We start from the raw sequence: 72,089 nt of genomic DNA, 5'->3' as shown, positions 1-72,089 counted from the left end.
AGTGGGAGACGCCGCTCGTCGAAAAATAGGTCTCCCCTATTTTCCCGTAGTTGGGACAATGACTGTTTGTTTGTTTGAAGGACTTTAGTTAATTAAATCTTAGGATTTATAACGGGTCCTCAGGCTAGCCGAACATGTACTGCGGAGACGCATCGACATCTGGTAATCATCTTACTCGAAGAATAGGGTCTGCGTGTGGCGAGCCACGGGACAGAAACCGTTGGAATGTTTACTGTCGCGTGTCGCCACGAATATTTCTTTTAAGGAGAGCTATAGAATTACTCCATACCTTTGTTAGACAAAGCGTTCATCCCGTGACCGCGGCTACGTTCGGCGACTGACTGTCGCCTCGAGCCCAAGCTCATTATCACAACTCTCGAACAATTACAATCGGATTGAATAACTACAATTGTTCAATTACAGACTCCGGTGTTCTTTCATCTCCGACATATATAACGTAATACTATATTACTGAATGTACTCTATTACGTGAAGGCTGCCAACTTAATACGCGGCGCTTCGTTCCGCAGTTCGTTTGCTTTCTTGACCAGCGACTTCTTCAGAAATCTCTGGTTGCGATTCCTACTGACGACTGGTTACGGGCAACTGCTGTGTTGATCCACTTGCCTCCCTTTCTATTCTTACCATATCCCCACTCCGCCTGTCTTAATATCCGTCCGCGATCATGGTAACGTTCGCCTTCTGCTCAGTATGTGAAGGAACGGCAAAACGTAATATGATATAACGTAATTCAATTTAACGGAATACGTTATAATGTAATGTATTATAACGTAATACTATATCTCGTAATCGTAATGGCAGTCGTCTACCCCGTTCAAGAACTCCTCGAACGCTGTCCATTCGCTGTTGGGCGACACATACACGGCCACTACCACCATTCCTGACCATTCGACCGCTGCGTATCCGTTGCCGCGCTCCAGAGGATCCCTGTGGGCGGACGATGCCGGCGCTGATGTCCAGGTGACAGCCGTCTGTATCTCCGGCGCAGTCCGGAGCGTCCAGGACTCTGTATGGCTCGGCCACCACCGCTAGGGCAACCGTGCTCTCCAGAATGGTTTGGAAAAGCAGGTCTTGACTGTCCCAGATTGTTCTGGAGGGTGCGTACCCTTAATCTTAATCACCTAAGTTCATGGCTTCAATCGCCGCTTCCTCCGCTCCAACCACCTTGCTCGCGGCTTTAGGAGTCAGGGATTTCCTGCGGCCATTCTTCCTTGTTACCGTTTTCTACCGCGGACCCATCGGTCGACGGTATGGTTCTGTACAAAGAGAAACTTAGAAACGAATTAATCGTCCTGCGTAATGTCTATCGTGATTGTGATGTATGTGAAACTTTCCAAAGTGTCTAATTAGTCGTCATTTGAAGTTGATTTTGAGTTGATAGGGCGAGCCTATAATTCAATGTTTCTCCTTGACAAAAAAAATTGTATTTTGATGTTACTAGCGGGTCCAGTCGTTGATACATGTTAATCGACGTTACGATCGAACCGGCCGCGGGTCATCGTCCGATAGATCTGTCGCGGCACTCGACAACAACTACCGCCACTAACTAATACCGGACAACGGTAGCGCAGTGGTTAGCGCCTTAGGTTACGAACGTTCGGGACTCGGATTCGAATCCCGGCGCCCGTAGTCCCATTTTTCTTCCACGCATCTAAATTAGAAAAATATAGCAGTACCCCAGCAGCGACATCTACAGCCAGCAGCTACATTTGCAGATGCTTCGATGAGAAATTATCCAAATGTTTTTCAATAGCTTTTCTACCCTTCCAACGTCATTTTTGCCGATTAAAAGTATAAAATCGTACACGAACGTACCATTTCTCCCTTCTTATTAAAATATTATACTATTGCATCATTAAAATATTGAAACGTTAAAATATAAAATTTCTTTCATCGAGGCATTAAGGTACAACCTGTTATCGTTCTTTTGTTAAGATCTCTTCGATAGAAAAAATGAAGCTTCTACATCTTTTATTTCATCGACAAAACGTTGTTTTAGTTGAATTGTTGAGGTTCTTTCGATCAAAATGATACCGAACATGAAAATAACCCCGAAAAGTTCGATTAGACGCATAGTTCGATTAGCTGCGTTGGAGATGGACTTCCTTCGGACATGACATTCTGAGATTGAATATGCGAGGCTTCTTTTCGCTCTAACATATACAACTTCCATCGTTTGCGAATTAGTCCAAGCTGATGCAGGCACCGCTACGAGGGTGTAATTAATTTCCAATTTCAATATCGTGTTATATCTCAGTTGCTTTCTGTGTTCCTTATTGTTACGTTCGATGTATATAGAACGTATAATCCCAAATCAGGTACTTGCCGTCAATTTGTAAACAGTGATTGTTAACAAATTTTAAAATATGATGTAGAAGAAAATGTTCATCACGTTAAAAATGAAAATTGCCGGACAAAATAGAAGAAAGGCCTCGATGTAACAATATAGATAATTGCATTGTAATGACAATTCTGCCCGAGCAGTCGAGGTAAACAGGCGCGAATAAATGTGCTCCAGTGTTAGTGCGATAAATAGTGAATTTAGGAGGTTAAAACGTTAACGAACACTGTCACATGGTAAAAGTTTCAAAATGCAACAACCAATACCGCCGCCAAACAAAAAAGGGTGACATATGTTTCATAAATGAAGCTACAAATACGTTAAGCAGAAAACAACCAATTAACAAAGAACAGGAAAGCCTATAAAAGAAATGGAAACGTTGCAAAAGCAGGAAGAAAACAGCTACAATAACGAACTATCCTATCAAGATGAAAACTGGAAGGTAGCAACAGCTCACAAAAGGCGTAAAATAATCCTAAATACAAGCGCTATAAAAATTACAGAAATGCACCAGTGGCTACAGGACATCCCACTCCGAAATTCTTTCAGCTCACTGATAAAAGACGGAGATACGAGTTCAGAGGAAGAAATGACAACACATATCGTTAAACCACCACCGATCTACATTCATGCTCAAATAACAGATACCCTTATTGAACTATTAAACAACACTGTCGGAAGAGAAAACTACAGTATAAAGGAATTAAAACTGGAACAAGTCAAAGTGCAAACAAATACTCCAAAAATCTTTCGAAAAGTGGCGCAAGTATTAAACATACCATACATCATACATACCAACTCAAAACAGAAAAGAACCACAAAGTAGTAATTAGAGACCTATACCCAAGAACAAACACCAAAAATATATGCAAAGAACTAACAAAAATCGGGCACCAAGTAAGAACAATAAATAATATAACCAGATACGATACAAAACAGTCATTGTCACTGTTTCTAATAGAACTCACGTGGCGTGGAGTCTGCTTTGTGTAGAGAGTCGCCGGACGTAACAAGCAGATATATTTACGAAGGCGTTACCGAAACCAAGATTTCAATATTTACGACAAAAATTAGGTCTGAAAAATAACAATGATGTTAAAAAGTAATCGTTTGTAAAGATTTCGAGTGTTAGGGAGGGTGTTGAAGTAATACTCACTTCTAGGAAAACTACATCTTCTCTAGCGTTTAGTTCTCTTAGTCCCCGATGCTATTGAGTATTGTTTAGCTCTAAATCAATTTGAAGGGCCTCTCAGTCTCATAGCCTTTTTTAGGAATATGCCATGCACAGATGGTGCAGCAGGGTATATATAGACCGGCCAGTTTTCGTAATTATATAAATACCCATAGACTCATGGCTTCGAAGCTCTGTTGTAATGTAACGCTGCCACAGTGTGGTTCTGGATTAGTATACACTGTACTTATACTTATGCTTATATTTATACTTATACTTACAGTTACACTTATACTTAAATATATTTCTGTTACACATTCATCACGCGTTCCTCGAAGAGATAACTTCAACAAAGGTGGTTGGAAAATTCTTCAGCTTGCTCTTCGTTGCTTCTGGCTCATGTGTTGTCCGTTAATCTGATTGCTGGGATTAGTTTAATTGGCTCCTTTATTTTGTTCGTGGCTTTCCATAGGAAATAGTTGGAATTCTCGTACGCAGAAAGTGAATCTATGAATTTTGAGAATTCGTTATTATTATGATCTTTTATTTTACTTTCTATTTCCTTTGCAAGTTTGTTTAGATGTTTTTTTGCTTTCACCTGCTCTATGTTTTTGTCATTTTGCTTTCGCTTACCTTTTTTCCTCTGATTTTGTCAAGAAAGTCTTGCGGAATTATTTTTGTTTGCCTGTTATTTGGTTCATAAGTAGTAGTTGCCAATGCTACTTCTATAATCTCTGTCAATGTACTGCCTGTTCGCAGTGGTGCATATACTGCTACGTCTGGAAGTAATTGCCGTTAGTTAGTATTGTAACGGTGGTTGCTTGAGTGTATTAATGATGGATTTGGCTATGTTGGTGTTAAGGGTGGCGATTAGGTTAGTTACTTGTGCATAACTTCGGCTACCAAAGGTGTTGGTGTTTCCATGATTAGAGTTCTATACATATTGTATTGTTTGCTGTTGGATCTGATTCCGTAATATCTACTCGCTGTATGTTCTGCTTCGAAGCGTGTAGCAGGAGGGTGTGAGGAAAAAGCAACACCATGTTAATGATCATGGAGATCAACTTTTATCTTAGATATATGATTATTATGATTATATTATTCTTATTTTATATCTAACTAATGTCTAATAAATGTTATATAAAATAAATATTTTTTCATTATTAAAATCCTTTGTAAACTCTATAATTATATTATAATTTAGCTTCCTCAATAAAGAATTTAATAACATTGAAAATTTTTAATCATGGGTAATATTTTAAATATGACACTATTTACGTATGTTATAGGTAATGTTAATAGTTACACAATTTTTTAATAAATTAAGAAAAAACTAAAAACAAACTTACTTTCCAATATATGCGTCAAATGTAAAAGCATTAAAGATATGTGTACATATTTAATTTGAAAATTGTGGTCTTGTTAAACTTGTTTGTTGGTAATAATAATGCATGTTTAATAATGGTTCATAATTAATATTCATTTAAACAATGCTTTCTGTAATAAATGGAGTATTGTAGATGTATCTGCTTGAAATAAATGGTGAGAAATTATAATAAATACATAATATAGTATTAGTTATTGAATAAGCTTACTGCTTTAGTTTATATTCTTTACCTTTAGTGCTTTCACCGAAGAATGGCGCCAAACACAAAACCCTAGCTACTCGATCGCAGTGTTCAATGGTGGCCGATTGGTAAAGTACATCTTGCGACATTAAGAACCTTATCTCCTTTACAGCAGTTAACAGACCTGTGTGTACAACTATGGCCTAGGGAAATTAACAGCGTAAAGTCATTAGTGTCTAATTTTATTAATGAAAACTTAAATACATTTTTTATGCTTATTATATATTTTTTTTAAATACTGTATGACTGGAATAATGTAATGCAAATACTTTGTTAAACATAATATATTAAAAATTGGATTTATATTCAATTACATTCTATTTTCCACCAAGAGTTACGCAATTAATTGCGAATTACTCTCTTCGTTTGGGATCGTTCGGATGATAATACATTTTCTTACCACTCTTTGACTTGTTTCTGCATCCCTTGGCTGAGTAATCAGGCATTTGAACTAACGTTCCAAACTTAAATGTTAATTCTGTATGTTCTCTATGATGACTGCAAAAATTTGTAATAAACACGAAGTATAAATCACCTTAAAGTAAAAACGGATAACACCATACAGATTTAATTACTAAGATGTGTGTAGCTCAAAATTTGATGTTAATTTAAAATTGTAATATAATTTATCGTTAAACTTTGCAAAAAAGTTGTATTTTCTTTTGAGGTTATCTTTAGCAATCTTATAAAAAGGTTATTCAACTATTATTTATATCTATTAATAAGAGCGACTTTTAATAATATCTTACTTTTTCTTATTATTCTTTATTTCCGTCGTTATATACACTCCAATACACGGTAAATATTATTACACTTTGTTTACAGACAACTTTGTAAACGTATACTTCATACATTTATATTTATACCAATCTATACATAACTGCTGCAGGAAGCGCTTTTATAAATGGCGGAACCAATCAGCGTTGAACGAATAGATTTGCCACACTGTCCCTGGACCAACTACACATCGCAGGGCTTAACTCTTCAGTTAGGTCTGTAACTGATTCCGAATTTGAAAAATCACCGTACGTGTAATCGATCCAATGATCGAATTAAACTGTCAAAATTTCCAATTAGTTGTGGAATAACAATAATTTTTTGGCCGTTATCTTTTCTGATTGAAGAAAACAGTTACAAAACGAAGTGTATTCATTGAAACTTTTATTGCATGCAATTTTGCATAAATAGAAAAGTTTTATTTTTTTAGGAGTAGAGTTTTAATTAAACAAAAATATTTATTTTGCTTTGATAAAATTAAAATTGAGTGTTATTAATGTCTTAAGACGAATATTAATGAAAGTAATCTGGGAAATACAATATATTACTGTAATATCGTGGAAATAAGGATAGAATTTTTTTTCCGATTACTTACAATTTATTAATATTAAATTGAATATACAAATATAAATTGGACAGAAAACGATGTTTATTTAACGGAAACTAAATGCAATACTCGTATCTATATCAAATAACTTTACAGTTATTTGACCACCCTCGTCACAACGAATCTAACACACACACACACACTCTCTCTCTCTAACAACTCTATCAATTCTCACGACTCTACTCTTCGACGACTCGATTACCTCTAACGACTCTACTCTTCGACGACTCAATTAGCTCTGATTCTCGCAACACGCACACTTTTCGACTCGCACACTCTGATCTTTCGGTCGTCCCGCCTTGGATAGCGAAACCGTCCTTCTTCTAACGTTGTCTATTGTTTCCCTCATACCTATGTAAGAACTACCAACTACGTGCCTTTAGTCACGCAGGCACTCTTAAATGTAAACGAACCACAGAAAGACGACGTACTCGGTTTTATCTATTTTCAACTGATTTCTAATTCGAACTACCTTACGATATTACATTACTCCTAAAACTAAGCTCTGAAATCTGAGCATATATATATATATCAGAGATGAAAGGACACCGGAGCCTCTCCTTTGGAATTTTGGGAAAGTCCCTTAACACTTTAATCTAGATTCTACCATAGCCGTAATTAAGCGATTGCCGCCATTCAATCCGATTGTATTTGTTCCAGATTTATGATAGTGAGCTTGGGCTCAGTTCGCTGTGGAGTGCCGAAGCGTGCAGACGTGTCTCTAGTGCCCAGCGTAGTCCGAAAACAACACGTGTCGCCCAACCGTCGAAAGAGAACACAGCTAAGTGTCCCTTACCCTTTAGGGAGAAGAAAATCCCACGCACCTAACCCCAACCCGAATACTAGCCTCACAGCCTCACGACTAGTTGTTCATTCCGAATTAACTAGCTCGATGATGGTCCAGCAACCGCGACCAGGCTCTCCGGAGCAGACTCGCAGCTACCCCGTGCTACCCCCCGTGGCAGAAGTGTAGCAGAACTCTCCGCACTAACGACGCTAATACTACAAAGAAAAGGAAAATAGAAACAGCAACGCAAATAAACACACACAACAGGTTCGCCGTATTGGAATCCTCAAACGACGCCATGGAAATCGTAGAACCGCCACCAAACCAACACTCGCAGAGAATCCCCCCTCCCCCACCAATATTTGTGGACGACGTCATTGACATACAGACAATGACCAAGTCCCTAGAGAGAGATATCAGCAAGGAGGAATATAACCTTAAGATAAGCAACAATAAAGTAAAAATACTGCCGACGAACCCAGAAGCTTACAGAAAACTCACCAAGACACTCAGGACCCTGAACGCCAACTTCCACACCTACCAACTCAAACAGGAAAGGCCTTTCCGGGTGGTCCTACGAAACATACAACACTCAGCAGACATAGACGAACTCAAATACGAACTCTCAAAACTCGGCCACGAAGTCATCAACGTAAGTAATATAAGGCATAGAGTCTCGAAAGACCCGTTATCCTTATTCTTCCTAGACATTAAATAAAAGCCGAACAATAAGGAAATCTACAACATCAGTCGCCTAATGAACGCGATAGTAAAGATCGAACCACCGCTCGTGAAAAAAGAAATAGTGCAATGCAAAAGGTGCCAAAGGTACGGTCATACGCAGAAATACTGCAACCATACTTTCCGCTGCGTTAAATGCGCAGGCACTCACTCCACTGACCAGTGCGCCAAATCACCGGAAACCCCAGCGAAATGCATCCACTGCCAAGGGGACCACCCTGCCAACTACAAAGGCTGCCCAGCATATAAAACACTATACACGAACAGGTATCCTAAGCTCAGAGCAAAAGAGGTATCCAACCAAACACCCAGCCCGCCGAAATTCACGACTACCCCAACCCCCTCAACCAACCAAACACCCAGTCCTACCAAATTCATCTCCACCTCAACCTCCTATGCCCAAGCAGTACAAGGCATCCAAAATAACCCGAACAGCCAAAGGAACCTTCCCCAAAACAGTGTCCCCAACCCACCTAACATAGACAACTCCTCAAGGCTTGAAAAGCTAATAGAGAAACAATCAGAGCAAATAAATCACTTGCTATCGCTACTAACACTCATCGTGGAAAAATTAGCACGCCTCGACTCAAAATAAAACCAAGGCGCATAGCACTCTGGAACGCCAACGGTCTAGCGCAACACAAACTTGAACTAGAACTCTTCTTAAAACACCAGCAAATCGACGTAATGCTCGTATCGGAAACCCACTTCACCGACAAGAGCTACCTGAAAATAAATGGTTACAAATTCTACCATACCCAACACCCCAGCGGAAAGGCCCACGGTGGCACCGGAATAATAATCAAAGCAAGTATTAAGCACTACGAACTTCCATCATTCCAGAAAGACTACCTCCAAGCAACAAACGTAGCAATAGAAGACTGTCATGGCTCAATCACCACCTCAGCAGTATACTGCCCTCCCAGACACTCCATCGCCAAAGAAGACTTTGATAACTTCCTGGACACCCTGGGCAATAGATTCATAGTTGGAGGAGACTATAACGCCAAGCACATCCAATGGGGCAGCAGACTGGTTACAGCAAGAGGCAAAAACCTCTTAAACAGCATAATAAACAACAACCTCAACTACCTCACCACATACGAACCCACATACTGGCCCACTGACAACAACAAAATACCCGACCTTCTCGACTTCTTCATAACTAAAAATATCCCATCAAGACACGTCCAGATCAACTCCTCGGCTGATCTCTCCTCTGATCATTCTCCCGTGATAGCAACAGTCAGTTCAACAATCATCGAGAATACACCTAATGGCTCCATTCACAACCAACACACCAAATGGCAGCTCTTCAGAGAAGTCTTTACACACTCAACCTCAGCCTTCACCCCACTAAAAACAAAGGAAGATATCGAAGCAGCCACGGAATACTTAAACACGAGCATAATAAACGCAATCCGCCTCTCCACACCGACAAAGCCATCTAACAGCAAACAAGAATATCCCCAATACATACTAAAAAAAATAGCAGGAAAACGTAGACTAAGAAGAGTATGGCAGACCCATAGAACACCGGAGGACAAACGCAAACTTAACAACGCAACTAGAAAGCTATCCAGAACCTTAAGAAACTATAAAAACGACTGTTTCCATAAATATCTCGCCAACTTATCCCCCACAGCCGACGCCAACTACTCACTATGGAAGGCCTCTAGGAAACTCACACGCCCCCCACAAATAATCCCACCCATCCGCCGTCCGCAAGGTGGATGGGCGCGAAGCCCTATAGAAAAAGCGACCTGTTTGCTAAACACTTGTCAAAAGTATTCAAACCCCATTCCCCCAAAACCGCCGCGGACGTTACTGAATACCTGCACACCCCCTTCCAAATGTCCCCTCCTATCGAACCCTTCTCCTCTGCAGAGACTATAGAAACAATCAGTCGCCTAAACCCCAAGAAAGCAGCAGGACACGACCTAATAGGCAATAAAGCAATCAAGGAACTTCACACAAAAGGGATAGCACTCATCACATCGATTTTTAATGCCATCCTTCGCCTGGAACACTATCCTAAGGCCTGGAAAATCTCATTGATTACCCTCATCCCTAAACCCGGTAAACCGATATACGAAACCTGCTCCTATCGCCCAATCAGTCTTTTACCTACCCTGTCCAAACTATTCGAGAAGATGCTCACGAACCGACTCCTTCCAATCCTAGAGAACTTGAAAACACTCCCAGATCACTAATTCGGCTTCCGGAAACATCATTCTACAGTAGAGCAAATCCACCGCTTAACTCATACGATCAGCCAAACACTCGAAAAGAAAAAATATTGCTCAGCGGTTTTCCTAGACATCCAACAGGCATTCGACAAAGTATGGCATGAAGGGCTACTATACAAGCTTAAAAAGATCCTACCCCACCCCTACTACTCCATCCTAAAATCTTACCTAACCAATAGACAATTCATGGTTAAATGCCTAGACGCCACTTCCGCAACATTCCCAATAGAAGCCGGCATACCCCAAGGTAGTGTCCTCGGACCCCTACTGTACTCCATCTACACTGCCGACCTACCTATATCAAACGATATAACAATAGCGACATTTGCAGACGACACAGCGCTATTAGCTACCCACGCAGACCCGGTAATAGCCTCATCCACTCTCCAGCGAAGTCTCGACTCCATGGAAAAGTGGTTTCACAAATGGGGCTTCAAAGTCAACGAAAAGAAATCCTCACATGTAACCTTCACGCTCCGAAAACAAACCTGCCCCCAGGTCACCATCAACAATGCAACAGTTCCTAGCAGGGACACAGTCCGATACCTGGGCATGACCCTGGACAGGAGACTAACGTGGAAGACACACATCTCAGATAAAAGGAAGCAACTAAAGGACAAACTAAAAAAACTCTATTGGCTCACGGGCCGACGCTCCAAACTAAATATACAGAATAAAATTACCCTCTACAAGACCGTAATAAAACCTGTCTGGACCTACGGAATCCAACTATGGGGAACAGCAAGTAACTCCAACATTGAAATACTCCAACGCTTTCAATCGAAAACGCTAAGATCCCTAATTGACGCACCTTGGTATGTAACCAATGAAACAATACACCGCAACCTCAAGATACCCACCGTCAAAGAGGAAATAGCAAAATATAGCGACAGATACAGCAAAAGAATCAACAAACACCGAAACCCCCTAATCACTGGACTACTCGATACGACGGACCAGATTCGCAGGCTGAAGAGGCACTACCCGCTAGACCTAAACGTTAGATTCATTTAATTATCCAAATTAAGCATATGCACTTACTTATAATACTTATAAATTATACCTATCTATAATAAGTATTAACTTATTGTAAATAAACAGCCATGTCACTGCGCCACGCCAGAAAAATTACTGAAAATTCTCAACGCGAGAATTGATTGTAATTTCAACAAATAAATAAAAAAAAAAAAAAAAAAAAAAAAGCTTGGGCTCGAGGCGACAACCAGTCGCCGAACGTAGCCGCGGTCAAGGGATGAATGTTTTTACCTAACAGAGGTATGGAGTAATTCTATAGCTCTCCTTAAAATGGCTCGCCACACACAAGTCCTATTCTTCGGGTAAGATGATTAACAGACGTCGACGCATCTCCACAGTACATGCTCAGCTAGCCTGAGGACCCGTTATAAATCTTAAGATTTAATTAACTAAAGTCCTTCAAACAAACAAACAGTCATTGTACCAACTACAAGAGGATAGGGGAAATCTATTTTTCTCATGAACGACGCTTCCCGCTAGCAACTTTCCCTCAAGGGCGGCTAGCATCCTCCTCTAACCACCAACATGGAAATTGACCAATTAACAGCAACGTCAATTTCCCTCACTTTCCGAACGAAGGCATCTCTCCACGAATCCGATGATCTCGTGTCCTTAGACACACCCCAACGCGACGGAGACTTATTCCCTCGTGAGGTCACATTAGCTAGTTACATAGCGTCCTTACGCTCGGTGGATATTCTATGTTTTAACAAAGAGTTAGTTCAGTAATACTTGAACCGTAAACAAGGAAGTTGGGTACAACGTGGACCTTGGAAGAAGGCGCATTCTGTTATCCCGTTAATCGCGGATTCGTTATTGAACCTAGAATCATTGTCATTAGCTTCTCGAGTATCTGATTACCACAGTTACTTGCCATATTCTGTAATAATCATATTTACACTAGTACATATCTCCTCTATTGCATAACAATAATGTCTAATCCAAATAAAGATTTGTTTCACGCCCCTAACCCTAATCATAATGTGAACCCGACATATATATGTAATTAATTAGCTTTTGTTTTGTTCAATTTTCCTCTTATTGCTAGTATAGTAAAACAGTTATATCAATAAAAGTCACAACCTGCTTTCTCTCTCATACTTATCCTTCTTTCAATTCTTTAAATAATGCTCTCTTGCATATTTTATCTTAAAGTTCTTGTTAAAAAATATATGATCCGTCAGAGTTTTTGCTAATGACGTTCGCTTCGATATATGTTGTCAAGGACATTTTCTTGAGCAACTTCTAGAAGATTTTAGCGATCGCCTGTTATTCCATAAGAAATTATCAATAAAAAATATTTATAAAAATCAATGTATAGTATTCATTTACATATAGTAGAGAAACACTGTTCTCGTTGCTCGCTCTACTCGCTCGTAAAAAAGGTAGTCCAACCTAATACCAGTTTCATATGCGAGCGAACAAGAAATTTTTAGAAATGTTTTTTTGGCCGAAAGTTAGAGAAGCCGCTTCGCTCGCATATGGAACATTGGGTTGGAATAGATTTTTATGAACTCGCAGAGTTCGCGGACCGAGTGGAACGACCAACATATGTGATGTTCCTTTCAAATAAAAACTAGGAAATAAACACGTACGTCCGTGTTTGCAATTCACAGTCACATATATTTACATGTCGGAGATAAGAGGACACCGGTGCCTTCCCTCTGAAACCTCGGGAAAATCCATAAAAACATTGTAATTAAAATCTACAGTTGTAACTAAACGATTTGCCGTCATTCTACCCAATTGTATTTGTTTGAGACTTGTGACAATGAGCTTGGGCTCAAGGCGACAATTAGTCGCCGAACGTAGCCGCGGTCAACGGGACGAACTCTCCATCTAACAAAGGCATTGAGTAATCATATAGCTCCCCTTAAAAGAAAGATTTGTAGCAACACGTGGCAGTAAACATTCCAACGGTTTCTGTCCCGTAGCTCGCCACACGCAGATCCTATTCTCCGGGCAGGATGTTTACCAGATGCCGACGCGTCTCCGCAGAACGTGATCGGCTAGCCCGAGGACCGTCATAAACACTAATATCTAGTTACCTAAAATCCTTCAACAGATACACAGTCTTTGTCCCAGTTACGGGAAGACAAGAGAGACCTATTTTTCCACGAACGACGTCTCCCACTAGCAACCCTCCCTCAAGGGCGGCTAGCATCCTTTTCTAACTACCGATATGGAGATTGGCCAATTAGCAGCAACGTCAATTTCCCTTACTTTCCGAACGTAGGATGTCCCCGACGAATCCGATGATCTCGTGTCCTTAGACACACCCCGTCATAGTTTTCCTCTGGGGTATCACCGGGACGGAAAGTCATTCTCTCTTGCGGTCTCATCGACAAAAAGGATTAACTCCTTACGGTCAGCGAATATTAACACAGAATCCGACTTAGATTTTTGCGAGTGCGTACGACTACCGTCCCGTTGTCCGCGGATTCGTTATTGAACCTAGGATCATTGTCATTAGTTTCTCGAGTATCTAATTACCACGGTTACTTGTCCGGTTCTATGGTAATCGTATTTGCACTAGCCAATGTCTTCTCTATTGCATAACGACGAGGTGTAATCCAAACGAAGATTCGCTTCACGCCCCTAACCCTAATTCTAATGTAAACCCGACATACATATAGGCAGAATATAATGTACAAGGTATTAAAAAATTATTTGTAATTGCTTTGGGGAGGGGGTGATGCTACATCTTTAAATCTGCGGAGATCTGTAGAAAAAATGATTCGCAAAACTGATTTTGAGCATGATATTCAAAATCAAATTTTTTTACCTCGTCATATAGTACTTATCACGAAGAACAAATGTCTAAAAAGAATCATGGTTTGCAAATGACCCGTTCATTTGAAAAAAATCTTTAAGGTTCCATTATCCCTTAAACTAATTTTGTTATTATATTGCGATAATATATTACGAATAAAAGACAATACAAGCAGAAAAATAAAGAAATAATATAATAATGATACGATATTATTATTGTATTAATACAAAATTAATAATATTATGAACATAATAATAAGTAATAAAGTTTAGAAAGCGTGCTGGGAATTGTTCTTTGTTCTAGACCTAATGGAAGATCACAGCGTGAAGTAGAAGTTTCAGATCGTCGATTGGGGTTAGGTTGATTTCCACTCGACGCTCGTTGTGTACATTGACGTAAGAAAGAGCAAGTGTCGTTTGTGCAGTGTACGTATAAATCTATTGATGTATTTGCGAACAATAGCTTATCGAGTAGGAATTTCACAAGAAGCAGTAAGAAGAATAATACGTAAAGAAGGTCTATGTTTTTATATGGTTCATATAATGTAAGAACTTTGTACGGTAGATTATACGGTACGGTAAATAGAAAAAAAACCGATATTTCTTAGGCAATCTATCCACGATACTACATATCTGACTTTAAAATATGAACAAAATCAGTTTAAAAATTCAGGACACTTTAAATACCTGTTTCTAAGAGAACAGATTTTTGCAACAGGAAAAAATTTGGCCTTGTTAATCATGTTCAGTGTTGAGGTTATTCGATGTGTAAACAGAGAAAACACGTGGATAAATTGTAAGGCAGAAAATATATTTAAATAGAAGTGAATAAGTAAAAATACAATTTGAGCTGGTCCAGATCCGCACGCTAGCTGTGTTACCCAATAACTGAAAACCCCGAAGCCAACGTCGCCTGTCTATTGTTTATGGCCTTACTTCGTCGCAGTCTTTTGTCTACGCGCTGTCAATGGCTTCAGTGCTTGAGAAAACTAAAAAGACCAGGTGTAGAATTTTCTTAGAAGTGGTAACCATTTCAACATTCAGGAAATTTGGCGTTCCACTTTTTTGACAAATAAATATTTTAACACGCTGTACATAGTAGTAGCAATATGCTTCTGTTAATAAATTTTTAAGGACTAACGAGTGATGGCTAAAATCTTCTGGAAGTTAATCAGAAGTGTGTCCTTGTCAACATATATCAAGGCCCAAGGTATTGGTGCTGGCTTCCCTTTTGTTAGTATTTATTTGACTATGTAATTGTATATATGTACTATTTGATCCGCTTCAATGTGATTTCGGCCTATTTTCAAGAAGGAAAGGGGAAATATAACCCTCCCTCCTTTTTATCGATTTACTTTCGCGTTTCGTCTCAAAATTATGTTAAATTTTGCTTGTTACAGTACCACGCCAAAAAAATTTACTTATAATTCTCAATGAGAGTTGATTGAAAATAGTTCGGTCGAGTAATAATAACTCCATTTGATTTTAGGATTGAGTTCGACTCTATTTTATTTTGAATTTCTTGAATTTCCTTATAAGATCTCGAGTATGTTGCTGGTCCGTGATTGAATGTTGCTTTTTTCACTATGAAGTGATATGTGTCATCAACGGCATCAAAAGACACAATGAGGAACCGAACGCACAAGACAAGATAGATAGTTTATTTTCTAACTGTGAGCACAGGAACTACTACATACTTAATCCTTAAAGAACAGGGCACAGTAGATAATTATTATTATTAAATAATTTCCATTGAAGTACTTTTTACTATCAACTCAACATATGTATAAATATATGTATATAAATGAAATGAATGCAAATGAATTTTAGAGAGTTTTAAAGAATGCTTTGCACTGTTTCGGTAAAGTTATAATTCAGTCCTAAGCGGTACAAAGTAAAGTGTATAATTTATTTATTTTAATTTACAATGAAGAACACAAGAATGATCATTAGATCGCTTATGCAAATAATAAATTTTCATTATTTTTAAAAATGCAATAATTATTTTAAGTTTAACTGGGAATTGTCAAGATTTATAGCTACTTCGTTTATGATTAATAAATATTGATTGGGTGAAACTATAGAACCGTAACGTCTTTTCCGACTTCAATGACTTTTGAATATGTTGTCAAGTGCATGATTGCGAACAACTTCCTTCTTTAACTATCTAAGAAATCTATCTATATCATTACAATGAATTCTGTTTATAAATTACATATCATATAATTATATAATGACTCATTGAAAACCAGCTTTCATTTTTTGTTGATAGTATGGTAAGAAAATGTCAAGTTCGAACGCTTGTAACGATTGCCTGAGTTGCGTCATCCTTGGTTTTAGGAAAAGATAGGGAAGTCACTCAAGGATGTCGCGGCTTCGATGTCTTTCGTAGCTGCGACGCGGAGGCCACTCGGTTGTTCTTTGAACAATCGTCAACGTGGACGAACGTCAAAGCGAAACCACGCGAATTCGGCATTTCCGATAATACGGAACACTGTAAACGCGACTGCGTTGAATTCGTTCGATTAATTCCTAGCAGTATCTATAAACAGTGAACTTAAGGCCCCATACACAACTGCATACGCTAGGTTGTAAGAAATAATAGCTATATGCGTATGTAGCGGCACATGAGTTAGAGGACGATGCAAATCGAGAGCGACTCATATTATTGTTTTGCCTCGTGACACTGACGCAATCTTGACGTACATGTAACGTCAACAAATATCTCCAACAGACTCAGGAAATCTGAACCGCCTTGCACACGACACCGACTCCCAAAACAAAGGAATATGAATTCGGCACATAGGCATAAGATAAACGAACATCTAGAAGGGCTGAGTCTTGATCGAGGCTTCAGTCTTTCGGTAACGGTCTAATCGCACACTTGTAATCCTATTATAAAATAAAGATCCTATTAAAAAAAACCTCGAACTCTGGTTCAAGAACCCAACATTTTTTTATTATTATTTTCCCATTATTTTTACGTGACATTTTGGCGATCCTGCCAGGATCCATTCGTTTCAGTGTAAGCGAAATTACGATTTCGGTCTACGGACATTATTGAAGATCGAAGGATTCGAAGCACTTGTGTTATGAACTCTGCTGCCAATAATTTACCACAGTGGATCAAATCAACGGGACCACTGCCAGCATAGAACAAATCAACAGAACGAGTTTGACACTCAAACAACACCTTTGAACGCGCCACAGAGGAAAACACCGCAAGGGAACCTCATTCTACGAACTTACGTATCAAGGTGAGAAAAGTCTGGATTCTTTTAAACAATATAGAACGCGAAAAGTTAGTTTCTCTAGTAACTCTAGCGAAGAGACAATATTCACTATGAACAACAAGAAAGACTCAATAGTCGAGACAAGTTTACCCTCTACAAGTGGAGTCCAAAATAAAACGGGATCACTCGATTCCTCTACCAGAGCAATTTTAGACTTAGTACAGAGACAGAACGAAGAATTTCGACAACAATTTAACGAAATAAAGAATGCTTTAAAATTAGCCAACGAAGAAAATAGAAAACGCGTTAACGAAATGGAAATATTAGGTAGAAACCTCTCTCGTGTTAAACTATCACAAATAGACGTAAAATCAACTGAATTCGGTTCTATGATGACTGACGATGACGATAATATATCAATATTAAAACACGATACTAATCCACCTCCACCTGTGCCACCAAGACCACCAACATATGTCCAACCATCCAATCCAACAGCTGCAAACTCTGGAAATCTAAAAGCTGTTTAGTATCTTCGATACTAACCGGAGAAGACGATATAGGTGTAGAAGATTTTATTCGTGAAATAAAAGAAATGAGAATGATGTGTAGCGAACAAACGTTATTATTAAAAATGATCAAAATAGAGAAAATTGTAGGAAAAGCCGCAATGACAATCCGCAATATTCATATTAACGAATTCGAAATTCTGTACGAAGGATTAAGACGTAACGTAGCTACTCAAGCATCAGTAAGAGAACACCAAGATCAGTTAAGAGTGATAAAGCAAGGAATAACCGAAAGCGTGCAAAATTATAACATTAGATTTCGACGTGTTTTCAACAAACTTCAATACAGCATTACCAATGAATATAAAGACGAACTAACTCGATGAGCGATGAACGATCGACTATACATGGTTTCTGTGATTGACTATGTAAGTAAGAGGCCTTCGTTCAGAAATAGGACGCGTGCTATTGGCTAATCCCCCCCCCCCCAAACATCATCGATGCAGAAAAAAAGACAATGGACGTGGAAAAATACTTTCGCGAAGACAACGCTCGCAGACGGATGACACGACAAACAACCACTCCACCATCTTATCGTAACCAGACGTCTCGTCCAGTAGGTAACCGCTTCACGATTACAAGTAACATGAATAACAAAACTCCACCCACACAAAACATTCAACCAAGAATGAATAATTTTACAAAGCTTGAGAATCGACCATTAAACGAAAGGTCACAAACGAAATGTTTCAAATGAAATCGATTGGGACACCTTGCCAATCAATGCCAAAATTTTCGAATACCGCCTCAAACAAAAGCCTCTCCAGGAATAAACCACATTCAAGAACAATCAGAATTAACAATGATACCTCAGGAAGATTATCCACAATACGACTACAATTACCAGGACGACCAGGATTGCGATTTTTCGTTGACTCGGGAGCAGGAATCAACTTGCTTAAACAAGGATGCTACCCAGGAGGAACAATAATACCAGACACATAGAAATTCTCCATGGGACATTCCAAATACGAATCCAATTCCAAAATTAAACTAAATTTATTGAACAAAGAGATAGAATTTGCCTTAGTAGATGATAATTTCCCTATCATAGAAGACGGCATATTAGGCTTACCCGCTTTAAATCAATATCGATTCGAACTCTCCAATAAAACATTAAAATTAGATAATAATACCCTTCTGCTGCAGCAAGAACCAACCCTCGCATCAGGAGAAATCGTTCAAAAAATTGTATACCTCGAGGGAAAGCCAATGCCAGTATGCTTTATCAATGGTGGTAAGTTTTCAGTCCAAATTTCTAACATTATTGAAAATATAAACACTGTAGATCAAATCGAAAAATTCAAATCTTTGATTCGACTATCGCACATAGAAAAACCTCTTAGAGAACCTATGTAGTATTTTCGTCTGTACCTACTTTAATTATATTTATCTTATTTTCCTTTAAGCATTCGTGAACGTAGTGGTAATGGACTTCAATGTGTTTAGAATTTTTTGTGAAATTTCCGTACTTTGCTATACTTATCACTCCAGAGTTATCGTCATAAATTTTTACAGGGTTATTGTCTAGATTTACATTGAAGACCTTCATAATTTCTCTAATAGACATTAATTCACTCACCGCTTCCGATAGAGCTACATACTCTGCATACGTCCAGGCTTTTGTCACACACCTTTGTTTTTTAGATTTCCACCCGATTACATTTCCATACAATTTAATTACATATCCAGAAGTAGATTTCCTATCTAAATGATCTCCTGCCCAATCAGCGTCCACATAACAATCTATCGTTTCACACTTTTCATTCCTTTTCTAATGTAACCTTAAATCTTCTTCTTAAAACCCAATCTCGTCACATACCTATCAAAACACTCATACCAGTTCCTCGGACTTTCTTTTAACCCATAAGGCGCTTTCGATAATTTACAAACTCTATTCGTTCCGTCTGCATATCCCTTTGGTTGATTTACATATACCTCCGAACTTATTTCACCATTTAAAAAGGCAGTTTTTACATCCATTTGCTCAATGATTAATGCATTTTGACAACAATATGATAGCAATATTTTAAAGGTCTGATTACTCGCTACTGGAGAATATATGTCATCGACTACGTTTCTTTGTTGAAATCCTCTTACCACTAATCTAGCCTGATACCTGTCATCTGATTTTCTCGTGTAAACCCATTTTACATCTAATACTTCTTTGCCTTTTACCCTTTCTACCAATTTCCAAGTTTTATTTTTATAGAGACATTCTATTTCTTTATCCATAGCCTGTTTCCAATCTTCACTATTTTCACAACAAATCGCCTCCTCAAATGTACAAAGGATATCTACTCTACAATAATTTGCGTGAATCTCACTACTGTTTTCCTTTTCTGGATACCATACTGGAATTTTCTTATTACGAGTAGATCTCCTAGGAATCTTTAAGCTTTCAGAACTATTATCATTTTCATCTTCTCTACTTTCTAACTCTTCCTTATTCATGCTATCCAATAAATAATTATCTTTACTATCATCGCTAACTGCATCGAATGAATTCTCCTCAAAACCGATACATTTTTTGTCTGTTTCTACGACCTCTACATGTCGCTACTGTTATTTTTCCACCTAATAGGACTCTGTAACCTACTTCGCTATATCCTAACAGAATTCCCATATCTGCCTTCTTATCCCATTTAGAAACTCTTTTTTGTTCTGGCCTTCTTACAAAAACTTTACTTCCATATAGATACAAATTTTCAACACTTGGTTTTCTCTCGAAGAATATTTCAAAAGGTGTCTTTCTCTCTACAATGTTTGCTAGTATTCGATTTTTCAAGTACGCCGCTGTACATATTATTTCCGGCCAGTACTTTTTATGTACTTTCGCTTCCGTTAACAAGCAACGCGCCGTGTCCATCACTGTTCTATTATACCTTTCCGCTGTCCCGCTTAATTCATGTACGTAGGTAGGACAATTATTTATTATGATATCTTTATCCCTAGCAAATTTATAAATTCGATTGTTTAAGTATTCTCTTCCATTACCGCATCTTAATATTTTTAACCTCTTGCCCCTTAAGTTCTCAACTTCATTTACAAACTGTACGAGAGAATGACAGACCTTATCTTTTGATTTTATACAATAGATCCTAGCTATTTTACTATAATCATCGATAAATGAAATAAAATATTTCTCTCCATTTAATCCGGTAGTCTTAAAGATACCGCACACGTCCGTATGAATAATTTCCATTATCTCCCTAACCTTAGTTCGATTATTTTTGAAAGATAAATTATGAATTTTACTTTCTATATACACCTTACATTTGAACAATTCCTTTTCAAATTTATTCGGTATACCTGTCACTAGCTGCTCTTTACTTGCCCAAAATATTTAAGTATCTAAAATTTACGCGTCCTAGCATCCTACGCCATCTTTCCTTTTTACTCATACCACTACGTTCGGCACTGTTTACTAAGTGCTTCTTCCTTTCAATATACTTTTCATTTTATATGTACCATTCTCTTTGACCGCTAAAGCTGTAAGTTTATTGTTCTCATCTATTATTTTTGCAATATTTCCTTTTGAAATAACCATATTATTATTATCCGTTAACTTGCCTAAACTAATCAAGATTGCGGACATTTCTTTCACATAAAAAACTTTATTCATATTTATTTTATTTCGCTTTCCAAATGCTTCAAAATAGCTAATAACATTTCATACTTCTGTTGCCTTTATCGATCTATTATCGCCCAAATATATATTTACCGGTTCTTTAAGGTCGATAGATTTATCAAAATAATTTACATCGTTAATAATGTGATCGGTAGAACCGCTATCTAATAGGCATGTTATTTCGTTACCACTTATCTCGTTCATCTCGCTGCTGTGTGCTGCGTGCGCTGTTGCCATCCATGTGCCTGCTCCTGTGTTGCCATATTCGCCATATTCGCTCGTGCCGGCTGCTGATTGACGATGGAAGTTTCCACGCCCCCTGCTCGTATTGCCATTGTTTCCTCTTCCTCTGCTGCGACCGCGTGTTGACTCACACCGATAACTGTTACTGCTTCCCCTTGGACGCTATTTTGACACTCTCTTGCAAAATGTCCCACTCTTCCACATTTGAAGCATCCTTCCTTTTTTGCAGCAAAGGCATTAGTTTTCATTTCTCCTCGATTAGACTTATCTTTCTTTTCCGCTATTTCTATTTTATTCTTCACGCACGCTACCGTTTCTTTCTCTTCTTTCACTGCATCTATTTTATCCGCTATGTAGCTATACTCTTCGGGTAACGTATTTAGCATGTAATTCAGCTTTTCCCTCTCACTCACTTGTGCGCCTGCACCTTTTAATTCATTTATTAATTTTTCAAAATCGCTAAAGAACGATGCTGAATCACTGTATTTATCAAGACTTATCTTCTCCAATCTCCTTCTGCACACGATCTAGTGCCGTCGACTCTTTCAAGTACACTTCGTCGAACTTTTTCATTATTTCATACGCTGTTTTTTCTCCCCTAATATATTCCAATTGTCTATTTGAGAAGGCACTGTAAATTATATTTATCTCCTTCAGATCCTTTTTATCCCAGTCTGGATTGTCTGTTTCAGTCTTCACTCTAGTTATAACAATATCACATTCTTTATACCTCAGAAACATTGTTATTCTTTTCTTCCACATACCGTAACCCTCACCATCAAATATCGATATCATAATTTCCGATCTCTCCATTTTAATTGATTTCCTATTCTTTACTCAAGCGTTCCTACGTGCTTGAAGTATTTTTTCTTTTATTTTATATTCTTTGAACGTTTCTTCCCTTACTAAACTCGCAAGACTAAAAACCACGCACTAAATAGCTTGCAAAACTAGTAACCACGCTCTGCTACCATGTTAAGGTATACAGAGGATTCGAAAATACAAATAGTTTACTTTATTTCGCACACAACAGCTATACATATATATATATATTACACTCTGAAGACTTCGATAACCTTCTTGCACGCACGCTTGTTGTCAAGCAACTCTTCTAGATTCTCCTAACAGCCTCCAATCGTCTTTTGTCTCAACTGAGACCTGGACGCCCTCTGACGCTTACACACACATTCACATGTACAGTGTAAATGTATCATCTACCTAACAAGATCATCAACGTAAAATCCTACCGTCCTCCCGAACATCATAAAACCGAAATAAATATACAGATGACTGAAATGTTAAACAAAAAGATTATAGAATCCTCCGACTCCCCCTATAACTCTCCTGTCTGGGTCGTTCCAAAGACAATCGACGCACCAGGGAAACAAAAGTGGCGAGTAGTGATTGACTTTAGGAAGTTAAACGAACTAACAGACCAAGACGCCTATCCACTACCTGACATTGACGATATACTATCACAATTAGGAAATGCGAAATATTTCTCCGCTTTAGACTTATCTTCAGGGTTCCATCAAATACCCATGGACGAGAATTCAAAGAAATACACTGCATTTAGCACACCACAAGAACACTTCCACTATAATAGAATGCCACTCGGGCTCAAGAACGCACCTGCTACCTTTCAAAGAATGATGGATACCACGTTAAGAGGTTTGATTAACAATCATTGTTTCGTTTATCTCGATGATATCATTATATTCGGGCAATCGATAGAAGAACATAATAAAAACTTAGCCATTATATACCAAAGACTCAGGGGAGTAGGTCTAAGAATACAACCAGATAAATGTGAATTCTTAAAGCCCGAATTAGAATATCTAGGACATGTAGTGACAGCAGATGGAATAAAACCTAACCCTAAAAAGATGGAAGCAGTAAAGAATTTTAAACTACCAAAAAATCCTACAGATGTAAAATCATTCCTTGGGCTAGCTGGATACTATAGAAAATTTATTAGAAACTTCTCTAAAATTGCCAAACCTCAATCTATTTTTAAAGAAGGACATTTAGTATTAGTTCATAACGATCATAAATAACACAAGTTAGATACTGAATGGCCAGAGCCATACACCATTGAAAAAGTGAAAAGCCCCTTATTATGAAATAATAGTAAATGACTCGATTAGGAAAATACATGGTAACCGTATTAAACCTTACTTTCCAGGACGATCTTCACCTTCTACATAGTTAGCTAAGCTAAACGTTATACCTCTTAACGGTAGTTCTATATATCAAGAAAAATTAGCTCATGCATACTTATATAGCGAATCTGTAAACGTAATTATAGGTTTAGACATTAAGGATATATATGCAAAACTCAGCGAAATTAAGAGATTTAGACTAATGTTAACAGAGCATTATAAAAGTGAATGCCCGCATTCCAATGAAATGATTACACGCGCTCGCGAAAGAAATTTAGACAATTTAATAATGCATATGTAGTATCGGGGAGAAGGGCCTAAGAAACGTCGAGCTAACTACAGACAATGTCGCGAGAGTCGTGGCGCTGTCGGCTCCATCAATGCATTACCGGGTCCTTCAAATAAATAGCTTCGCCGAAAAGACCTACGTGACCCTGGCTACGAGCGTCTGCAGAACACATGTGCGGTGGGCCTAGCAAAAGACAATAGAATGCTACAACGGCCAGAGAGTCAGTCGAGAAGCAGAGTGCGAGATGAGCTGATACGGAGTGTGAGTCGGCGTGCGACGATATCGTAGTCGGTCCTGTTGTTATCGAATATCACTTATTAAAATACATCAAACTTTGAACTCTACCATCATCACTTGTCCTTACTCTAAGAATCCATCAGTTACTACACATATAACGTAATACGTTATAACGTTATACCATATAATGTATTGCGTCATGGCGTTATACCATATGACGTTATACCATATAACGTAATACGTTATAACGTTATACCATATAACGTAATACGTTATAACGTTATACCATATAACGTAATACGTTATAACGTTATACCATATAACGTAATAAGTTATAACGTTATACCATATAACGTAATACGTTATAACGTTATACCATATAACGTAATAAGTTATAACGTTATACCATATAACGTAATACGTTATAACGTTATACCATATAACTTTTTTGTTCTGGCCTTCTTACAAAAACTTTACTTCCATATAGATACAAATTTTCAACACTTGGTTTTCTCTCGAAGAATATTTCAAAAGGTGTCTTTCTCTCTACAATGTTTGCTAGTATTCGATTTTTCAAGTACGCCGCTGTACATATTATTTCCGGCCAGTACTTTTTATGTACTTTCGCTTCCGTTAACAAGCAACGCGCCGTGTCCATCACTGTTCTATTATACCTTTCCGCTGTCCCGCTTAATTCATGTACGTAGGTAGGACAATTATTTATTATGATATCTTTATCCCTAGCAAATTTATAAATTCGATTGTTTAAGTATTCTCTTCCATTACCGCATCTTAATATTTTTAACCTCTTGCCCCTTAAGTTCTCAACTTCATTTACAAACTGTACGAGAGAATGACAGACCTTATCTTTTGATTTTATACAATAGATCCTAGCTATTTTACTATAATCATCGATAAATGAAATAAAATATTTCTCTCCATTTAATCCGGTAGTCTTAAAGATACCGCACACGTCCGTATGAATAATTTCCATTATCTCCCTAGCCTTAGTTCGATTATTTTTGAAAGATAAATTATGAATTTTACGTTCTATATACACCTTACATTTGAACAATTCCTTTTCAAATTTATTCGGTATACCTGTCACTAGCTGCTCTTTACTTGCCCAAAATATTTAAGTATCTAAAATTTACGCGTCCTAGCATCCTACGCCATCTTTCCTTTTTACTCATACCACTACGTTCGGCACTGTTTACTAAGTGCTTCTTCCTTTCAATATACTTTTCATTTTATATGTACCATTCTCTTTGACCGCTAAAGCTGTAAGTTTATTGTTCTCATCTATTATTTTTGCAATATTTCCTTTTGAAATAACCATATTATTATTATCCGTTAACTTGCCTAAACTAATCAAGATTGCGGACATTTCTTTCACATAAAAAACTTTATTCATATTTATTTTATTTCGCTTTCCAAATGCTTCAAAATAGCTAATAACATTTCATACTTCTGTTGCCTTTATCGATCTATTATCGCCCAAATATATATTTACCGGTTCTTTAAGGTCGATAGATTTATCAAAATAATTTACATCGTTAATAATGTGATCGGTAGAACCGCTATCTAATAGGCATGTTATTTCGTTACCACTTATCTCGTTCATCTCGCTGCTGTGTGCTGCGTGCGCTGTTGCCATCCATGTGCCTGCTCCTGTGTTGCCATATTCGCCATATTCGCTCGTGCCGGCTGCTGATTGACGATGGAAGTTTCCACGCCCCCTGCTCGTATTGCCATTGTTTCCTCTTCCTCTGCTGCGACCGCGTGTTGACTCACACCGATAACTGTTACTGCTTCCCCTTGGACGCTATTTTGACACTCTCTTGCAAAATGTCCCACTCTTCCACATTTGAAGCATCCTTCCTTTTTTGCAGCAAAGGCATTAGTTTTCATTTCTCCTCGATTAGACTTATCTTTCTTTTCCGCTATTTCTATTTTATTCTTCACGCACGCTACCGTTTCTTTCTCTTCTTTCACTGCATCTATTTTATCCGCTATGTAGCTATACTCTTCGGGTAACCTATTTAGCATATAATTCAGCTTTTCCCTCTCACTCACTTGTGCGCCTGCACCTTTTAATTCATTTATTAATTTTTCAAAATCGCTAAAGAACGATGCTGAATCACTGTATTTATCAAGACTTATCTTCTCCAATCTCCTTCTGCACACGATCTAGTGCCGTCGACTCTTTCAAGTACACTTCGTCGAACTTTTTCATTATTTCATACGCTGTTTTTTCTCCCCTAATATATTCCAATTGTCTATTTGAGAAGGCACTGTAAATTATATTTATCTCCTTCAGATCCTTTTTATCCCAGTCTGGATTGTCTGTTTCAGTCTTCACTCTAGTTATAACAATATCACATTCTTTATACCTCAGAAACATTGTTATTCTTTTCTTCCACATACCGTAACCCTCACCATCAAATATCGATATCATAATTTCCGATCTCTCCATTTTAATTGATTTCCTATTCTTTACTCAAGCGTTCCTACGTGCTTGAAGTATTTTTTCTTTTATTTTATATTCTTTGAACGTTTCTTCCCTTACTAAACTCGCAAGACTAAAAACCACGCACTAAATAGCTTGCAAAACTAGTAACCACGCTCTGCTACCATGTTAAGGTATACAGAGGATTCGAAAATACAAATAGTTTACTTTATTTCGCACACAACAGCTATACATATATATATATATATATTACACTCTGAAGACTTCGATAACCTTCTTGCACGCACGCTTGTTGTCAAGCAACTCTTCTAGATTCTCCTAACAGCCTCCAATCGTCTTTTGTCTCAACTGAGACCTGGACGCCCTCTGACGCTTACACACACATTCACATGTACAGTGTAAATGTATCATCTACCTAACAAGATCATCAACGTAAAATCCTACCGTCCTCCCGAACATCATAAAACCGAAATAAATATACAGATGACTGAAATGTTAAACAAAAAGATTATAGAATCCTCCGACTCCCCCTATAACTCTCCTGTCTGGGTCGTTCCAAAGACAATCGACGCACCAGGGAAACAAAAGTGGCGAGTAGTGATTGACTTTAGGAAGTTAAACGAACTAACAGACCAAGACGCCTATCCACTACCTGACATTGACGATATACTATCACAATTAGGAAATGCGAAATATTTCTCCGCTTTAGACTTATCTTCAGGGTTCCATCAAATACCCATGGACGAGAATTCAAAGAAATACACTGCATTTAGCACACCACAAGAACACTTCCACTATAATAGAATGCCACTCGGGCTCAAGAACGCACCTGCTACCTTTCAAAGAATGGTGGATACCACGTTAAGAGGTTTGATTAACAATCATTGTTTCGTTTATCTCGATGATATCATTATATTCGGGCAATCGATAGAAGAACATAATAAAAACTTAGCCATTATATACCAAAGACTCAGGGGAGTAGGTCTAAGAATACAACCAGATAAATGTGAATTCTTAAAGCCCGAATTAGAATATCTAGGACATGTAGTGACAGCAGATGGAATAAAACCTAACCCTAAAAAGATGGAAGCAGTAAAGAATTTTAAACTACCAAAAAATCCTACAGATGTAAAATCATTCCTTGGGCTAGCTGGATACTATAGAAAATTTATTAGAAACTTCTCTAAAATTGCCAAACCTCAATCTATTTTTAAAGAAGGACATTTAGTATTAGTTCATAACGATCATAAATAACACAAGTTAGATACTGAATGGCCAGAGCCATACACCATTGAAAAAGTGAAAAGCCCCTTATTATGAAATAATAGTAAATGACTCGATTAGGAAAATACATGGTAACCGTATTAAACCTTACTTTCCAGGACGATCTTCACCTTCTACATAGTTAGCTAAGCTAAACGTTATACCTCTTAACGGTAGTTCTATATATCAAGAAAAATTAGCTCATGCATACTTATATAGCGAATCTGTAAACGTAATTATAGGTTTAGACATTAAGGATATATATGCAAAACTCAGCGAAATTAAGAGATTTAGACTAATGTTAACAGAGCATTATAAAAGTGAATGCCCGCATTCCAATGAAATGATTACACGCGCTCGCGAAAGAAATTTAGACAATTTAATAATGCATATGTAGTATCGGGGAGAAGGGCCTAAGAAACGTCGAGCTAACTACAGACAATGTCGCGAGAGTCGTGGCGCTGTCGGCTCCATCAATGCATTACCGGGTCCTTCAAATAAATAGCTTCGCCGAAAAGACCTACGTGACCCTGGCTACGAGCGTCTGCAGAACACATGTGCGGTGGGCCTAGCAAAAGACAATAGAATGCTACAACGGCCAGAGAGTCAGTCGAGAAGCAGAGTGCGAGATGAGCTGATACGGAGTGTGAGTCGGCGTGCGACGATATCGTAGTCGGTCCTGTTGTTATCGAATATCACTTATTAAAATACATCAAACTTTGAACTCTACCATCATCACTTGTCCTTACTCTAAGAATCCATCAGTTACTACACATATAACGTAATACGTTATAACGTTATACCATATAATGTATTGCGTCATGGCGTTATACCATATGACGTTATACCATATAACGTAATACGTTATAACGTTATACCATATAACGTAATACGTTATAACGTTATACCATATAACGTAATACGTTATAACGTTATACCATATAACGTAATAAGTTATAACGTTATACCATATAACGTAATACGTTATAACGTTATACCATATAACGTAATAAGTTATAACGTTATACCATATAACGTAATACGTTATAACGTTATACCATATAACTTTTTTGTTCTGGCCTTCTTACAAAAACTTTACTTCCATATAGATACAAATTTTCAACACTTGGTTTTCTCTCGAAGAATATTTCAAAAGGTGTCTTTCTCTCTACAATGTTTGCTAGTATTCGATTTTTCAAGTACGCCGCTGTACATATTATTTCCGGCCAGTACTTTTTATGTACTTTCGCTTCCGTTAACAAGCAACGCGCCGTGTCCATCACTGTTCTATTATACCTTTCCGCTGTCCCGCTTAATTCATGTACGTAGGTAGGACAATTATTTATTATGATATCTTTATCCCTAGCAAATTTATAAATTCGATTGTTTAAGTATTCTCTTCCATTACCGCATCTTAATATTTTTAACCTCTTGCCCCTTAAGTTCTCAACTTCATTTACAAACTGTACGAGAGAATGACAGACCTTATCTTTTGATTTTATACAATAGATCCTAGCTATTTTACTATAATCATCGATAAATGAAATAAAATATTTCTCTCCATTTAATCCGGTAGTCTTAAAGATACCGCACACGTCCGTATGAATAATTTCCATTATCTCCCTAACCTTAGTTCGATTATTTTTGAAAGATAAATTATGAATTTTACGTTCTATATACACCTTACATTTGAACAATTCCTTTTCAAATTTATTCGGTATACCTGTCACTAGCTGCTCTTTACTTGCCCAAAATATTTAAGTATCTAAAATTTACGCGTCCTAGCATCCTACGCCATCTTTCCTTTTTACTCATACCACTACGTTCGGCACTGTTTACTAAGTGCTTCTTCCTTTCAATATACTTTTCATTTTATATGTACCATTCTCTTTGACCGCTAAAGCTGTAAGTTTATTGTTCTCATCTATTATTTTTGCAATATTTCCTTTTGAAATAACCATATTATTATTATCCGTTAACTTGCCTAAACTAATCAAGATTGCGGACATTTCTTTCACATAAAAAACTTTATTCATATTTATTTTATTTCGCTTTCCAAATGCTTCAAAATAGCTAATAACATTTCATACTTCTGTTGCCTTTATCGATCTATTATCGCCCAAATATATATTTACCGGTTCTTTAAGGTCGATAGATTTATCAAAATAATTTACATCGTTAATAATGTGATCGGTAGAACCGCTATCTAATAGGCATGTTATTTCGTTACCACTTATCTCGTTCATCTCGCTGCTGTGTGCTGCGTGCGCTGTTGCCATCCATGTGCCTGCTCCTGTGTTGCCATATTCGCCATATTCGCTCGTGCCGGCTGCCGATTGACGATGGAAGTTTCCACGCCCCCTGCTCGTATTGCCATTGTTTCCTCTTCCTCTGCTGCGACCGCGTGTTGACTCACACCGATAACTGTTACTGCTTCCCCTTGGACGCTATTTTGACACTCTCTTGCAAAATGTCCCACTCTTCCACATTTGAAGCATCCTTCCTTTTTTGCAGCAAAGGCATTAGTTTTCATTTCTCCTCGATTAGACTTATCTTTCTTTTCCGCTATTTCTATTTTATTCTTCACGCACGCTACCGTTTCTTTCTCTTCTTTCACTGCATCTATTTTATCCGCTATGTAGCTATACTCTTCGGGTAACGTATTTAGCATGTAATTCAGCTTTTCCCTCTCACTCACTTGTGCGCCTGCACCTTTTAATTCATTTATTAATTTTTCAAAATCGCTAAAGAACGATGCTGAATCACTGTATTTATCAAGACTTATCTTCTCCAATCTCCTTCTGCACACGATCTAGTGCCGTCGACTCTTTCAAGTACACTTCGTCGAACTTTTTCATTATTTCATACGCTGTTTTTTCTCCCCTAATATATTCCAATTGTCTATTTGAGAAGGCACTGTAAATTATATTTATCTCCTTCAGATCCTTTTTATCCCAGTCTGGATTGTCTGTTTCAGTCTTCACTCTAGTTATAACAATATCACATTCTTTATACCTCAGAAACATTGTTATTCTTTTCTTCCACATACCGTAACCCTCACCATCAAATATCGATATCATAATTTCCGATCTCTCCATTTTAATTGATTTCCTATTCTTTACTCAAGCGTTCCTACGTGCTTGAAGTATTTTTTCTTTTATTTTATATTCTTTGAACGTTTCTTCCCTTACTAAACTCGCAAGACTAAAAACCACGCACTAAATAGCTTGCAAAACTAGTAACCACGCTCTGCTACCATGTTAAGGTATACAGAGGATTCGAAAATACAAATAGTTTACTTTATTTCGCACACAACAGCTATACATATATATATATATATTACACTCTGAAGACTTCGATAACCTTCTTGCACGCACGCTTGTTGTCAAGCAACTCTTCTAGATTCTCCTAACAGCCTCCAATCGTCTTTTGTCTCAACTGAGACCTGGACGCCCTCTGACGCTTACACACACATTCACATGTACAGTGTAAATGTATCATCTACCTAACAAGATCATCAACGTAAAATCCTACCGTCCTCCCGAACATCATAAAACCGAAATAAATATACAGATGACTGAAATGTTAAACAAAAAGATTATAGAAAACAATAACTTAAAAACCAATATAACTTACAAAATAAATCTCAAAACTATAACTTTACCCTTAACTGACAGTCTAGAAGAAATCCTAACAAAAATTAAGAGCGCTCCAAAAATCATTAATAATGTATAATCGTATAGAATGCACCTCAATCAAATTTCCAACGAAGTAAACTCCCTTAATTATGAACATAGAATTAGAAGTCTTAAGAAATAGGAACTAAGTGTCTTATAAATTATTAGTTATATTGATCTAATCTAATCGCACACTTGTAATCCTATTATAGAATAAAGGTATCTCGAACTCTGGTTCAAGAACCCAACATTTTTTTATTATTATTTTCCCATTACTTTTACGTGACACGCAAAGCGTAACGATAAACAAATTCCGGGCAAAACATTGTTGCCGCTACGTGCAATCGTCAACCGAGGTTGAATTTAAAGTTTCTGGTACTCCCCCGAGTATAAATAAAAGAACACGATCGTTAAGACAGTTAGTATCGAACATTCTTATAGCGAATTAATATCGGACGAACGTAAGCATTACCTTGTAAACACATATCGAGCAACACTAAGCGAACGACGACTAACTCTGTACTGCAAATAATTTTAAATACATTTGACTAAACTAAGTATCAACTCGTCTAGTCATTAATTAACAACACGTTTAATCGTCCTCCACATACATGTTGTATAAGCTACTATGTGTATATTTATTTATGTTTCCCATAGTACAGACGTATTCCTTATATTATTGTAGCTGTGTAATTTCAGTAGTATTGCATAAAGGACATCTGTTTTGTTGCAATTGTATCAGCTATTAATTGTAATACTTGAAGCATTTGTATCTAATCGTCATGCATCTGTGATGGCACTCGACCATGGAACTTTCCAACGGCTTCGCGACACAAAGCGCTATACCTTCAAAGCGTAAGGCCGACATGCCTAATGTACCATCGATATACCTACAGTTCTTTCGCCGAATATTCGGAAGAATGCATACGCGGCAACCGTTACGGGCATCTAATAAACGCGTGCGTAGTGGGGATATCGAGGGGCAACAAAATAAAGAATCCATTTGGTTTCGAATCAAAGATTCATTCTGCCCCGAGCTGCGGAGTGCGAAAGGTTAAGCGTCATAGCGAAGTAAACACAATTAGAGATACGTGATTATTGACTCTTGATAGTTAATCGTTAATCGTTAATCGTTAATTGTTGTTCATCGTTAATCGTTAATTGTTGTCGATCGTTCATCGTTAATCGTTAATTGTTGTTGACAGTTAATCGTTAGTCGTTAATTGTTGATCATAAATTATTGACTGTTGATTGTTAATAGTTTAATTAACTTTTTTGTTGAACATCAAGAGTATTTCTTGTGGCCACCTTCACCCGCTATCCACCTCACATCGTTATTCTACATACGGAAGGCAAGATTGACATCGAGTTCGAAAGACAGACCGCAGAAGTCTGGTCTCTGCTATTACCACGAGACCTTTCGAGACCGCGCAAGGAAGTGCCGGGCCCCTTGCAACTGGACCCAGTGAAACGAGACCAGCCGTCCGTAAACGCGGCATGTGGCGATGGCTTTAGTATCCCGTCGGATTTTCGTGACGGACAGGGCACCAAGGATCTCTTTCCTCGTGAACACCGGTGTCAATATAAACGTATACCCGTGCAACAAACTACGCGGATCCGCGAACAAAGATACGTACGAGCTGTTCGCGGCGATTCGAGTGGTCGAAGCAAACCGAAAACGCCTTTTGCGATTCGAAGCGCGTCCTCTCTGACGCCACAATGTTAGTGTTACGACCGGCATACTTCAAATCCGATGGACTGACGATGGAGATAAAGATGTGGCGGCACTCGGCGACAATGTATATCGCTGAAGTGTCTAATGAACCATCAACATCCCAACGGTCCTTCCACCGAAGGGTCTAGAAGAAAGAGCACGTGGCAACGGCCGCGGACGCCTAGCAAATGCATTGACGGTGGGGATGTTGAGGAATGACAAAAGAAAGTAATCGGATCCGATCGAAAATCAAATCATAAGAGCTTCAGTCTTGGAAAGTCACGCCTAGAGTTCGGAAGTGGATTGTTGTTAGAAAAAAAGTTTCTTTTTTTATTTTTTACCTCAAATTTCTTTTTTTATTTTGTTATTTTACGTGACATTAGCGCATCCGGTATTGGCAACAGCGCGTGAACGACAAATGGCAGCCGCTAGGATTCGTTATAAAATCTTTGTCTCCCGCGCGATTAATTCTGTATTTAGAATAATTTTAAATATATTTGACAATATCAAGTATCAACTCGTCACGTCATTATTTAAATCATCCACCACAAATCCAAAAACGGAACAAGGAAAACAGAGAAAAGAACAAATAGAAAATTAAATTGCTAACATGTTTTTCTATAATAATATTTTAACATCAATATTGTAATACGCAATGTGAAAATGAAAAAATTGGAAGCAACCGAACTACGAATGAAACTGAATCACTTCGCTGCTTGTAAAGATAACTTTTAGTGTTATAAACATAAGTCAAGTAGCAAATAGCATACATTGAATTTACCCAAACTCTTCTTGGAATCTGACAAAATGATTCTTTATTTTGTCAAAAAAATCTTTACGTATGTTCCATTCCCATTCGTCGCTTTTTTCAGTGGCGTGTTTATCGCTACGTCGAAACTCCGTCGGGTAGCAGATAATGTCATTTGAAGTAGAAAACTATTCAGAAACGTGTATACGTTACACAGCAACAAACCAGTCGCCCTTTTATTACCTCGTTCTCAACAGTTCAAATTTCAGGGACGACCGACTACTTAGTATCGACCCAGTACGTCATATTTACTCGCCAAAAGTATTGTAAACGAAAATTGTAACCAGACGTGCCGTTAGTAACCACCATTTTTCGCGAAACTTCTTTTTCATTTGGCGGAAATTTAAACAAACCCCGAAACACGTGGCGTTTTGCAACTGTCTTTAATCCTTTAAGATAAAAAAGATTGACGCAAAATTTTGACGGGATGAAATTTCACGATATATTCAGGTGAAACGATGCGAAATTAGAGCGAAGCTTATAATGGGAATATAGTTTGCTTGTCTGTTGTCATAAAATGAGATATGCAGAATATATTAAAAAATATAGTATATGTAATACGAAACTTTGTATTATTCATGTTATTATGGACAAAATATCACAATATGTTCATATATTTAAATCTCATCCGAAAAAGATTATTGTATGTAGAACACAGTTTAACTGTATTTTGAATTCTTGTTTATCAGATCACAATTGATAAGTCGATATTAGGATGATTATCATCATTTGAAACAATTTTGTGACTGTTATTTGTCAATATACTTTATATCTTATGTACATTTTAAATATGGTACGCAAAATCGAAGTTGCAAGGAACATTAATAAAAATTCAATATTTCAATAACACCTTTCATGATTATAATTAAATATTTTTCAAAATGTCGCATCAGTGTTACATCTAGCACCCCCTCCCCCACACACAAAAGTTTACCAATTTATAATATATGTACTAGTAGATTGACAAGTTACGATTTACAGATTATATAGAATTCTATTTTATGATTTTATAATTTTTCGTTAAATAGAATAATCAAATAACTTGCAATTAGTAAAATTTCATTTGTTTTATCGTCAAACTTGTGCAAGGGAACATATTAATGCTGGTAACTTTAGTGACTTGCAAAATTTCAATAGTGCAAAACAGGCCAGATATTCAATAGCAATTGGTTGCTATCCATATTTTCATCGGTCTTACAATAACCTTATGTTATCAATTATGAATTAAAAAGTTAATGAAATCACAACTCATCCAAGGCCAATGGTTATGACTTCTTTTCGAAGATCCATTGAAATCTCGAGTTTGTTGTTTGAGACATTCAGTTACCACAAAACAAAAACACCACTCTATTACGGCCGACGTAAACAAAAGATGACAGATTTTTCAAATTCTCGGACAACAAACACAGGCTTACACACTTACTGTTTTAAAGTCACAGTCTGTCGTTGAACTTTCGCCAAGTAACTTGATACGTACAGATACACGTCCCTCGAAATCAGTTTTCGACGAAAATATATACGTGACATGTTATGTTGCAACCGAACGTGAATTTCTCCCGGGAAATAGTCTGATATCGTTTATTTATGCGTCTCTCAAATACGAATTTTACTATACACTTCGTTTAAGGCACGCCATTTTGCAAAACGATTATCGAAAGATTACTGCTTACATCGAGATCGAGAATAGATTCGCAGGAAGCTGGATGCCGCGATTTCTTCCCGCGCTTTACTTTTCTCCGAAGTTCTGATTGGTTGATTTCCTGCTGCCATATTCGGTTTCGCCGAGAATCGTGAACACGTACGCCGGAAGCAATGCGGGGTAATTATTTGATTTATTTCATAATATTATTTAACATATATCGTGAAAAGTTCTGAATATTCGGATTCTTCTGTTATCGTTTCATCGTGTGTTAGCATTATCAGCTCTCGGTATCGAATTGACAAACAGAATTTTTCTCATAGAAAGTGAGTCACATTAAGTATGTGTATATGTATAGTCGAAGCAATGCAATTAAAAATTTTTCTATTTTAATTGGAATTATTTATCACAGACATTTTACCGAGGATTCATTTTATAAATCTTATATATATGTGTGTAATCATATATGTGTGTATTCATATATATATATTATAAATTGGTTTTATATATATATATAATATAACCAATATATAATATATAATATATATATATATATAACCAATTTATAATATATATATGAATTCACACACACACACATACATACATATACATATGAATACACACACACACACACACACACACACACACACACACACACACACACACACACACACACACACACACACACACACACACACACACACACACACACACACACACACACACACACACACACACACACACACACACACACACACACACACACACACACACATATATATACAATACAATAGAAATACTTTCGTGTGCTATTATACGTAGTTCGATAGTTTACATTTCACGGGCCCCGTGTTGCACCCGCATTGCTTTCGTTCCTGTTTCCAACGTATAAGTGTAGCGTCAGTGATTCGCGTGACGCGACGTAACCTTCAACGTTTGTTTTTCTCGGTTTATGCGTTGTGTGTTCGTTTGAATGAAAATGTCGCGAGTGTTGTAACAAAAACCACGGAAAACAGAAGAAGAATACGGGAGCAAAAGGAATTCCAGGCTACAGCAGAATGCCCATTACCCAACAGGGTTTCGTTCCATGGTATTTCAACGAGGTAAGCTACCTTTTTTAGTACGCTTCAAGGCGCCTCTGTTCAACCAATTAATTTGCGTCCAACACCATTTTAACTTCGTATACGCAGAGAAAATATCGTTCTTTTGTATTTTCTAACTCTGATCTATGTATAAATTTACCGCGACGGATCATTTCTACGGATTAACGTATCTTATAAAAACGTTGCGTGAAATGTTAATCGTATATAAGTCTTGAAATATTTATACTAATTTCATAGAGGAACGTAGTTGGTACCTTCCGGCTGGCATATTGTATGCTTGTTACATGAACTTTCCAAATATCTTACAGTTAAATGGTTGGATTGTTTACTAGAATAAGCAACGCAGCATTGTTTTTGATTTATTGTTAATGAATTTATAGAATCATATTGTTTTACACATATACACTATCGCTCAAAAGTATCCCAACATTTGATTACTTTTGATATTATGTTATTTAATTGCACAATCAAATTGACAGTACGTGCTGATATATAATGATTACGATCTGTATTATTATCTTATTCCTATGACGTGGTTTTAACAAAGGTCGTAACAAAACGGTCAGAAAAAGTTCTTTATTCACAGACTCTGTAGCCTGTAAGAAACGAATTAATTAATTAAGAATCTCGTTGTAACCTACAGGTTCGAAAAAGGCTGATAGGCTTTGGTCTACGTGGTGGTTGGGAATTTTCATTCGTTTCGAGTTCGCTTAGCTGATAAATAGTGAATGTGCATTTCTTCCAAAATAAAGAAGAAAGCGAAGTCGATAGAAACGTGGGTCAAATTTGAAATCACTTCTCGGTTATGTGGAGGTTGATTAAACACGTTGGTGTATATAGTGATGAGACGAGTTGATATTTGGTGTAGTCAAATGTGTTTAAAACTATCGGCAGTACTCTTCTAACGATCTCCTTCTAACGAATTTAAATTCGACTTCGGTTGACGGTTGCGCGTAGCGGCGATATTGTTCTGTCCGGAGTTTGTTTATTATCAAGTTTCGTACCTCAAGACGGTATCAATGCCCCGAGGCAAAACAACAACATGAGTTACTCTCGATTCGCATCGTCCTATGATTCATATGCCGCTACAATATGCAATCGAATAAAGTGATAAATAGCTTGCGGATGTTTACGCGTCTCTGAAAATGTTAAAAGATATAACATGTTTAACGCGAAGTATTCGTGATTATATTCGCTGCAATTTGAAATATCTGCGTGCAGTCTCGTAGATTTTGAATAAAAATTTATCTTTTATCGAAAAATACATACATGTTTTGGCCTATATATAGCTTTATACTCTTGTAAACTAAAAAAGAAATCGAAAAAATGTGATGTTGACTCTTGGAGTAAAAAATTCATTTATATCAATACTACTTTTAGAAATGCACCAAGAGAAGCAAGACAAATTATTGACGAAACACAGGATAGTCATTTCCGATCCAAAAGAAAAACGCAACTAAAATAATATGTAGATAGCTATTAAGGCAACATGCAGATATGCAAAAAGAAAAATAAATGTGGAAAGATACATAAAATCAAAGAGATTTTGAAATTATAAAGTTCTCCTGTGTTATGTCTAAAATGGAAATAATAAAGTCATTGAAATGATCCATCATTTCAAACTAATATCGCTTCTCTTTACTTCAGAACTGCTATAAACATTTTAAATATCATTATGTCTTGGTTCCCTTGCGAAGTTCTCGAAGAATTCGTCAAATGATGTCATCAACAATATAAATAATCGTAAAAAATGTATATTTGTGTTTAAAAAATAGGCGAATAAAGAGAAATAGGATAATCGAGACTGGTGAAAAAGGATCAACCTTTTCAGCAATGGCAAGGCACATCCCGCATCTGATACAAGCGGAAGAGAAATCAATTCCTATCATGTCACACGGTGAACAAGAACGCAAATACGGAATCTTTTGTATAATACTACTCCAAATTCTGTTGAGTCGCAGTAATAATAATAATCGGGTGTTGACTTCTGCTCGTTTTTACTTGAAGTCTGCTCGTTACCTCTTTGACATTTGGAGGATCGTTTTCTGTCGAAACCCGTTCCATCTGACGTTAAAACCAATAAAAACAATATTACGATAAAGACTTTTATCTCCATTGTCGTCAACTTCCGTCAAGTCTTCGTTTTCTGCTCGCTGGATATAATACGGATTCCCAAAAACTTTCTTCGTATGAAATTTTACTAATGTACATTTATCAAACATTGCACATTTTAAAATAGGTTATCATTATAAGATTAAAAAATATAGCTAAAAATATTTTGAAACGGAAGAAACCAATTTTGAAGTTTGTTGGCCCGGAAATGTCATGGTAAGAAGGTATACTTCGATATTATTTTTACTCTCGATAGGCGTCGCTGTCGTTGCTGTTGTCACATACGAGACACAACAAATCACGAAATTGACAAATCACCGGTGATCTCCTCGAGTCGCAGTTCGAACGTTTCACAAATAAGTTAAAGTATTGAACTTTAGATATAGTGGTAAAATTTATTGCATGAATCCAACAGAGTGACGGTTCAGAGTGTCATAACAAAGAGGTATATTTTGTCTACTCCATTAGTGCTTCTAAGCGTGTGATACTGTCGACGATTCGCCTGTGCATGATTATACATTGAGTAAACGTATAGTCTGAGTTGGAGTTTTGATGATTAGGATAATCGAAATAATTCATAGCCATGGTAATATTTTAACTAATTTATTTTGTTGTCTTTTATAGGCCACTGCAATGAGAAAGGAATTCCTGAAGCCAAAAAAAATGATACATCCAAATAGCAGAAAGTCTATCGCTATTACGAAAAAAGCCAAAAAGTAAATACAATTACTATTAAATTGTGTGATTTATGTTATGTACATTTCATTTATTTTATATGATTATATAATACTTTTGTGTACTAAAGAAGGAAATGGACAATGTGTTTTGTTTCAGAATATCAAATAGACAGAAGGCAGAAATGTCCCGCTTGATAAAACAGAATTCAATAGGAGAGAAAATATCATGGATCAGAAACAATATGATTCCAGGCGTGTGTCCCTATACTCCAGAGTTAACTGCAAGTTTGTTAGAAACGGAGGTAAAACAAAAATGTATACACATGATGATACAGAGATTGTACATTAAAGATGTGATTAGTTATAGTTCTATATTTGATCCAAAGGTATGTAGCAAGAAATGATGAAGCAATGGAAGAAATTACTATTAAAAGATCTATAGGTAGCAACAGGAGTAGACAGCATGCTAGGAGGGAACATATAATTAGAGTAGAAAGAACTAGGAGAATATCATACACGTGGAATAGGTAAAGAATTACAGCCAAATTTATTTTCAATATATCCTGATGTACAAACTCTCCTTTATTTTTCAGAAATTTCTGATATTTTAAATGCAACTCAGTGTGAAATGTTATTGAATTGGAATAATGAATTACAGTGTGTGAATAATTCTAAATTTATAAGGTTTGGCGAGAAAGATTTAAAGAAAGTATTAGAGCTAAGACAAAGAATGAAAATAAGCCATATTAGACTATTCAAATCTCTGTTAGCTATGCCTGTAAACAAGAAGAATTTATTAAGTAAGTCAAGTCAATTGATTTAGATGAAAATAATCAATCGGCAGAATGTGTAATGGAAATAGAATAAATTCTGTAGATATATGTCTTTTTATCTTTCACCTCTATTTAAAAACAAGAAAACAGAAGAAAAGCGAACAGTTTCGTCCTTTTTTGTTTTCGAAATGCTAGAAACCGCATATCGTCTTGCTCTTATCTCCCACGAGAAACAGTCACGTCACAAGATACAAGAGTACGATAGAAGAGAAAAGAAAATGTTCGATCGTGAAATATACAACAAAACTGAAACACGTAGATGAATCACACGCACATCATTAATATTCTGCATCGTTTCTTCGCCTTTTCTTTTATTTTTTCGCTAGTTGCTCCATTATTTAAGAACGAAGATATAGCAATTATTCTCAAAATTGTACATTTCGAAATGGTAAGAAAATCAATAGTACAATGATAAATATACGATTTTAAAAACTTTTTAAATTTCTTACATACTTAGCATTAATCAAATAGCTTAGTATATAAAAGAGTGTACTTGTGTCGCATGTTATAGATGCAGCTGCGTTCGTTACAACAATTCCAATTCCAAGGAATTTCTCTCGAAGATCGCAGTGAAGAATTTGCTTTGTTAAATTATTACTGGTATACTTCGTCAACGTGTGGTATATCGATACAATTTGTCAACCATTACTTTCAATAGCTTCTCGCTAATAAAAACATTTCGTAACTATTTAATAAGAAGCAGTATATTCTTAATTATTTAGAAATTTACTTAATGATGTTTAAAAATACGAATATGTTTAAAAATTATAATGTAAATATATATATTTCATTTCATGTTTTACTAATATATCTCTAATTTAGATTAAATATCTGAAACTTGAAGGAAACTTAAAACTTTCAACACATCGCATACGTTTCAAATTTAGTGCATAGTTCTTGGGTTACATTACCTTCGCTTTCCAAAGATTAATCTTAATATATGGATTTAATGCATTATACAATAACCTCTCTTTGTCAGAAAATTTTAGAAATTATCTATATGATCATAATCTTATTTCATGGTGGATATATTAGATTTGATGGACTATATCTTAATTTTATTTTATATTACTATTAGTAGAACAGTAAGTAGAAAGGTTACGTATATGCACTGTTACACAGTACGAATAAGCATACAATTTTTTATATTTCGCTTGTAACAGCAATCTGTAATTCTGTAATTATCTGTCTTCACATAATACTTAAAATTCGCATTTTAAAATCATAATGAACAATATGTTCATTCTGAAAATATTTGTTAAAATACAAGATTTTGTTAAAGAAATCATGTTTGTTGATGTACGCATATATACGTGTGCACTTTAGTGTTCAAATTCTTATAGTTATCTGGTTTGAAAATATTCAGTTCATAAGTTCGTAAAATGTAAGAAAATTTTTGCGGCGTTTGGTATTTCAATTTCTCGCGCGCATTGCATACAAACGAAGCCTCGTCGCCTCAGCCAATCAAGAATCGGCTAGGCTCACTTTTAGCGGGATACCACCATTCTACCGTCGAAGAGCGAGACTTTTTTCTGTTTCTTTCCATTGGTAGACTATTTGATCGTTTTTATTACCGGTGGCTTGTATCATAAACTTTTGAAACATAAGTTCGATATAAGTTTATTTAAATCTTTGATTTTGTTTCGTACAGTTCATTAATTGCAGGACTGAATAATGAAATAATTAGCATTCTATTCCATGCTTTTTCATACAGCAACGTTTAGTAACGTTTCATTTATGATATACACATTTATGATGTCTATATATCTATATGTCTATATGTCATGTATATTTAACTTAATATTTAACTTAATATGACGAAATTATACGTAATTCTATAATTTCTCTAAAAAATACCAAAGTGGAATTAGACGTAATGAAATAAGAAATCATTACTTTTATGAGAGTTCAAATATCTTCAACGTTTTTTTATTTTAAATAATTTTTTCCTCGAGCTGTACTACAAAATAAAGTTTTGAACAATTCGATAAAATAATTAGTATATTATCAATTGAAATTAAAATAAAAATTGAAATATCTCATATATTATATGAATTGTAAATTCTTGACGAGAACATCGTAGCGTCACTAAATCTTTGTCAACAACTTTTTGTTTTCACGAGAGCTCTACAATACCAGACACGTGTAAACGCATATACAAAACGTATCCTTGAGTGTTCCAGGAATTTGACGAATTCTATTCGTGTATGTATGGATAGCCGACAACTCTAGCCCCCTACTTCTCCCTAACCCAAATTCGTCGGGTAAATCGCAGTATGGGATGTCAGTTTAGCGTAGACAATCAGAGGAATCAGACGTATGTCCATCCGTGTCATTTCGCGACAGGTGGCTTTGGCACTTTGGTAGACATTTTTCTACCGTTCAAACTCACACTATTGTTATTTTCATTTAATTGTACGTTTTTCTTCAATACTTCGTTGTAATCTATTATTTAATTACCTTTGTTTTTCCGACTGTCTTTTTGGTTGTCCCATTTGCCGGTAGCTCGTGCAATATGTTTTCGAAAAACAATTTGACCCTGATCATTGTTTCATTTTCAAATGATTTATTCTTTTTATACATTTGTTTTAATATTTCGCTCTTTTTTTGTGCAGATTACTATTATATGATACCGAGGGGAACTTTGATGTATTAGAAGGATGCTGTGAAATTCGAAAGGACGGGATGAAAGTCAAGAGGACACCATGGTGATTAACGATAAATTTGATAACTTTTCGTCGAAATGTGATAATATTTGTTCACTTTTAGATTAACTCCATTTCTTATAAATATTTCGTGATATTATCGTAATTAATATCTAATATAACAAATTCTAAATTCACGGTTTATTAGAACACCAAGATGAAAAATGCAAGATTAAAGAAATTATTTTTTTCTTTCGAATATATTAAATTATATTTCCGAAGAAATTGAATAGATTGTTTAACATAAATTTAACATAGATTCTCTCGATTCTGTTTCATTTGAGTAAGAAATTCAAATAACTTTCTCATTTTGCTTCATTATTCGTAAATTGTCTGTAATATAATATGGACTATTAATTTCGTTTTTCTCAATAACTTTTATTACATTTGAGAAATTACGTTATCACAGACTAGTTAAAACAGTTTCTGCATATCGCGTTATTTTCGTATTGCGCAGCTTTGTTTAACGGGCAGAAAAAGTGCGCCATGTTGCATTAGAACGAAGTCAAGTAATGCATAAAATATTTGAAATTATAATGGCGGACATTCTATTTGGCGGATAACTTTTACAAATCAATCGTATTATGCAATATTCATACATATATTTGACAATAATAAAAAATACTTTGAAAATATTTTAAATATACTAACGATATATTTTCTTTCGCATTTTTGGTATAATATTTATGTGTATATTTTCGTGCTCTTGATATGATATATGATTCTACCTATGGTAAATAAATAATAATTAATTCGTAGTTCTAAGAAAGCAGTATTTTCGTAAACAAACACTCGACAGAAAAAAGAAAAAAATTTCCTTTTCCTATCCCCTACCTCTAATAAAGTTTTCTTTCAGAATATTTTTATGTCCGCGCGCAATGCGGTCGGTAGAATCAGCGTTTGCTGCGTTAAATCACATTTAATATTGATTTAGAGCATAATAACTTTCATTAAATGTAATTATAATAATCAGACGCGAAATTAGGGTCTGTGTGTTCGCCGATTGTCAGTTGACATAACGGATGCGTTAGTCTATTATTATTATTATTATTTTTTTTTTATTTGCTTTGCTTTGCTATGCTTTATTAAAGTTTTCTTCCATCGAATTCGATGATTTCAATTTGATGACGACTTGATAACGAATCCCTTGGATCAGAACAATATCGAACACGACATTCTTTACATCTAATCGTGAGTCGCATGCGTTTTTGTTCTTCAAGTCACTCAATTATATCGAAGGATGGAAGGTCCGAATCGACACGGGCAATTTGTTATATACGTAGAATTTTTGACGAGCATAGTGACCGCGGTTATTTATTATACCCGTGAGTAGTAACATTTTTGTCTATATTTTATTTATTAGTTTAGGATAGGTTTTCTTGCACACCGCGTTTTTAAATGATGATGAATATATATGTCGGAGATGAAAGGACACCGGAGCCTTCCCTTTGGAACTTCGGGAAAACCCCTTAATACTGTAATCTAGATTCTACCATAGCCGTTATTAAGCAATTGTCGTCATTCAATCCGATTGTATTTGTTCGAGATTTGTGATAATGAGCTTGGGCTCGAGGTGACAACCAGTCGCCGAACGTAGTCGCGTTCAAGGGATGAACGTTTTGCCTAACAAAGGTATGGAGTAATAGTATAGCTCTCCTTAAAAAGAAATAGTTGTAGCAGCACGGGACAATAAACATTCCAACGGTTTCTGTCCCGTGGCTCGTCACACACAGACCCTATTCTTCCTAACAGTCCCTAAATCTACCACCTACTACAGGGAGATACGGGAAATCTGCTTTTCTCACGAATGACGCTTCCCGCTAGCAACTTTCTCTCAAGGGTGGTTAGCATCCTTCTTCAACCACCAACCTAGAAATTAACCAATTAACAGAAACGTCCATTTCCCTCACTTTCCGAACGAAGGCTTTCCTCGACGAATCCGACGATCTCGTGTCCTTAGACACGCCCTATTATAGTTCTCCTCTGCAGCATCATTGTGACGGAAAGTCATTCTCTCGTGAGGTCGCATTAGCGAGATACATAGCGTCTTTACGCTCTGTGGATATTCTACGTTTTAACAAAGACTTAGTTCAGTAATACTTGTACCGTAGACAAGCAAGTGGAGTACAACTTGGATTTTGGAAGAAAGCGCATTTGGTTATCCCGTTGACTGCGGATTCGCTATTGAACCTAAGATCATTGTTATTAGCATCTCGATTAGCTAATTACCACGGTTACTTGTCAAATTCTGTAATAATCGTATTTGCGCTAGTAAATATCTTCTCTATTGCATAACAACGATGTCTAATCCAAATGAAAATTCGCTTCACGCCCCTAACCTTAATCATAATCTGAACCCGACATATATAATATATATAAGTATGGTATTTACATATTACAATATAAAGTATTTTGTGTAAGTAATATAATGTTGATAATAATATAATTATATATATTGTATTATTAGATATAACTAATGTATATATGCATATGATTGAAAATTACACAATATATTATGTAAATTCGACCAATTGCGGGGAGACGTAATCGCGAGGAGAGACGTCAACGGGAGTCGTAAATTCCCGTTACGATTATAACAATCGACACCACGAATTGATCGATCCCCTGATTTCCGGTGAGATAATAGGGGTGATTGAGTTTGTATAACACTGTGATTCACAGAATTATAAATTATATGTCGGATCACGATTCGAATTTTGGGCGCGCGACGACTCTTCATGTGGACTAGCCATCGTTTCACAAAGCCGAGATTTTATTTACACGTATATACAGGTCTATCACTAAGCTTAATAAATAATAAGTACAACTAACAATAAGTCTAACAAACACTAAGCCTAATGAATAATACGATCTACGAATAATTAAATTAAATAATACTATTAGCAATGTTTGAGTTCAAACGAATCCACGGTCACCGGGATAACTCCTTACTAAGCGAAACTAACTTAGACGCAAATGCGATCGTCGAAAATGCTCGATGTATCACTCTCCAAGGCAATCGCAAGAATGCCAGCCTCGTGGAGATTTTTCTTCCTGTACGATTGCATTTTGTTTTCTATACCCGTTTGGAAGCATCGAGAAGGTTCCAAACGCCGTTGCTAGGCACACTCGTTGGAAGCATCGAGAAAGTTCCAAACGCCGTTGCTAGGCAGTTTCTGCCTGGAGTTTTGATTACTAATACAATGTATGTCCCATTGCATCGGCACCTCCGAGGCAACATCACACGTGGCTAGGCCCGCTCTCGAGGCCGCATGCCGCCACAACCACATTTCTCGGAAAACACATACAACCACTCCAGACCTCCGTTAGATAAAACATCCATCCCGTGACCGTGGCTACGTTCAGCGACCGATTGTCACCTCGAACCCAATCTCGCTTATTACAAATCTTAAGCAATTACAACTATAATAAAATCTAGGCTAAGGTACTAGAGGATGTTCCCAAAATTTCCAAGGAAAGGCTTCGGCTTTCCTTTCATCTCCGACACGGCCATCCTGACTATCACACGTCCTCGGGTGTACCTTCGTCAACAAAACAAAAGGAAACAAGATTAGTATCATTGTGATTAGCATTCAAAGTGCCAGTTGCATTCTGCGTGCTTTCAGTCGGGTCGTAATGACATGACGGACCATTCTCGATTTCACACCCAAATGGGTCTCATCCTTCGAATCGCACATACTCTCAAAGTTCGTTACATAACCAGCTTCGTAACACGATCGCTGTCAACACTAGACCGCCTCCAGCCTCGTGACATTGTCACTGTCGGTACTAGACCAGCTCCAGCTTCGTGACATCGTCGCTGTCGGTACTAAACCGGCTCCCAGCTTCGTGACATCGTCACTTCCAGTGCCTGACCGCACTGAACTCTATCCCATGGCCGCACCTGGGCTCATATAATTCTACGATCCTCTGGGATCGGGGTACTCACATCGCCATGGTCACTGTTCTCGTCATCACAACAGACATCCAACTCCGCAGGAATGCAACTATCCGGCATTTTCCTTAACCTGTCATGACTGTACTTGTATGACCTTTTCCCATCCAGTGTTTTCAAGGTATATCGGTCTCCTTCCAGGACCTCCGATATCACAAACGGACCCCTGAATTTTGGATCCAATTTTGTCTGGTTCCTTTCTTCATTTTGGCGTAGTACCAAATCACCGAGATTAAACCTAACTACTTTAGCTTTGGTTTTATCGAATCTCTCTTTGTCATACCTAGCACTAGTTTCCATCTCTTTTATTGCCTGTTGTCTTACACTGGAGATATCTATTTCTTTTTCCTCGATGTTATCAGGTAGTAATAAGTCATACGGTCTTGCTGCTCTACCAATCAATAACTCTAAAGGACTTGATTTGGTTACGCGGTTGATGGTGCAATTCAAAGCCAATTGCATCTCCCCGATCGCGTCTTGCCATGAACGCCCGGTCGTTTCTACCGTTGTGAACATATTTTTTAACGTGCTCATAACACGTTCTACTTGCCCATTGGCCCTACTTGTACCGGTCGCGATCAAATGAACTTTGATTTGTTTGCTTGCACAGAATTCTCGAAATTCCCGGCCCGTGAAACATCTACCCTGATCTGCTATTATCCGACAGGGACTACCGAACAAAAACACGGCGGACTTAAGTGCCTTGATAACGCTAAGCGAATCCAATTTGCGTGTGTGATGTAAGTGCACGAATTTCGTAAAGGCATCGATCAAGACGACGACATACTCTTTCGAGTCATTCTTGCCACTCAGCTTGCCCGTTATGTCCATGTGCACCGTATGCCACGGTATGCCGGTCTTAGGTATAGGATGCAGTTCAGCCTGTATTTTACCTGAACTAGCCTTCGAAACTCTACAAGCATGGCAGTTCTCGACAAATTTGCGAACATACTTCGCCATTCCCTCGAACCAATAATACTCATAGAGCTTCTCGAGCGTTTTATCCCATCCTAAGTGCATAATTGACTGATGCACATGGTTGATGACGGACCATCTAAAACCTCTCGGAACAATGGGTGAGCAAAGGGTTCTGCCCTTTCGTTGTATTTTACGGTAAAGTGTACCGGATCGCAGTTCGTAGGTATTCGCGATATCTTCCGCGAGCTCTTCGTTCTGTAATTTATTAACGATTTCGGAGATTTGCGGATCGCGACGTTGTTCCGCTAATAGCCAATCTTCGGAGATCTCAGCCAGATTAATCTCTTTCTCTGCGACCTTGTCTATCATACGTCGATTCAAGTCTACGGGGTTTCGCGAAAAGAAATCTACGTGGGCCATTCGTTTACTCTCTCGATACATGATGTCAAAATCGAATGTTTGCAAATAAGCCCACCACCTATAAACCCGGTCGTTTAAGTTTACTTTGTTGCTGGAGGCTTTCAAAGAATTACAGTCGGTAACTACTAAGAATTTCCGTCCATGTAAGTAGTGTCGGAAATGCTTGACGGCGCTTACTACTGCTAGTGTCTCCAGTTCGTACGAATGATACTTAGATTCCGCGGGACTGGTCCTTTTACTATAATATTCGATGACTCTGTTTTCCTTTTCGACTTTATGCATTAAAATAGCTCCATACCCCTCCGAACTAGCGTCGGTATGTAGCTCTATGGGACGATTGGGATCAAATATCATTAACACCGGCGCGTCGGTCAGAACGGAAATTATCTGTTGTCTTATCTTTTCGTGCCTGTCCGTCCAAGTTATGTGCTTGTTACTAGAAGTGAGTGCGTACAAGGGTTTCATCACTTGTGAAAATTTAGGAATAAATTTTCGGAAGTAAGAGGCCAAACCTATGAACTGCCTAAGCTGTGTGACGGTCGACGGTGCAGGTAAAGAATTCAAAGCTTGTATTTTTCCCGGGTTTGGACGAACTTCTCCGTTACGAATTACATATCCCAAATAAAGTACCGACGTCTTCAGAAAAGAACATTTAGCGAAATTGAAAGAAAATCCGGCGTTTACGAGAGTGTTTAGTACAGTGTGCAACCTTTCTAGAGCTTGATCTATTGAGTCGGCGATTATTAGAACGTCGTCCAAATAAACAACGACATACGAATAAGCGAGGTCGCCTAAGGCCTTGAAAATGGCTCTCTGGAAAACGGCTGGTGCATTTTTCAATCCAAACGGCATCGTCACGTATTCGTATTGACCGTCGGGGGTAACGAACGCAGTATATTCCGTCGAGTTAGGATGAATGGGAATCTGGTGAAATCCGCTAGCCATGTCCAGGCTAATGAAGTATCTCGCACTCTGCAATCTCGCGATTTGGTCAGCAATAAGGGGTAAGGGATACCGATCCGCGACCGTATTTTTATTCAGCGCTCGAAAGTCTACACACAATCTGTCTGAGCCGTCCTTCTTCTTCACGAGTATCATAGGGCTCGCGAACGGCGAATTACTAGGTTTTACAATTTGTGCTTTAATTAATTCGTCTATTCTCTCGCGTACTATTCTTCGCTCTTCCTCGCTAAGCCTGTAAGGGCTTCTCTGCACGGTGACGTTGGGATCAATTAGCCGTATTTCCAACTGGCCCGTACTGACGCGAGTACGCGGGAAACCCGTAATGAATGATTCTTTAAATTTTTCGAGAACAGAGATTAATCGATCTTTATCGTTACCGATCACATCAGTGTCAACCTCGTTAATGTTGACCGCATCTTCCGCGACTTTACCACAAGCGTTAACGACCTTTGTTTTACAAATAACGAGGCTATTTTGCGTGATATTTACGTCGAATCCCTGGCTCAAAATCTCGCGACCAATCATGATGTCGTATTTTAGGTAATCGTCAGCAAGGACATGAAAAACTATCTCCAATGTAAGACCGTTAATACAAACAGTGGACAAAATCTGAAGTGTACTCTTAATACAAGTATTCCCGATCCCCCGCATCACTACCACATCGGTTATTCTTTTACCCGAAAATTTCGAGGCTAGGGACTCTTTGATTAACGAACACTCGGCCCCAGAATCAAAGTAAAATGGATACGACTCACCCAGATGGCTTAATCTACCAGCCGGAGCTTCCACTACACAGGAATCGATCCGGCGTTCGTCAGTGGAATCGTAGTTTCTTTTCCGCGATGATGGGCAATTAGGCGCGATATGTCCCTCCTCGTGGCATTTGAAGCAGGTCACCTTCGACGATGCGGCTGGTCGTTTTTCCTTCGGGTTTCGTATATCCTGCTCCTTCCCCGTTTGTGTTTGCAGGCGACACTCCGTTCTCCTATGTCCGTGAGCACCACAGCGGTAGCACTTAATCCGAGGAACTGATAACCTGCTTCGTTTAGCTTCAGGTTCCGTTAGTGAATTTCTTGGCGAAAATGTCGGCTGATCGTTGTAAGGGAGAATCCTCATTTCATCATGAAATTGGTCCTCCGTCCTGATATTATTCGCGAGCGTTAGTCGCCGAAAGCGTCGATCTTGTGAACTCAGTATATAAAGGGCGAGGGCATTGATCACTTCGGGCATCGTTAGATCTTGCAACTTCATCTGCAGCATGGAGCGGAGGCGACTACCGTACGCTCCCGGGGATTCAGTCTCCGACGGTCGTTCTCTGGATATCCTTATTAACGCCGAAGCGGCTGTCTCTCTGCCACCAAAACGCGAAAGAAATTGTTCCTTAAACGTTGGCCAGGTAAGCTTTCCACCGCGCACCATTTGTGAAAGCCAATGCGCAGCAGAACCCCTTAGGGCGCGATTTAGAGCGGAAAGTAACGCACTATCTTGCATCGGGTGGTCTTTCAAAATCAGATCAGCATGAGAGCACCACGCGGATGGATCGGCGCCCGCGCCTTCGGGGTCAAAACGTGGTAACGTTGCATCCTTAGATTCCGTACTCGGTCTTTGCTCCCCCGGTTTGTGCGCTAGCGTCTGAATTAACTCGCGCATAAGGACCATTTGCTCTTGTAGCACTTTAAACGGTTCTAATCCCACTTCTGATGTCGGATCACGATTCGAATTTTGGGCGCGCGACGACTCTTCATGTGGACTAGCCATCGTTTCACAAAGCCGAGATTTTATTTACACGTATATACAGGACTATCACTAAGCTTAACAAATAATAAGTACAACTAATAATAAGTCTAACAAACACTAAGCCTAATGAATAATACGATCTACGAATAATTAAATTAAATAATACTATTAGCAATGTTCGAGTTCAAACGAATCCACGGTCACCGGGATAACTCCTTAGCGAAACTAACTTAGACGCAAATGCGATCGTCGAAAATGCTCGATGTATCACTCTCCAAGGCAATCGCAAGAATGCCAGCCTCGTGGAGATTTTTCTTCCTGTACGATTGCATTTTGTTTTCTATACCCGTTTGGAAGCATCGAGAAGGTTCCAAACGCCGTTGCTAGGCACACTCGTTGGAAGCATCGAGAAAGTTCCAAACGCCGTTGCTAGGCAGTTTCTGCCTGGAGTTTTGATTACTAATACAATGTATGTCCCATTGCATCGGCACCTCCGAGGCAACATCACACGTGGCTAGGCCCGCTCTCGAGGCCGCATGCCGCCACAACCACATTTCTCGGAAAACACATACAACCACTCCAGACCTCCGTTAGATAAAACATCCATCCCGTGACCGTGGCTACGTTCAGCGACCGATTGTCACCTCGAACCCAATCTCGCTTATTACAAATCTTAAGCAATTACAACTATAATAAAATCTAGGCTAAGGTACTAGAGGATGTTCCCAAAATTTCCAAGGAAAGGCTTCGGCTTTCCTTTCATCTCCGACATATATATTTCCAACACTTAGATTACACTGTCGAAGAGAAATAAATAGATAACAACTTGTCGCACGAAGATGCGATAGATATGTACGCTAGAGTTGGCCTCTTATAATGGAAGTTAATGTATTGATGGACGTAGCACTATAATATATTTAGGAGAGGAGATGTATGTTCGACAACACCGAGAACCGACAAAAGGTTTGCGTGAAGTATGCGACTCTCGCGCTATGTGTAGACTGCCGCGTTAGGCGTTAGTTTTTAGACTGACTGTCGCTCTTTTTCTAATACGGAAGGAAAGTTCGGTGTGGGTGTGCCCCTGTGTCTAAAGAACGCGGATTCGTTGTTCCCACTTTCGTTAGGAAAAGTGAGGGTAACGAACCGCGGTGTCGATTGGTCATGACCTGCACTACTGCTCGAAGGGATGAGTAGGAAGTCTCCTACCATCGTGGTGTATAGATGACCGTGTGCGTGAGGAAAACCTAGCTTGTTTTATTAGAGGGCTATTCGGATTTTCCTAATGGGTGCATACCCGCTTTCTCCGTGTTTTAAGTGCGCCTAATAAACCCAAGAACATCTCTAAAAACCGACGGTGTTTCGAGAATATTTTTAAGCTTTAGAAATTCTTCAAGACAAACGGATTGAAGACACATGGCGAAACAATACAGGGAAGTGAAAGTTATGGTGGGTCCTTAGGTTTATTGAGGGTCGAAGTGACGTTACGCAGGCCGGTTGTTGTCCGGTCGCGCGGGCTGGCGTGCAGATGTTTTAGGCGGCGTAACATATTAATTATAATCATTTATAAAATCAAATTATATTCAACATTACTATATGTTTATAAAGACCGAGTATCCATGTGAGCATATATATGAGTATTGTAATAAACGACGAAATGACTTCGTTTACATATTTCGTAGTGAAGAAGTCTGATACCCTCAAACTTCGTTAATATGAAAATTGAATTATGATTACGATGGTATGGAGCAGTTGTATCATTTGAGTATACACGAGATACTTAATAGTATAATTTCAGTAAAATTCGGGATATGGAATATGAAAATATATGTGAAAGTCTAACTTTGTCTGTCCGTTATGATAAATATTATCAAATTTCACGTGCAAGAAAATACTTCGCGACAGGCTGGTTTCTGAATCGAAACAAATTTCGAACGTTTTTTTGTGTTTTCAAAGATGTGTTTTGATAAAGATATCGCCTGAGGATATTTCGAGTAATAGAGTTCATTTAGAGTCCATTGTTATTCATTGATATAAATATTACTTGCATTGAATCCTGCTTTATGTTTAATAAATATGTATATTCTTCATTAATTATCTTCATTCAGTTTAATTGTTCATTAAAGTAATAAAGTAAAATAAAGTATAGATGAACTTTCGGACGTTCAATAGGAGACACGTTCTCGAAGGAGCACGCCAACGGGAGTCGTAAATTCCCGTTTTCTTTTATTATTTCTTGTGGGATAATAAGGGTAGTTGATTGAAGATAACGCTGCTATTAACAGGTTACTATATATTTTAATGATCCAACAACTTTAGTGTGATACAAGATTGAGTATTTGAAATGACAACTACGAACGAGTACGACCTGAGTCTCCTTTCGTGCTGACGATGATGATGACTGTTTTCGACTTGTAGATTCGTGCTGTTCTTTGCACTGTCCTCTGACTCGAGTTGATAGATTCGCTGATGAGATTTGATTGTCACTTGATTGTTCTGTCGTGATGAGAACAAGTGAAGTTCGTTCTTGTGTGATTACGGAGGAAAGCTCGGAGTGAGTGTGTCTTTTGAACTAAGAACGTGGATTCGTTGTTCACACTTTTCGTTAGAACAGTGAGAATAACGATCCGCAATGCCCATTGGTTATAGCCAATGTTAATAAATGAAGATTGGAGAAGGAAGCCTCCTACCGACGTGGCTCAGGGGTGACCTTGTTCATGGTAAAAACCGGCTTTTCCGTTAGACAAATATCCACCTTTTCCGTTAGATAACTACCTGCTTTCTCCGTAATTTGTAAGAACGCGCAATAGACTTAAGGACTGTTTTAAGTACCAGCTATAAACCGAAAATACTTGCAGGATTAAAGGTCCCTGCAAGCTAATAAGATTCGGTTTATGGTGGGGCCTTTGGTTTATTGAGGGTCTGTCTAATGGCGCTTGGGCGTTGACGGCCACGCAATGAAGGACATCGCACAGACCTACTTCACGCGACGTAACAATGTAACGACAAACGCATAATTGTCACCAAGCTGCGAGTTCTAGAAACGTCGATTCGCCTTCGGTCTGTTATTACAAAGAAGGTGGTATACGCGATCATAGGCGCGAACGGTGGCGGTGCAATCAGTATCATTTGGGGACTCAAACGGATTGCACCGCGAGGTTCTGACGAATAAAATTAAAATCGCTTAGTCTAACAAATACATCGACAAATATCATACAGTCGATTCGAATTATTCTAATAAAATAATTGTACTCATCGTTAAATCATTTGTGACGAGCTCATTATAATATTAAATATTGTTAAAGATACAAGTTTATATTAACCCTGTCAATTCAGTGTTAAACTCATTTGAACCACCTCCGTTGCTTAATCGAAACAGGGGAACGACTAATTCGCGGCGTCGATTATTAGAATCGTACACTTTATCCATAGAATCGTAACATAATACGTTATAGCGTTATACCATATAACGTAATACGTTATGACGTTATAACATATAACGTAATGCTTCATAGCGTTATACCATATGACGTTATACCATATAACGCAATACGTTATAACGTTATACCATATAAGGTAATAGGCTATAACGTTATACCATAAAACACAATACGTTGTAACGATATACCATATAACGTTATACCTTATAACGTAATACGTTATAACGTTATACCATATAACGTAATACGTTATTACGTATTACCATGTAACGTTATACCATATATGGTAATACGTTATAAAGTTATACCATACAACGTTATACCATATAACGTAAAAAGTTATTGCGTTCTACCATAGGACGTTATACCATTTAACGGTTTACGTTATTCCGTTATACCATATAACGAAATACGTCGTAACGTTTACTATATGACGTTATATCATATAACGTAAAACCATATAACGTAATACGTTATAACGATATACCATATAACGTAATACGTTATAACGTTATACACTATAGCGTAATACGTTATAACGTTATACCATATAACGTAATACGTGATACCGTTATACCGTATAACGTAACACGTTATAACGTTATGCCACATAACGTAACACGTTAAAGCATTATACCACATAACGTAATACGTTATAACGTTATACCATATAACGTAATACGTTATAACGTTATACCTTATAACGTAATACGTTGTAACGTTATACTATACGACGTTATATCATATAACGTAATACCATATAACGTAATACGTGATACCGTTATACCATATAACGTAATACGTTATAACATTATACCACATAACGTAATACGTTATAACGTTATACCACATAACGTAATACGTTAAAGCATTATACCACATAACGTAATACGTTATAACGTTATACCATATAACGTAATACGTTATAACGTTATACCTTATAACGTAATACGTCGTAACGTTTACTATATGACGTTATATCATATAACGTAAAACCATATAACGTAATACGTTATAACGATATACCATATAACGTAATACGTTATAACGTTATACCATATAACGTAATACGTTATAACGATATTCCATATAACGTAATACGTTATAACGTTATACCTTATAACGTAATACGTCGTAACGTTTACTATATGACGTTATATCATATAACGTAAAACCATATAACGTAATACGTTATAACGATATACCATATAACGTAATACGTTATAACGTTATACACTATAGCGTAATACGTTATAACGTTATACCATATAACGTAATACGTGATACCGTTATACCGTATAACGTAACACGTTATAACGTTATGCCACATAACGTAACACGTTATAACGTTATACCATATAACATAATACGTTATAACGTTATGCCATATAACGTAATACGTTATAACGATATACCATATAACGTAATACGTTATAACGTTATACAATACAACGTAATACGTTATAACGTTATACCATATAACGTAATACGTTATAGCGTTATACCACATAACGTAATACGTTATAACGTTATACTATATGACGTTATATCATATAACGTAATACGTTATAACGTTATACCATATAACGTAATACGTTATAACGATATACCATATAACGTAATACGTTATAACGTTATACCATATAACGTAATACGTTATAACGATATTCTATATAACGTAATACGTTATAACGTTATACCTTATAACGTAATACGTCGTAACGTTTACTATATGACGTTATATCATATAACGTAAAAGCATATAACGTAATACGTTATAACGATATACCATATAACGTAATACGTTATAACGTTATACACTATAGCGTAATACGTTATAACGTTATACCATATAACGTAATACGTGATACCGTTATACCGTATAACGTAACACGTTATAACGTTATACCACATAACGTAATACGTTATAACGTTATACTATATGACGTTATATCATATAACGTAATACGTTATAACGATATACCATATAACGTAATACGTTATAACGATATACCATATAACGTAATACGTTATAACGTTATACAATACAACGTAATACGTTATAACGTTATACCATATAACGTAATACGTTATAGCGTTATACCACATAACGTAATACGTTATAACGTTATACTATATGACGTTATATCATATAACGTAATACGTTATAGCGTTATACCACATAACGTAATACGTTATAACGTTATACTATATGACGTTATACCATATAACGTTTTACGTTATACCTTTATACCATATAACGCAATACGTTATAACGTTATACGATAAAACGTAATACGTTATAACCTTGTACCATATAACGTTATACCAAATAACGTAATAAGTTATAACGTTTGTACCATATAACGTAATACGTTGTAACGTTATACCATGTAACGTAAAACCATATAACGTAATACGTTATAACGATATACCATATAACGTAATACGTTATAACGTTATACACTATAGCGTAATACGTTATCACGTTATACCATATAACGTAATACGTTATAAAGTACTACCGTATATTGTATTACGTTATAACGTTATACCATATAACGTAATACGTTATAACGTTATAACATATAACCATTATATATTCATATAAAATGATAAAAATGGATATCGTATTAAATCGTTGAAGGCGCCAATTTGTGATAAAATTAAGTAATTGTTGAATTTGATTTTGTCATAATGGAAAAACCGTCCTTTACTATGTTAAGAGATCGTTACCGTTTGATTGACATCTCGTCACCTTGTCAATGTATATAAGGAACACGGAAGTCGCGCGCGTGCTCTTTTGTGCCTGAAATTCCGGATAGTGAACATCGAAGAAGAACATAAATATAAGGTAAATGAAAAAAATATCAAATAACAACATTGCAACCAGTAATTTATAACGTCTAAACCATTAATTTACAACACTTATGCTATTAATTTATAACATTTAAGCAATTAATTTATCACATTTAAACTATTAATTTATAACATTTATACTATTAATTTATAACATTCAAGCTATTAATTTGCAACATCTAAGCCACTAATTTACAATATTTAAACTGTTATTTTATACATTTAAGCCATTAATTTATAACATTTAGACTATTAATTTATAACATTTAAGCCATTAATTTATAGCATTTAAGCCATTTATTTATAACATTGAAGCTATTAATTTATAGCATTTAAGCTATTAATTTACAACATTTAAGCCATTAATATTAACCAATTACTCCATTAGTTCTTAACAAATATACCAATAATTTCTAATCATATTCTCCCATTAATTCAAGGTAATTATGCTCTTAATTTATAACAGTTGTACCATTATTCGGAAGCAACTCTACGTTCATTGATTTAAATAAATACCATCAATTCGTAGTGACTGTATTAATGATTTATTTTGTTTTATTTTATTAACGAAATCTTTCAAGTCCCTGAAGTGCTATTTTGTTTCTATATAGCATTATTTTTTAATTTTAAAGACAGTATTTAATTTCTCATTTCACTGTTTCGTATAAAACCAGTGGTAACACAGAGTGTAATTTTAAGATGTAATTTTAAGATGTAATTTTCCATATTTGCTCAAAACCAAGGAAATAACATGATATCCATGGAATCAAGGAAGCAAGTGCAATTTAACCGAAGGCAACCACATCTTATCTATAGCTGCACATGAGTCAGAGGACATTTCAGATCATGTTGTTGTTTTGCCTCGGAGTATCAAGACCGTTAGATTACAAGTAATGTAAGAACAAATACACTCCGGGCAAAACAATATCGCCGCTACAATGTCGCTTTATTATAAAATAATTTTACATCTCTGCTTCCAATGTTTAAAAACTGTTTATGTAAATGGGACCCGAGCGTAGTTACCTCCTCGTGGTGGGTCCCGGTAATTGGTATCGTTTCCCAAATCATAATACACCAAGCACTATTTTGAATATTAGTATTATTATTTGAAAAACGATATCAAGCTAAAAACTACTTGAATATAGTCTGGTCTCGATCATCCAAAATAGTTTTGGTAATCTAGACTGGACTAATATCCCCCCGCGGGGGCGCCGTTCTACATCGTGGGACATCGTGGGACACCGTGGGATGCGAGCGTTTTAGCCTTAATTAATCATAAGATAGATGCCTATGTTATGTGCATTGTAAGCTCATTCTGTACAAAGATACTTACCTATCTTGGAACGAAAAATAAAAATCTCGTCTCTCGTGATCCCCTCGCTTACCACACTGGAAAAACTGTTCACGCGATTTATCCGTTCACGGTCGCTCATTTCTTTCAAACCGTAGCGTGACGTACTCGCTCGCGCGTATTCCGGGTACGTGCGGGTCAACGTGCACTGGACAACTCTTTAGATTCGTAAGTCGCCCCAAGGACACCTTTGTCTTGGTGACTGCTCGACGACTGCTCGACGTTCGCATCGGATCGCGGGGGTTGTCGTCGCGCCGGTGATGCTTGCGATTCTGTTGGGGATTCAGTCGTGGATCCGCAGTCCTGTCCGATTGGTACTTCGGTACTCGGTCAGGGACCTGCAATTTCACGTCCTCCGTAATTCTGTTCGGGCCCGCGGGAGTGGACCCCACTGTGCAGTTGAGGTCAATGCCTTCGTAATCCTGTTCAGCGGTCCCTCCCCGTGAGTGGACCCCACTGTTCAGTTGAGGCCTCTTGCCTTCGTAATCCTGTTCAGCGGTCCATCCCCGGGTTCCACATGTTCAGTTGGAGTGTGTTAAGTTGCTGGCCTATGTGCTGGATCCACGGCTGAATTGCCAGTGGATCACTGGCATCATCGGTCGGCGCCATCGACCGCGACTCGTGTAAGTTTCGAACGGCGAAACAGGAATCGAGTTACGGTCAATTCTTGGGCTTTCCGCTGAACCTCGGGGTTATCTCGTGTACGAGGGTACGTCGCGTAGGTTTGTTAGTTCTTTCGAGAGATCGCGATCTCGTTCGTTTCGGGCGCGCCGCGATTTTTTCCTTTATCATCTGATTCATCGGGCATCTTCTTGCTTTCCCATTTTTAAGGGAAACTTATAGAGATCACGTTAGAGCTTATAACTTTTCAATATCTTCAATATCTTATAGTGTCGCAAAAGTAGAACGTTAAGCAGTTTAGTACAGCGACTCGTATGTCCCTTCTGCAAGCCACGAAATGGTATATACAGTGTCAGTAGCTACATTTTCTTCTTTTCGTTCCTAGTTAGATAAATGTGTGTTTGATACCGAATGCTGCCAGTAGGGATGCGAATTATTGTATGATATTTGTACTGATCGATGTAATCGTTGTGTGGGAGATGGATGTTGCGTTACGTAGGCTTTGTTCTACGTTTGTAAATATTCATGTAAGCGCTGCGTTGGAGATATGTGTATCGCAGTTAGGCTACGAAAAAACTATTTCCATACGCAGGCCCATGGTTAAGTAGAGTCAAAACTCGACATTCTGCCAACAGGTTGAATGTCGAGATCGATGTGTAGTGTTACATAACCCATGGGCGGGTCTCGCGCGTAGTCACCTCCTCGTGGTGAGACCTGGTAATTGGCATCCTTTTCCAAAAATTAATCAGTTGATTAATCTTTGGAAAACGATGCCAAGCAAAGAACTACGCACCAGTCCAGTTTGGATCTCCAAATGCCGCCAAAAGAATTTTGGATGATCTAGACTGGACTGCACCGTGGGACCCCGTGGGATACCGTCGGTCTAGTTTGGGTATCCAAAAGCCTCCAACAGAATTTTGGATGATCTAGACTGGACTGCAACGTGGGACATCGTTGGACATCGTTGGACACCGTTGGACGGCGTTGGACATCGTTGGACACCGTTGGACATCGTTGGACGTCGTTGGACGTCGTTGGACAACGTTGGACAACGTTGGACACCGTTGGACAACGTTGGACACCGTTGGACACCGTTGGACAACGTTGGACAACGTTGGACACCGTTGGACACCGTTGGACGTCGTTGGACATCGTTGGACACCGTTGGACATCGTGGGACGTCGTGGGACGTCGTTGGACGTCGTTGGACACCGTGGGACACCGTGGGACACCGTGGGACATCGCTGCACACCGTGGGACACTGTGGGATGCGTACCTTTTAGTCTTAATTAATCGTAAGGTAGATACCTATGTTAAGTGCATTGTGAGCTCATTCTGTACAACGATATTTATCCACCTTAGAACGAAAAAAAGAAAAATCTCGTCTCCCTTCACTCGTTTACCACACAGTACTTATTGTACTCGCGATTTATTCGTTCGCGATCACTCAGTTCTTTCAAACCGTAGCGTGGCGTACTCGCCCGCGCGTATTCCGCGTACGTGCTTGTCAACGTGCACTAGACAACTCTTCAGATTCGTAAGTCGCCCCAAGGACACCTCTGTCTTGGTGACTACTCGACGACTGCTCGACGTTCGCATCGGATCGCGGGGGTTGTCGTCGCGCCGGTGATGCTTGCGATTCTGTTGGGGATTCAGTCGTGGATCCGCAGTCCTGTCCGATTGGTACTTCGGTACTCGGTCAGGGACCTGCAATTTCACGTCCTCCGTAATTCTGTTCGGGCCCGCGGGAGTGGACCCCACTGTGCAGTTGAGGTCAATGCCTTCGTAATCCTGTTCAGCGGTCCCTCCCCGTGAGTGGACCCCACTGTTCAGTTGAGGCCTCTTGCCTTCGTAATCCTGTTCAGCGGTCCATCCCCGGGTTCCACATGTTCAGTTGGAGTGTGTTAAGTTGCTGGCCTATGTGCTGGATCCACGGCTGAATTGCCAGTGGATCACTGGCATCATCGGTCGGCGCCATCGACCGCGACTCGTGTAAGTTTCGAACGGCGAAACAGGAATCGAGTTACGGTCAATTCTTGGGCTTTCCGCTGAACCTCGGGGTTATCTCGTGTACGAGGGTACGTCGCGTAGGTTTGTTAGTTCTTTCGAGAGATCGCGATCTCGTTCGTTTCGGGCGCGCCGCGATTTTTTCCTTTATCATCTGATTCATCGGGCATCTTCTTGCTTTCCCATTTTTAAGGGAAACTTATAGAGATCACGTTAGAGCTTATAACTTTTCAATATCTTCAATATCTTATAGTGTCGCAAAAGTAGAACGTTAAGCAGTTTAGTACAGCGACTCGTATGTCCCTTCTGCAAGGCACGAAATGGTATATACAGTGTCAGTAGCTACATTTTCTTCTTTTCGTTCCTAGTTAGATAAATGTGTGTTTGATACCGAATGCTGCCAGTAGGGATGCGAATTATTGTATGATATTTGTACTGATCGATGTAATCGTTGTGTGGGAGATGGATGTTGCGTTACGTAGGCTTTGTTCTACGTTTGTAAATATTCATGTAAGCGCTGCGTTGGAGATATGTGTATCGCAGTTAGGCTACGAAAAAACTATTTCCATACGCAGGCCCATGGTTAAGTAGAGTCAAAACTCGACATTCTGCCAACAGGTTGAATGTCGAGATCGATGTGTAGTGTTACATAACCCATGGGCGGGTCTCGCGCGTAGTCACCTCCTCGTGGTGAGACCTGGTAATTGGCATCCTTTTCCAAAAATTAATCAGTTGATTAATCTTTGGAAAACGATGCCAAGCAAAGAACTACGCACCAGTCCAGTTTGGATCTCCAAATGCCGCCAAAAGAATTTTGGATGATCTAGACTGGACTGCACCGTGGGACACCGTGGGACGCCGTGGAACACCGCGGGATATGCCTTGACTGTGTCGAATCCATTCTGTGCCCATTCTGCACAATGATACTTATCCGACTTGGTCCGAGATATAGAAATCTAATCTTCATTTCCACTGAATTTTGCAGTTATTTTGAGCACAAGAGAGCGTCACATCAGTTAATTGACTCTTTCGAAAGAGCCCGATGTGTGAAATTATTCTCTTATTTCAAATGAATTTTTAACGTATTCTCTTATTGTTTCAAATTGGGTAATAACGTCATAAACATGCAACTTTGTAACAGATAGATTCAAATACCACGAAATAACGTTATGTTAGATAACGTAATAGATTATAACGTTATACCATATAACGTTATGTAATATAACGTAATACGTTATAACGTTATACCATGTAACATAATACATTATAACGTTATACCATATAACGTAATACGTCATAGCATTATACCATATGACGTTATACCATATAACGTAATACGTTATAACGTTATGCCATATAACGTAATACGTTATAACGTTATACTATATAGCGTAATACGTTATAACGTTATACCATGTAACGTAATACGTTATAACGTTAATACGTGATACCGTTACAACGTATAACGTAATACGATATAACGTTATAGCATATAACGTAATACATTATATCGTGATAGCATATAACGTTATACCATATAAGGTAACACGATATAACGTTATACCATACAACGTTATACCATATAACGTAATACGTTATAACGATATACCTTATAACGTTATACCACATAACGTAATAAGTTATAACGTTATACCATATAACGTAATACGTCATAGCATTATACCATATGACGTTATACCATATAACGTAATACGTTATAACGTTATGCCATAAAAAGTAATACGTTATAACGTTATACCATATAACGTAATACGTTATAACGTTATACCACATACCGTAATACCTTATAACGTTATACCACTTAACGTAATACGTTATAACGTTATACCACATAACGTAACACGTTATAACGTTATACCATACACGTAATACGTTATAACGTTATACTATATGACGTTATATCATATAACGTAATACGTTATAACGTTATACCATATAACGTAATACGTCATAACGATATACCATATAACGTAATACGTTATAACGTTATACAATACAACGTAATACGTTATAACGTTATACCATATAACGTAATACGTTATAGCGTTATACCACATAACGTAATACGTTATAACGTTATACTATATAACGTAATACGTTATAATGATATACCATATAACGTAATACGTTATGACGTTATATCATATAACGTAATACGTTATAACGATATACCATATAACGTAATACGTTATAACGTTATACCTTATAACGTAATACGTCGTAACGTTTACTATATGTCGTTATATCATATAACGTAAAACCATATAACGTCATACGTTATAAAGATATACCATATAACGTAATACGTTATAACGTTATACCATATAACGTAATACGTTATAGCGTTATACCACATAACGTAATACGTTATAACGTTATGCCATATAACGTAATACGTTATAACGTTATACAATACAACGTAATACGTTATAACGTTATACCATATAACGTAATACGTTCTAACTATATACCATATAACGTAATACGTTATAACGTTATACAATACAACGTAATACGTTATAACGTTATACCATATAACGTAATACCATATAACGTAATACGTCATAACGTTATACTATATGACGTTATACTATATAACGTAATACCATATAACGTAATACGTTATAACGTTATACACTATAGCGTAATACGTTATAACGTTATAGCATATAACGTAATACGTTATAACGTTATGCCTTATAACGTAATACGTCATAACGATATACCACATAACGTAATACGTCATAACGTTATACTATACGACGTTATATCATATAACGTAATACCATATAACGTAATACGTGATACCGTTATACCATATAACGTAATACGTTATAACGTTATACCACAAAACGTAATACGTTATAACGTTATTCCACATAACGTAATACGTTAAAGCATTATACCACATAACGTAATACGTTATAACGTTATACCATATAACGTAATACGTTATAACGTTATACCTTATAACGTAATACGTCGTAACGTTTACTATATGACGTTATATCATATAACGTAAAACCATATAACGTAATACGTTATAACGATATACCATATAACGTAATACGTTATAACGTGATACCATATAACGTAATACGTTATAACGATATTCTATATAACGTAATACGTTATAACGTTATACCTTATAACGTAATACGTCGTAACGTTTACTATATGACGTTATATCATATAACGTAAAACCATATAACGTGATACGTTATAACGATATACCATATAACGTAATACGTTATAACGTTATACCTTATAACGTAATACGTCATAACGTTATACTATATGACGTTATACCATATAACGTAATACCATATAACGTAATACGTCATAACGTTATACTATATGACGTTATACCGTATATAGCGTAATACCATATAACGTAATACGTTATAACGTTATACACTATAGCGTAATACGTTATAACGTTATACCATATAACATAATACGTTATAACGTTATGCCATATAACGTAATACGTTATAACGATATACCATATAACGTAATACGTTATAACGTTATACCACATAACGTAATACGTTATAACGTTATACCACATAACGTAATACGTTAAAGCATTATACCACATAACGTAATACGTTATAACGTTATACCATATAATGTAATACGCTATAACGATATTCTATATAACGTAATACGTTATAACGTTATGCCTTATAACGTAATACGTCATAACGATATACCACATAACGTAATACGTCATAACGATATACCACATAACGTAATACGTCATAACGTTATACTATACGACGTTATATCATATAACGTAATACCATATAACGTAATACGTGATACCGTTATACCATATAACGTAATACGTTATAACGATATACCATATAACGTAATACGTTATAACGTTATACAATACAACGTAATAAGTTATAACGTTATACCATATAACGTAATACCATATAACGTAATACGTCATAACGTTATACTATATGACGTTATACTATATAACGTAATACCATATAACGTAATACGTTATAACGTTATACACTATAGCGTAATACGTTATAACGTTATAGCATATAACGTAATACGTTATAACGTTATGCCTTATAACGTAATACGTCATAACGATATACCACATAACGTAATACGTCATAACGTTATACTATACGACGTTATATCATATAACGTAATACCATATAACGTAATACGTGATACCGTTATACCATATAACGTAATACGTTATAACGTTATACCACAAAACGTAATCCGTTATAACGTTATTCCACATAACGTAATACGTTAAAGCATTATACCACATAACGTAATACGTTATAACGTTATACCATATAACGTAATACGTTATAACATTATACCTTATAACGTAATACGTCGGAACGTTTACTATATGACGTTATATCATATAACGTAAAACCATATAACGTAATACGTTATAACGATATACCATATAACGTAATACGTTATAACGTGATACCATATAACGTAATACGTTATAACGATATTCTATATAACGTAATACGTTATAACGTTATACCTTATAACGTAATACGTCGTAACGTTTACTATATGACGTTATATCATATAACGTAAAACCATATAACGTAATACGTTATAACGTTATACACTATAGCGTAATACGTTATAACGTTGTACCATATAACATAATTCGTTATAACGTTATGCCATATAACGTAATACGTTATAACGATATACCATATAACGTAATACGTTATAACGTTATACAATACAACGTAATACGTGATACCGTTATACCGTATAACGTAACACGTTATAACGTTATGCCTTATAACGTAATACGTCATAACGATATACCACATAACGTAATACGTCATAACGTTATACTATACGACGTTATATCATATAACGTAATACCATATAACGTAATACGTGATACCGTTATACCATATAACGTAATACGTTATAACGTTATACCACATAACGTAATGCGTTATAACGTTATACCACATAACGTAATACGTTAAAGCATTATACCACATAACGTAATACGTTATAAAGTTATACCATATAATGTAATACGCTATAACGATATTCTATATAACGTAATACGTTATAACGTTATGCCATATAACGTAATACGTTATAACGATATACCACATAACGTAATACGTTATAACGATATACCATATAACGTAATACGTTATAACGTTATACAATACAACGTAATACGTTATAACGTTATACCATATAACGTAATACGTTAAAGCATTATACCACATAACGTAATACGTTATAACGGTATACCATATAACGCAATATGCTATAACGTTATACCTTATAACGTAATACGTCGTAACGTTTACTATATGACGTTATATCATATAACGTAAAACCATATAACGTCATACGTTATAACGATATACCATATAACGTAATACGTTATAACGTTATACCATATAACGTAATACGTTATAGCGTTATACCACATAACGTAATACGTTATAACGTTATACCATATAACGTAATATGTTATAACATAATACAATATAACGTAATGCGCAATAACGTTATACCATATAACGTAATACGTTATAACGGTATTCTATATAACGTAATACGTTATAACGTTATACCATATGACGTAATACGATATAACATTATACCATACGACGTTATACCATATAACGTAATACGTCATAACCTTGTACCATATGATGTTATACCATATATCGTAATACGTTATAACGTTATACCATATAACGTTATACCAAATAACGTAATAAGTTATAACGTTATACAATACAACGTAATACGTTATAACGTTATACCATATAACGTAATACGTTATAGCGCTATACCACATAACGTAATACGTTATAACGTTATACTATATGACGTTATACCATATAACGTAATACCATATAACGTAATACGTCATAACGTTATACTATATGACGTTATACCATATAACGTAATACGGTGTAACGTTATACCATATAACGTTATACCATATAACGTAATACGTTATAACGTAATACCTTATAACGTAATACGTCGTAACGTTTACTATATGACGTTATATCATATAACGTAAAACCATATAACGTCATACGTTATAACGATATACCATATAACGTAATACGTTATAATGTTATACCATATAACGTAATACGTTATAACGTTATGCCTTATAACGTAATACGTCATAACGATATACCACATAACGTAATACGTCATAACGTTATACTATACGACGTTATATCATATAACGTAATACCATATAACGTAATACGTGATACCGTTATACCATATAACGTAATACGTTATAACATTATACCACATAACGTAATACGTTATAACGTTATACCACATAACGTAATACGTTAAAGCATTATACCACATAACGTAATACGTTATAACGTTATACCATATAACGTAATACGTTATAACGTTATACCTTATAACGTAATACGTCGTAACGTTTACTATATGACGTTATATCATATAACGTAAAACCATATAACGTAATACGTTATAACGATATACCATATAACGTAATACGTTATAACGTTATACCATATAACGTAATACGTTATAACGATATTCCATATAACGTAATACGTTATAACGTTATACCTTATAACGTAATACGTCGTAACGTTTACTATATGACGTTATATCATATAACGTAAAACCATATAACGTAATACGTTATAACGATATACCATATAACGTAATACGTTATAACGTTATACACTATAGCGTAATACGTTATAACGTTATACCATATAACGTAATACGTGATACCGTTATACCGTATAACGTAACACGTTATAACGTTATGCCACATAACGTAACACGTTATAACGTTATACCATATAACATAATACGTTATAACGTTATGCCATATAACGTAATACGTTATAACGATATACCATATAACGTAATACGTTATAACGTTATACAATACAACGTAATACGTTATAACGTTATACCATATAACGTAATACGTTATAGCGTTATACCACATAACGTAATACGTTATAACGTTATACTATATGACGTTATATCATATAACGTAATACGTTATAACGTTATACCATATAACGTAATACGTTATAACGATATACCATATAACGTAATACGTTATAACGTTATACCATATAACGTAATACGTTATAACGATATTCTATATAACGTAATACGTTATAACGTTATACCTTATAACGTAATACGTCGTAACGTTTACTATATGACGTTATATCATATAACGTAAAACCATATAACTTAATACGTTATAACGATATACCATATAACGTAATACGTTATAACGTTATACACTATAGCGTAATACGTTATAACGTTATACCATATAACGTAATACGTGATACCGTTATACCGTATAACGTAACACGTTATAACGTTATACCACATAACGTAATACGTTATATCGTTATACTATATGACGTTATATCATATAACGTAATACGTTATAACGTTATACCATATAACGTAATACGTTATAACGATATACCATATAACGTAATACGTTATAACGATATACCATATAACGTAATTCGTTATAACGTTATACAATACAACGTAATACGTTATAACGTTATACCATATAACGTAATACGTTATAGCGTTATACCACATAACGTAATACGTTATAACGTTATACTATATGACGTTATATCATATAACGTAATACGTTATAGCGTTATACCACATAACGTAATACGTTATAACGTTATACTATATGACGTTATACCATATAACGTTTTACGTTATACCTTTATACCATATAACGCAATACGTTATAACGTTATACGATAAAACGTAATACGTTATAACCTTGTACCATATAACGTTATACCAAATAACGTAATAAGTTATAACGTTTGTACCATATAACGTAATACGTTGTAACGTTATACCATGTAACGTAAAACCATATAACGTAATACGTTATAACGATATACCATATAACGTAATACGTTATAACGTTATACACTATAGCGTAATACGTTATCACGTTATACCATATAACGTAATACGTTATAAAGTACTACCGTATATTGTATTACGTTATAACGTTATACCATATAACGTAATACGTTATAACGTTATAACATATAACCATTATATATTCATATAAAATGATAAAAATGGATATCGTATTAAATCGTTGAAGGCGCCAATTTGTGATAAAATTAAGTAATTGTTGAATTTGATTTTGTCATAATGGAAAAACCGTCCTTTACTATGTTAAGAGATCGTTACCGTTTGATTGACATCTCGTCACCTTGTCAATGTATATAAGGAACACGGAAGTCGCGCGCGTGCTCTTTTGTGCCTGAAATTCCGGATAGTGAACATCGAAGAAGAACATAAATATAAGGTAAATGAAAAAAATATCAAATAACAACATTGCAACCAGTAATTTATAACGTCTAAACCATTAATTTACAACACTTATGCTATTAATTTATAACATTTAAGCAATTAATTTATCACATTTAAACTATTAATTTATAACATTTATACTATTAATTTATAACATTCAAGCTATTAATTTGCAACATCTAAGCCACTAATTTACAATATTTAAACTGTTATTTTATACATTTAAGCCATTAATTTATAACATTTAGACTATTAATTTATAACATTTAAGCCATTAATTTATAGCATTTAAGCCATTTATTTATAACATTGAAGCTATTAATTTATAGCATTTAAGCTATTAATTTACAACATTTAAGCCATTAATATTAACCAATTACTCCATTAGTTCTTAACAAATATACCAATAATTTCTAATCATATTCTCCCATTAATTCAAGGTAATTATGCTCTTAATTTATAACAGTTGTACCATTATTCGGAAGCAACTCTACGTTCATTGATTTAAATAAATACCATCAATTCGTAGTGACTGTATTAATGATTTATTTTGTTTTATTTTATTAACGAAATCTTTCAAGTCCCTGAAGTGCTATTTTGTTTCTATATAGCATTATTTTTTAATTTTAAAGACAGTATTTAATTTCTCATTTCACTGTTTCGTATAAAACCAGTGGTAACACAGAGTGTAATTTTAAGATGTAATTTTAAGATGTAATTTTCCATATTTGCTCAAAACCAAGGAAATAACATGATATCCATGGAATCAAGGAAGCAAGTGCAATTTAACCGAAGGCAACCACATCTTATCTATAGCTGCACATGAGTCAGAGGACATTTCAGATCATGTTGTTGTTTTGCCTCGGAGTATCAAGACCGTTAGATTACAAGTAATGTAAGAACAAATACACTCCGGGCAAAACAATATCGCCGCTACAATGTCGCTTTATTATAAAATAATTTTACATCTCTGCTTCCAATGTTTAAAAACTGTTTATGTAAATGGGACCCGAGCGTAGTTACCTCCTCGTGGTGGGTCCCGGTAATTGGTATCGTTTCCCAAATCATAATACACCAAGCACTATTTTGAATATTAGTATTATTATTTGAAAAACGATATCAAGCTAAAAACTACTTGAATATAGTCTGGTCTCGATCATCCAAAATAGTTTTGGTAATCTAGACTGGACTAATATCCCCCCGCGGGGGCGCCGTTCTACATCGTGGGACATCGTGGGACACCGTGGGATGCGAGCGTTTTAGCCTTAATTAATCATAAGATAGATGCCTATGTTATGTGCATTGTAAGCTCATTCTGTACAAAGATACTTACCTATCTTGGAACGAAAAATAAAAATCTCGTCTCTCGTGATCCCCTCGCTTACCACACTGGAAAAACTGTTCACGCGATTTATCCGTTCACGGTCGCTCATTTCTTTCAAACCGTAGCGTGACGTACTCGCTCGCGCGTATTCCGGGTACGTGCGGGTCAACGTGCACTGGACAACTCTTTAGATTCGTAAGTCGCCCCAAGGACACCTTTGTCTTGGTGACTGCTCGACGACTGCTCGACGTTCGCATCGGATCGCGGGGGTTGTCGTCGCGCCGGTGATGCTTGCGATTCTGTTGGGGATTCAGTCGTGGATCCGCAGTCCTGTCCGATTGGTACTTCGGTACTCGGTCAGGGACCTGCAATTTCACGTCCTCCGTAATTCTGTTCGGGCCCGCGGGAGTGGACCCCACTGTGCAGTTGAGGTCAATGCCTTCGTAATCCTGTTCAGCGGTCCCTCCCCGTGAGTGGACCCCACTGTTCAGTTGAGGCCTCTTGCCTTCGTAATCCTGTTCAGCGGTCCATCCCCGGGTTCCACATGTTCAGTTGGAGTGTGTTAAGTTGCTGGCCTATGTGCTGGAT

General features: G+C 36.8%; 1 protein-coding gene and 2 long non-coding RNA genes across 13 annotated transcripts in view; 2 read left to right on the top strand and 1 right to left on the bottom strand.

Annotated features, from left to right (window-relative positions):
* LOC126876335 (uncharacterized) overlaps positions 1-7,497 on the bottom strand; it is a 10,156-nt gene extending 2,659 nt beyond the window's left edge. The window contains exons 1-8 of one of the 3 annotated variants that reach the window (XR_007694114.1): positions 5,911-7,497; positions 5,562-5,659; positions 5,151-5,304; positions 4,167-4,312; positions 3,815-4,040; positions 3,519-3,743; positions 3,331-3,438; positions 1-1,277 (exon numbers count right to left, since the gene is read on the bottom strand). The exon at positions 1-1,277 is cut by the window's left edge and continues 265 nt beyond it. This is a non-coding gene — a long non-coding RNA (uncharacterized LOC126876335). The remainder of the gene's footprint in view (positions 1,278-3,330; positions 3,439-3,518; positions 3,744-3,814; positions 4,041-4,166; positions 4,313-5,150; positions 5,305-5,561; positions 5,660-5,910) is intronic. The other 2 variants (XR_007694115.1, XR_007694113.1) reach the window with 2 other exon arrangements.
* An 11,648-nt stretch (positions 7,498-19,145) lies between these two features.
* On the top strand, positions 19,146-35,274 carry LOC126876340 (uncharacterized). 2 transcript variants are annotated; one of them, XR_007694127.1, is made up of 2 exons: positions 19,146-19,168; positions 33,194-35,274. It is a non-coding gene; the product is annotated as an uncharacterized LOC126876340 (long non-coding RNA). The 2 variants fall into 2 exon arrangements; XR_007694126.1 differs by lacking the exon at positions 19,146-19,168 and adding an exon at positions 32,376-32,974.
* Positions 35,275-36,191: 917 nt separating this feature from the next.
* On the top strand, positions 36,192-44,252 carry LOC126876332 (translation machinery-associated protein 16 homolog). 8 transcript variants are annotated; one of them, XR_007694081.1, is made up of 8 exons: positions 36,192-36,390; positions 36,887-37,167; positions 38,943-39,064; positions 39,904-39,995; positions 40,114-40,258; positions 40,343-40,483; positions 40,550-40,756; positions 43,405-44,252. XR_007694081.1 is itself a non-coding variant. In XM_050639171.1 (4 exons), exons 1-4 carry the CDS (start codon positions 37,123-37,125, stop codon positions 43,417-43,419), a joined length of 297 nt encoding a protein of 98 aa, XP_050495128.1. In that variant the 5' UTR covers positions 36,916-37,122; the 3' UTR covers positions 43,420-44,252. The 8 variants fall into 8 exon arrangements, 1 of the variants encoding a protein (XP_050495128.1); XR_007694078.1 differs by lacking the exon at positions 38,943-39,064 and having other exon boundaries at positions 36,195-36,390; XR_007694079.1 differs by lacking the exon at positions 38,943-39,064 and having other exon boundaries at positions 36,230-36,244.
* Positions 44,253-72,089: the final 27,837 nt, after the last annotated feature.

Source organism: Bombus huntii, unplaced genomic scaffold (genome assembly GCF_024542735.1).
Source record: "Bombus huntii isolate Logan2020A unplaced genomic scaffold, iyBomHunt1.1 ctg00000070.1, whole genome shotgun sequence".
In the NCBI taxonomy this organism is placed as follows: Eukaryota; Metazoa; Arthropoda; class Insecta; order Hymenoptera; family Apidae; genus Bombus; species Bombus huntii.
This window is presented reverse-complemented; position numbering and strand designations above follow the sequence as displayed.

Excerpts from the sequence above, each read along its gene's own strand:
- LOC126876332 (XM_050639171.1), top strand. The coding sequence starts at position 37,123 with ATGCCCATTACCCAACAGGGTTTCGTTCCATGGTATTTCAACGAG. Across the intron at positions 37,168-39,903 it reads TTCCATGGTATTTCAACGAG|GCCACTGCAATGAGAAAGGA; the intron begins GTAAGCTACCTT and ends TGTCTTTTATAG. Across the intron at positions 39,996-40,113 it reads ATTACGAAAAAAGCCAAAAA|AATATCAAATAGACAGAAGG; the intron begins GTAAATACAATT and ends GTTTTGTTTCAG.